This window comes from Dendrobates tinctorius, unplaced genomic scaffold (assembly GCF_039654945.1).
Source record: "Dendrobates tinctorius isolate UK_male_01 unplaced genomic scaffold, ASM3965494v1 ptg000063l, whole genome shotgun sequence".
Classification (NCBI taxonomy): domain Eukaryota; kingdom Metazoa; phylum Chordata; class Amphibia; order Anura; family Dendrobatidae; genus Dendrobates; species Dendrobates tinctorius.
The window spans coordinates 26,070,040-26,142,128 of NW_027361731.1; the positions used below are offsets into that span (position 1 = coordinate 26,070,040).

Here is a 72,089-nt window from a genome sequence, read left to right on the forward strand (position 1 = left end):
ACTGTCCCTATGTACAAGAATATAACTACTATATTACTGCCCCTATGTACAAGAATATAACTACTATAATAATGCCCCCTATATACAAGAATATAACAACTATAATACTGCCCCCTATGTACATGAATATATCTACTATAATACTGCCCCCTATGTACAAGAATATAACTACTATAATACTGCCTCCTTTGTACAAGAATACTGTATAACTACTATAATACTGCCCATAAGTACAAGAATATAACTACTATAATACTGCCCCTATGTAGAAGAATAGAACTACTATAATACTGCCCCTATGTACAAGAATATAACTGCTATAACACTGCCTCCTATGTAAAAGAATATAACTACTATAACACTGCCCACTATGTACAAGAATATAACTGCCCCTATGTACAAGAATATAACTACTATAATACTGTCCCTATGTAGAAGAATAGAACTACTATAATACTGCCCCTATGTACAAGAATATAACTACTATATTACTGCCCCGATGTACAAGAATATAACTACTATAATAATGCCCCCTATATACAAGAATATAACAACTATAATACTGCCCCCTATGTACATGAATATATCTACTATAATACTGCCCCCTATGTACAAGAATATAACTACTATAATACTGCCCCCTATGTACAAGAATATAACTACTATAATACTGCCCCCTATGTACAAGAATATAACTACTATAATACTGCCTCCTATGTACAAGAATATAACTACTATAACACTGCCTCCTATGTAAAAGAATATAACTACTATAACACTGCCCACTATGTACAAGAATATAACTGCCCTATGTACAAGAATATAACTACTATAATACTGTCCCTATGTAGAAGAATAGAACTACTATAATACTGCCCCTATGTACAAGAATATAACTACTATAATACTGCCTCCTATGTAAAAGAATATAACTACTATAACACTGCCCACTATGTACAAGAATATAACTACTATAATACTGCCCCCATGTACAAGACTATAACAACTATAATACTGCCCCTATGTACAAGAATATAACTACTATAATACTGCCCCCTATGTACAAGAATATAACTACTATAATACTGCCCCCATGTACAAGAATATAACAACTCTAATACTGCCCGTATGTACAAGAATATAACTACTTTAATACTGCCCCCTATGTTCAAGAATATAACAACTATAATACTGCCCCCTATGTACAAGAATATAACTATTATAATACTGCCCCTATGTACAAGAATATAACTACTATAATACTGCCTCCTATATACAAGAATATAATTGCTATAATACTGTCCCTATTGTCACGGGGTCCTTCTCTGGTATCACACAATCAACAGAGCAAGCGAAGAGTGAACAATTCCAAGACCTTTATTCAGGCAAAAATACGAAAAGGTCCATATTCAGTCCACCACACAAAGGATAAGATAGTCCAGAATAAGACTGCAGTCCAGTAACAGGATAAAATGTCCAGGGAAATGAGAATCCAAACTCTAGCACCACAGGATAAAAAATGGGTCCTTCTCTCTGAAATGCAGCCTTTTCACCATCTTGTCTCTACCGGAACTGACTTGTCCAGCTGCCGTTCTTCCCCCCACCCCCTTCCTTGTCCAGGGGTAGTCAAACAAGTTGCCTCCCAGAAGAGAGCAAAAGGCCTTAGGGATTAATGCACTACAGGGGGTCATCAAGAGACAGATACAGTGAGGCTGTAGACTTACAATGTAATAAGAAAAACACTATGAAAATAACTGGAATTGTTAAAAATAGAAATATACAAAAAATGACATCCACATAACATATCACACCATCACAACCTCCCCCCCCCCATAATAAGTGAGCACGCCATGAGGTCTACACAGACCTCTGGCCTGCTCACTTTAGTCCACATTGCTCAGTTATTTATAGATCCTTGTACAGTGGCAGGGGTAGGTCGGCCTGGGGAGCCTATGGTTCTTCTTGTCGAGATAGTCCATCGGCGTTCTGGTGTTGGCTGCCCTGCTTGTATTGGATGGAGAAGCTGTAGGGTTGTAAGGACAAGCTCCACCGCAGCAATCTTCCATTGTCCCCGATACGCGATTCAGCCGTGTGAGGGGGTTGTGGTCTGTAACGATTGTAAAGTCTCTGCCATACAAGTAGGGCTGCAATTTTTTTAGCGCCCATACGATGGCAAGTCACTCCTTTTCAATAGTGGCATAGGCAACTTCCCGATCCAGTAGTTTCCGACTGGCAAAAGCAACAGGATGTTCTTCTCCGGCGGCGTTCACTTGGCTAAGTAAACCGCTGCACGACCAGCTCTACCCTCGCCTACTGTATTATCACCCATCCCTTGAAGATTGTGAGCCCTCGCGGGCAGGGTCCTCTCTCCTCCTGTACCAGTTATGACTTGTATTGTTTAAGATTATTGTACTTGTTTTTATGTATACTCCTCCTTACATGTAAAGCGCCATGGAATAAATGGCGCTATAACAATAAATAATAATAATAATAATAATAATAATAATAAGTACTGCCCCAATCCCAAAGGTGGATGCATCTGTCTGCACGAGGAACCTGCATTTATAATCCGGGGCAGCCAAGACAGGAGCAGTGACGAGGGCGGTCTTTAACGCTGAAAAGGCATCCTCGCATGCCGTCGTCCACGTCACATTCCTAGGCATGTTCTTGCGGGTCAGGTCGGTTAGGGGCTGGGCCAAGGTGCTGAAATTAGAAACAAATTTGCGATAGTAACCAGCAGTTCCTAAAAAAGCAAGTACCTGCTTTTTAGTCTGGGGTCTACACCAGTTGCTAATGGCTTCCACCTTGGCAGGCTCAGGCCTTAGTGTCCCATCCCCTACTCTATGCCCGAGGTACTGCACCTCAGCCATCCCTATTTGGCATTTATCAGGGTGAATGGTCAGTCCTGCAGTAAGGATACAGTCCAGCACTATGCCCAAGTGTTTAAGATGTTCCTCCCAGGTTGTGCTAAAAATGGCAATGTCATCCAAGTAAGCACAGGCAAAGTCCTGACATTGTTGTAACAGTCGATCCACCAGTCTCTGGAAAGTAGCGGGGGCAGTTTTCATCCCAAAGGGCATTCCCAGGAACTCATAAAGCCCAAATGGAGTAATGAAGGCTGAGCGCTCCCGAGCGTCCTCTGTTAGGGGTATCTGCCAGTACCCCTTGCTCAAGTCTAACGTGGTCACAAATTGGGCACTGGCCAGATGATCCAATAGATCAGTCCTGGGCATGGGATAAGCATCACTCTTGGTGGCATCATTTAGTCGTCTGTAATCAACGCAGAATCGTGCTGTACCATCCTTCTTGGGGACCAGGACGACAGGAGAGGCCCAAGAACTGTGAGATGGCTGAATAACTCCCAGTTGTTTCATCTCCTCCAGTTCGTTCTTTATCATGCCTTGAACAGCCTCTGGAACCCGGTAGGCAGCCTGCTGGATGGGGCGTTGTCCGGGGGTTTCCACATGGTGACTGGTGAGAGTAGTCTTCCCCGGCTTTGAGGAGAAAGCAGCAGCCCTCGGCCTTAGTACGGCGACAATATCGTCCTTTTGTATATCCGATAAATGGGAGCCCAGGGGCACTTGTTCCAGTGATCCTCCCGCTTGGGCAACCTGGAGGAGATCTGGGAGATACTCGTCATCGGCGGTATCACTAGGGGGGTGGCAGACAGCTAGAACAGGCAGAGATCGGTCGTGGTAGTCTTTCAGCATGTTAATGTGGACGGTTTTCTGTCGTCGACCACTAGAGTCCAGGGCAATAACATAGTGTCATTAATTTTCTTGACAACCTGATAAGGGCCTTCCCATACTGCTTGAAGCTTGTTGGCAGGGGAAGCAGTAATCATGAACACTTGCTGTCCTTCCATAAATTCCCGGTTCCTGGCATTACGGTCATACCAGGTTTTTTGTCTGGACTGGGCCATTCGCTGATGTTCTTTAGCGAAGGTAGCTAGCTGGGCGAGACGGTCTCTGAGCTCTAGAACATAGGGAACGATGGGCATTCCGGTATCTGAGATGTCTCCCTCCAAATGTTCTTTCAGAAGAGTGAGAGGCCCACGGACCTTCCAGCTAAACAGTAGTTCGAAGGGAGAGAACCCTGTGGACTCTTGGGGAAACTCCCGATAGGCGAAGAGGAGATGTGGCAGGTACTTTTCCCAGTCTTTTTCAACGTCAATAAAAGCCCTCAGCATATTTTTTAGGGTTCCATTAAAGCGTTCACATAGTCCGTTGGTCTGCGGGTGGTATGGGGTGGTGCGAATGGCTCGAACGCCACAGGTATGCCATAGGGACTGGACCAGATCTGACATGAACTGAGTGCCTTGATCCGACAATATCTCACTAGGAAACCCTACCCGGGTAAAGATGGTAACAAGGGCCTCGGCTACCTTTACTGCTGTAATACTGGACAGGGCCACAGCTTCAGGATACCTAGTGGCATAGTCCACCACGGTCAGGATATATTTTTTCCCCGACCTGCTGGGGTGGGCCAGAGGATCTATGATGTCGACGGCTACACGTTGAAATGGTTCCTCAATTATGGGCAGGGATTGCAGGGGTACCTTATGGTGAGCTCCTGGATGCCGCATTCTCTGGCACACATCACAGGTGCGGCAATAATGGGCTACCGACTGCGAGACGCCTGGCCAGTAAAAACTTTGGGTGAGTCTCTTTTCAGTCCTTTTTCTCCCTTGATGCCCAGCCAAGGGGATATCATGGGCCAGTTGAAGTAGCTGTGCCCTGTACTTCTGAGGGACAATGAGTTGCCTGGTCGTTGCGTCAGGGTTGCCCTGGTCACTGCCCTTTGTTACACGATAATACAGTCCATTTTCTCGAGTGAAGCCATCCCCATTATCTCCCATATGCCCAGTTTCTGCCTTTCGCCTAAGGGCTGCTAAGGTAGTGTCACCCTCTATTTCTCTCCTAAACTCCTCTCTGTCTCAAGACTCTCCGAATGTAGTAGCAGCGAAAGTATTGCTTACCGACTCTGATGCGGTTCGTGGTGTTTGCTCCCAGGTGGGGTCCGTATGACGTAGTGCTTGAAGGGCCTGTAGTCGGGTGACTGCTCCCACGAATTGGCACTGTAACTCCCCAATGTCGTTCCCAAGGAGGATATCTGCAGGAAGTCCTCCCATAACTCCAATCCAACACAATTTTTCTCCACAACCATAATTCAAACGCACAGAAGCTCGCTGTATATATTTGCGGGCACCGCCCGCCAGGACAATGGGAATTTCCGGACCCTGGTAAATTGCCTCAGGTCGAACCACACGGGGGTCAGCGATAGTCAAGAATGCCCCCGTGTCTCTAAATCCTGACACTTTGTATCCATCAATAAAGACATCCTGCAGGTGGCATTGCCGTTGCTCTGAGTAGCTAAAGGACAGAGGCCGGAGTCCGTACACTCCAGGAGGGGTATCTATGGTGCCGTGGTCGGTGGTCCACTCTGGTGGGGGTGGTGGTAGCTCTTCCTCAGGTGTGGTGGAATGTACAAGATGCACTGGACGAGGTGGGGCTGCGTGGGGCTCCCTCCGAATCCTGGAGGGACAGCCAGACTGCAAATGTCCAGGTTGCCCACACCCATAACACCTCCTCTCTGTGATACCCCCAGGTCGTGGTCGGAACTGTTGGGGCCTAGGATTGTGAGGCGTGATTGTCATCGGCTTGCGACTAGGTGGAAGGGCAGATATAATTGGAGGGGGACAGGGCGTGGGAGCAGGCCGTGGTTCATTGTCCAGAAGCCTCCTCCATTGCGGCCGGATAGTAAGGGCTTCATCGGCCAGGGCTGCAGCTCTATCCACGGTACACGGCGTGCGCTCCCGGACCCATTCCCGTACCTCTGCAGGGCACTTGGCAAGAAATTGTTCTATAAGGAACACCTATATAACATCTTCCACAGTAAAGGCGTTTTCTCCTTCCAGCCATCTCCGACATGCCTCGGACATCTTATGTGCATACATCCTAAACGATCCCCCCGTGGTGCATGGGAGGTCTCGGAACTTGGCCCTATATGAGTCTGGGGTGATAGCATGGTAATCCAGGATAGTCCGCTTTACAATGTTATAATCCCGATTCCGCAGTGCATCAATGGTTCGGTAAGCCTCCGCCAAGCTTCCGTTCAGGAGCCCCACTAACAAACGCATCCAGCTAGAGTGGGGCACCTCCATCACAGCACACCGCTGCTCAAAGTCTTTGAAGAACCCCTCCACATCTCCAGAAGCCTCATCAAATGGCTTAAACTCTGTCCGGGTGATCCGTACAGGCTCCCGGATTGTTGGGGTTACACTCCACATTGCGTTATTCCCTATTTCAAGCTCCATTGCTTCCTGTCTCCGCTGTGCCCAGCGGGCAGCCTCCTCCTTATACTCCTGAGAGACGCCGGGGCCCAGAACCGCTATCTCTTCTTCATACCACACCAACCACTGGCTTTTCTGGATGGGGATCCCTGTCTCGTCCTTCAGACATCTGGGAGGAGGAGGCCGGGCTAGCGCCCACCAGTAGATCGATTAAGGCCTCTTTAGTCAGTCCCTGGTAATTGAGGCCCAGGTCTCTGGCTCTCTCCTGTAAACTGCATACAGTCCAATTTCTGTACTCACTCTGTGGGTGGTTCTCCATTGGGTTACGCTCTGTTGATCCCACTGCTGCCACCAGTTGTCACGGGGTCCTTCTCTGGTATCACAAAATCAACAGAGCAAGCGAAGAGTGAACAATTCCAAGACCTTTATTCAGGCAAAAATACGAAAAGGTCCATATTCAGTCCACCACACAAAGGATAAGATAGCCCAGAATGAGAATGCAGTCCAGTATCAGGATAAAATGTCCAGGGAAACGAGATTACAAAACACTCTAGCACCAGAGGATAAAAATGGGTCCTTCTCTCTGAAATGCAGCCTTTTCACCATCTTGTCTCTACCGGAACTGACTTGTCCAGCTGCCGTTCTTCCCCCCCACCCCCTTCCTTGTCAGGGGTAGTCAAACAAGTTGCCTCCCAGAAGAGAACAAAGGGCCTTAGGGATTAATGCACAACAGGGGGTCATCAAGAGACAGATACAGTGAGGCTGTAGACTTACAATGTAATAAGAAAAACACTATGAAAATAACTGGAATTGTTAAAAATAGGAATATACAAAAAATGACATCCACATAACATATCACACCATCACACCTATGTACAAGAATATATCTACTATAATACTGCCCCCTATATACAAAAATATAACTACTATAATACTGCCCCCTATGTACAAGAATATAACTACTATAATACTGCCCCCTATGTAGAAGAATATAACTACTATAATACTGCCCCTATGTACAACAATATAACTAATATAATACTGCCCCTATGTACAAGAATATAACTACTATAATACTGCCCCCTATGTACAAGAATGTAACTACTATAATACTGCCCCTATGTACAAGAATATAACTACTGTAATACTGCCTCCTATGTACAAGAATATAACTACTATAATACTGCCCCCTATATACAAGAATATAACTACTATAATACTGGCCCCTATGTAGAAGAATATAACTACTATAATACTGCCCCTATGTACAAGAATATAACTACTATATTACTGCCCCTATGTACAAGAATATAACTACTATAATAATGCCCCCTATATACAAGAATATAACAACTATAATACTGCCCCTATGTAGAAGAATAGAACTACTATAATACTGCCCCTATGTACAAAAATATAACTACTATAATACTGCCTCCTATGTAAAAGAATATAACTACTATAACACTGCCCACTATGTGCAAGAATATAACTCCCCCTATGTACAAGAATATAACTACTATAATACTGCCCCCATGTACAAGACTATAACAACTATAATACTGCCCCCTATGTACAAGAATATAACTACTATAATACTGCCTCCATGTACAAGACTATAACAACTATAATACTGCCCCTATGTACAAGAATATAACTACTATAATACTGCCATAATAGAATATAACTATATAATACTATATATATATAATCTGTCATAATAGAATATAACTACCATAATACTGCCCCTATATACAAGAATATAATTGCTATAATACTGTCCCTATGTACAAGAATATAACTACTATAATACTGCCCCCTATGTACAAGGATATAACAACTCTAATACTGCCCGTATGTACAAGAATATAACTACTATAATACTGCCTCCTATGTACAAGAATATAACTACTATAATACTGCCCATATGTACAAGAATATAACTACTATAATACTGCCCCTATGTACAAGACTATAACAACTATAATACTGCCCCTATGTACAAGAATATAACTACTATAATACTGCCCCTGTGTGCAAGAATATAACTACTATAGTACTGCTCCTATGTACAAGAATATAACTACTATAATACTGCCCCCTATGTACAAGAATATAACTACTATAATGCTGCCCCCTATATACAAGAATATAACTACTATAATCCTGCTCCCTATGTACAAGACTATAACAACCAAAATACTGCCCCCTATGTACAAGAATATAACTACTATAATACTGCTCCCTATGTACAAGACTATAACAACTAAAATATTGCCCCCTATGTACAAGAATATAACTACTATAATACTGCTCCTACGTACAAGAATATAACTATTATAATACTGCTCCCTATGTACAAGAATATAACTACTATAATACTGCCCCCTATGTACAAGAATATAACTACTATAATACTGCTCCCTATGTACAAGAATATAACAACTAAAATACTACCCCCTATGTACAAGAATATAACTACTATAATACTGCTCCTACGTACAAGAATATAACTATTATAATACTGCTCTCTATGTACAAGAATATAACTACTATAATACTGCCCCCTATGTACAAGAATATAACTACTATAATACTGCCCCTATGTACAAGAATATAACTACTATAATACTGCCCCCTATGTACAATAATATAACTACTATAATACTGCCCCCTATATACAAGAATATAACTACTATAATACTGCCCCCTATGTACAAGAATATAACTACTATAATACTGCCCCCTATGTAGAAGAATATAACTACTATAATACTGCCTCCTATGTACAAGAATATAACTACTATAATACTGCTCCTATGTACAAGAATATAAGTACTATAATACTGCTCCTATGTACAAGAATATAAGTACTATAATACTGCTCCTATGTACAAGAATATAAGTACTATAATACTGCCCCTATGTACAAGAATATAACTACTATAATACTGCCTCCTATGTACAAGAATATAACTACTATAATACTGCCCCTATGTACAAGAATATAACTACTATAATACTGCCCCTATGTACAAGAATATAACTACGATAATACTGCCCCCTATGTACAAGAATATAACTACTATAATACTGCCCCCTATGTAGAAGAATATAACTACTATAATACTGCCTCCTATGTACAAGAATATAACTACTATAATACTGCTCCTATGTACAAGAATATAAGTACTATAATACTGCTCCTATGTACAAGAATATAACTACTATAATACTGCTCCTATGTACAAGAATATAACTACTATAATACTGCTCCTATGTACAAGAATATAAGTACTATAATACTGCCCCCTATGTACAAGAATATAACTACTATAATACTGCCTCCTATGTACAAGAATATAACTACTATAATACTGCTCCTATGTTCAAGAATATAAGTACTATAATACTGCTCCTATGTACAAGAATATAACTACTATAATACTGCTCCTATGTACAAGAATATAAGTACTATAATACTGCCCCTATGTACAAGAATATAACTACTATAATACTGCCTCCTATGTACAAGAATATAACTACTATAATACTGCTCCTATGTACAAGAATATAACTACTATAATACTGCCCCTATGTACAAGAATATAACTACTATAATACTGCTCCTATGTACAAGAATATAACTACTATAATACTGCCTCCTATGTACAAGAATATAACTACTATAATACTGCTCCTATGTACAAGAATATAAGTACTATAATACTGCTCCTATGTACAAGAATATAAGTACTATAATACTGCTCCTATGTACAAGAATATAAGTACTATAATACTGCCCCTATGTACAAGAATATAACTACTATAATACTGCCTCCTATGTACAAGAATATAACTACTATAATACTGCTCCTATGTACAAGAATATAACTACTATAATACTGCCCCTATGTACAAGAATATAACTACTATAATACTGCTCCTATGTACAAGAATATAACTACGATAATACTGCCCCCTATGTACAAGAATATAACTACTATAATACTGCCCCCTATGTAGAAGAATATAACTACTATAATACTGCCTCCTATGTACAAGAATATAACTACTATAATACTGCTCCTATGTACAAGAATATAAGTACTATAATACTGCCCCCTATGTACAAGAATATAACTACTATAATACTGCCTCCTATGTACAAGAATATAACTACTATAATACTGCTCCTATGTTCAAGAATATAAGTACTATAATACTGCTCCTATGTACAAGAATATAACTACTATAATACTGCTCCTATGTACAAGAATATAAGTACTATAATACTGCCCCTATGTACAAGAATATAACTACTATAATACTGCCTCCTATGTACAAGAATATAACTACTATAATACTGCTCCTATGTACAAGAATATAACTACTATAATACTGCCCCTATGTACAAGAATATAGCTACTATAATACTGCTCCTATGTACAAGAATATAACTACTATAATACTGCTCCTATGTACAAGAATATAACTACTATAATACTGCTCCTATGTACAAGAATATAACTACTATAATACTGCTCCTATGTACAAGAATATAACTACTATAATACTGCCCCTATGTACAAGAATATAACTACTATAATACTGCTCCTATCTACAAGAATATAACTACTATAATACTGCTCCTATGTACAAGAATATAACTACTATAATACTGCTCCTATGTACAAGAATATAACTACTATAATACTGCCCCTATGTACAAGAATATATCTACTATAATACTGCCCCCTATGAGAATGATGAGTGGCTGTCAGGTTGTTGCTCCGCAGATCACTTTCCACATTTGTGAATCACTTGTATAATTATGCCGTTGCAGCTGATACGTTCCAGGCTTCGGTTCGCTCGCTGCTTCGGGGACGCAGATTTTCCTCGCGCTGTGCCAGGTGATGCCAGGCCGGAGTCATTTGTTTTCTCATGCTGTGTACACACAGTCACATAGTATAATCACACTGATAATACCCATGCCCGGCAGCTCGGAAGAATGGAAGGGGCTGTTTTGGTTGTTAGCAACAATCGCTCCAGTTTTTTTTTTTTTCTGTAATACGTCAATGTGGTATATAAATTCCCAGAAAAATATTTGAAACACGTTTCAATGCGACGATTACCGTATTTATTGGGAATAAATCGGACAAAAGATTCTTTAATTATTATTTTTTTTTTATTCAAAAACAAGATTGCAGATTTTATTTTTTTTTTTTGCACAAAAGGGCATACTATATTTTACAAAATGTTTGGAAAAATAAAGTAAGTTTTTTTTTTGTTAGAAAGTTACATAAAATTTTTTTTTTTCTTTACAAAATAAGATGCATGAATTAGTAGGAACCAGAAAATGCGTTCGGCTTAAGTCACTGATAGGAAGCGAATCGTCTGTGCCTTAAGTGTCTGAGGGTCTTGTAACAAAAAGTCTGAATGTACGTACCGGCTATGTGATGAAAGACGTGATTAAAAAAAATATAGAACTTAAAATAAAAAGCTGAAGCATCGATCAAATGGGCAATATTTTGAATTTTCATTTTTTTTTTTAGTATTCCTAAATAGAATGCAGCTTTCACAATGTTCTTTTACATAGAATACGTGGTTCCAAAAGCATTAAAAATCAAATTATTAAATAAATTAAAAATAGGGAAATTTTGGGGGGGCTGTTCTAAATCAATCACATATAAAAAAAAAAAGCTAAATTCTAAGGGAAGCCCTAAAATCTAAAACCTCTCCCCCAAGAAGGACTTGGTCCCCTAAGTGATAACATAACATTCCTAGCATATATTCCAGTAACACCGATTGCTAGAATTTTATTTTATTTTTTTGTCCCCTTGGTGATTAGGATTATTTTTTGGATTGACAATTACCGGATAGGAAAGGATTCGCAACTAGCAATGAAGTCTATAGGTATAAGCATCGAACAAATGGCATATCGTAAGGCACAGCAAACAAATAAAAAATACAATTTTACATAGTGCTGGTGGGAAAATTGGAATTCGGGTTTTTATCAAAAATTAGAACCAAACATGTAATAATATTTAAGGACAGAATAATCTACTGTATATAGATTTTTTAAAATGTTTTTACGCTAAAACTTTATTCAGAATTGAATAAAAAAGCTAACAACCACAACCATGTACACAAAGGACGGATAAATGCTGAAATTGAATCAGACTTTTTTTTTTTTAATATATTGCCAAAAAATATCTATTTTTTTATCTAGTAGAATATAATTACTTCCCAGTTGATATCTTTTAGAGATAAGGGAATCTGCTGAGATTCGAAATTGGCACTTGGCTCGAATTTGGCAAGGAAATCACCAAACCGAACCATCCGATAAGGAAATTCAATGTTATTCCTAATTAAGGCTCCGGTACACATTGGACTAACGTCAGTTGAACCGGCTGATAAGGAAATTCAATTGTATTCCTAATTAAGGCTCCGGTACACATTGGGCTAACACCGGCTTAACCGGCCGATAAGGAAATCCAATTGTATTCCTAATTAAGGCTCCAGTACACACTGGGTTAACGTTGGCCGAACCGGCCAATAAGGAAATTCAATTGTATTCCCAATTAAGGCTCCTGTACACATTGGACATACGTCGGCCCAGCCGGACGATATTGGCAAGCTCTGTAGACAGTCTAAAGTGTATGAGTGCCTCCTGATTCCCTCCTTAGCCCATATAACATGGATGACAATCGCAATTCTCAGACTGTCCGGTGGCAGTCCTGACCTGAGCGTGACAGCATGTATTTCTATGCAGCTGTCACGCTCGGGTCAGGAGAGCCGACGGCCAGTCAATGCACTGTGATGCGATCGTCGTTCGTCTACACATGACTTTGGGGAGATAAGGTTCTGGTATGTCCAATTTTAGGCTGCTGATCCTTTTGTTCTTGGCAAGATAAACCTGGGACAAAGGAGTCTGGCACTGACTTTCTTATAGAGAACACAGAAGAGCTTGGCACAGTGATCGCTTGTGTGTACAGAGAAGTTGTAAGAGACAGTTGCCGGCTGAAAGATCAGTTTGACCATCACTCAGCCGACAGCTATTATGAGGCCCCTTACTCTCCATAATAAAACATTGGGCGAAAAAAAAAAAACCCACTCACTTACCGGCTGTCTGATTTCCTAGCCACCATCTGGTGCTCCGCATTGCCTTTCGAAACCTACTCAACGTTGAGTGAAGGTTGCGAAAGAAGACCCAAGATTGGGTGTAGAACACCGGAGGACAGCCTTATATTCACGGTAAGGTGAATATTTTATGTTTATTAATTTTGCTCACGGCAATTCAGCTGCTATGTTTTTGCACTATGTTTTTGTGAAATAAATCGCAAAAAAAAATAAGAGTTTTAGAGAATTGTTGGATTAAGATAGACCTAATAATATTAGAATAAAAAATTATATATATATTTTTTTTAACGGTATCCATAATATAAAATCAGTCTGGCTTCGGCAGCACATCTATTTTTGAAGGAACAAAATAAATCTAAGAATCAGGCAAAATCTAAACCTACTAGATAAAAATAGTAAAGAAAAAAATACTTTTAAAATTAAATTTGCAAAAAAATGATAAATAATGCCATGGTATCTAGTGGCGAAATTCTTGACCCGGTGACTGAATTTTTTGGTTGTCTGGTTTCATTTAGTCTTTTGGGATTGGCTTGTACTTTGCCTTTATAAAGTGCGACTTTTCGATCAGATTGGAATGGCTTTTAAGAAACTTTGTAAAATAAAACTTTTCGACACGATCAGTGATCATCCTCTATAGTATCAGTGCTAACTAAGTGAAGGCCTTTGTACAATGAAAGAAAACGGTGTGTCCAGATTCAGCTACTTCTACCTATTTACAGCATGCAGCCACGTTTTTCCTTAAAATCGGTGAGCATCACAACTTATATGGTATAAACTCGTTTTCCTGTAAGTTAAAAAAAAAAAAAAATACAAAAACAGTATATATACAGTGGACCATGTTACAAGAATGTGCAGATATTTTTTTTTACGGAAATTAATGCATTTTTTCTTGTTCAAAAATAGGTCTCAGTCATCAAGAAAAAAATTAGTGTGTTTTTTTATGTTTTTGTTAATCTTCCAGTAGCTAAATACAAAGTGAGTTTCGACATCCTTATCAATCCCTTTGAAGTGTAACGGGCATGGCGTCTTAACAGTACCAGTTTTAGTGGGGTACTTACTTTTTTTGGTTTTCTTGTATTTTATACACTCCAGAAAACACTCATATGTACATAAACCATACATAGCTATGTATAGATACTTAAATATTTGTCAAAATTTACATGTACAGTCAGAGAATTGATTGGACGAATTGTGTCTTCCGACCTTGATATATTTCCCAAGTTAAATATTTCAAATATTTATAGTCATTTTGAGAAAATTTCCCCATACTGCTAAGATTTTAACTCATCACCATAATTTAGGTTTTCGACCGTTCCGATAGTGATACTCTCGAAACTGACACAATAATGAGTGGACTCTTTGGTGGTCAGAAATTATGGATCCATGGTTAGTTTAAAAACTGGGTTGTAGCCTTGGGTCTTCCATAGGCACCAGATTTTAGTTGAGGAATCCTACCAACCTTGGAATGATCGACTGAGGATCCAAGGTCAATAGACGCTCCCCGGTAGACCAAACATGTTTGTTAGATGCCTGAACTACAGTAGGACAACAGGTGGGTCCAATTTCCTAAATATAGACCATATATAATCCTGTGTGCTCTGTGGGTCTACAAGTTCTCTCATCTATTTTTTTGTGGATAGTTTTAGATTTTATACAAGTGCAGTACCACTTTTTTACCACTGTAATTCTTAAAGACAGCAATGAAACAGTGACCCCAACATAAATACAAAAAAATGCAGTTGAACCTTAACAATTCTCAAAGCTCAGTATCAAGAAAAACAAGTTCTGGTATTTAACCACAGTCCAGAAAAGAAGTGGTACAACCCTTTATAATGTACACTATCCAACAATGGCTGGAGACTACCAGTTCTTTTGAGTCTATAAATGTTCCTCTTGGATGCCTTGAACACCGTTGGGTGGGCTTAAGGCTGTGGTGGATACTCCTTGACTATTGCCTCCTTTTGTAGTCCTCAGATGAACTCTAGGCTTATGTACAGTGGGTTGATGATTGTCCTTGTTTGATTGTCTGAGGCTAAACAGAATGAAGTATGAGTGATCGTCTCCAATAAATTGATGGAATTTCATGGATATTTTTGGTTATTTATAGCAAAAATTAAAGCTCCATGTACTGATTTTCCCCAAATTTCTGAGGAGAATATGGGTAAGGTCACTTTTTGACAGTTTGTGTTGTTTTATCAAAGAGGACTTTACCATTGTTCTAAGTGCAGGTCCATTGCATTGTTTAAGTTGAGATCTGTTACATCAAGAAAATCAGTGTTGAAGATACTGGGACCAGTAGTGGTCAGCGACCCCAAGCCTGTGGCTGAACTTGGTGGCGTTAAGTCCAACCACTCCATGGTCTCCCAAGGCGATTCAGTAAAGCTCAAATGCTGAAGGCCATTGCTGTCTACAGATGATGGGGACAATTGGGTCTCCATGGGAGATAGAGAAGTTTCTAATATTTCCTCAGAACTTTTTCCAGAAAACCCATCAATCACACGCTCAAAGTGTGGATCATCGTTTCCAATTTTAAGCAGTGGTATTTCATTGGGTCTTCCCATGGGGCTATGAGTGCTGAGTAAGACATCAAGATGGCTGTCATTGTTCGAACAGTTTTCATATGGAAGATGGGGGTTTGAGGTGGTCACGCTTGGGTTTCCAGTTGACACACTCAACTGATTGAGCTTTTGCCCACATGACCTTTCATCTTTGGCATTGGCTGGCATTTCTGTAGGAATATAAAAAAAAAAAGAAAAAACCTTAAAAACATATGAAGATCTTACATAATATACCTGGAGAGCCTTCATCAGCAAAGAATTTTATTCTTGGGCAATGTAAGGTGCAAAGCCAGACTTTCCATAATAATGATGTCAAACTGGTAACTTGCACACTTTCTCAGCTCCATCCGACTGACTGCGTTCTCCGCTGTGCTCCTCCCTGTGTCAGGCTGTCTCACTGAGCTTCCTCCTGCAGTACTCACAGAACTGCTACTTCCTCCTGCCACCTGGCTAAGGGGAGGCGGGGCCCGACGATGCATTAATTTAACCCTGTTGTGGCCTACCGAGTTTTGTTTCCCTGGCCTAATTCCTGCCAGCATGTGACATATTAGGCAGCTCCTCCCTCCACACCTTGCCTGAGCTTAGGTCCTAGTTGCAGTTCATCACTAGTTCCCTGTCTTGGTGCATTCCTGTTAGACGCTCCCATTACTAACCAGGCTTGGGTACTCGTTTTGACTGACCGCTTCACTCCTGACCCCGGCTTCGTATTCTGAACCTGTGCTGTCCAGCCCGACCTCGGACTTCTTGACCATGTCTCGGTTTACTCCCTCTGTGCTTTGCATTTGTGACTCTAACCATTCAGTCAGCTGCTGCAAGACTGGGCACTACCTGGGAGTGACACTTGGTGGCTATCCCAACTGCTCAAACCTGTCCTCACCTTTAGAGGCTCTAACGAAGACCTGGTAGCCACTTAGTCATGCCCCTCTACGGTAAGCCCAGCTTTTGGCGGTCCACACCCATCGTCGTCACAACGGATACATAATGTAGCCTAATAACGTTCAGACATATGGTAATTTTGTGTATATAGACTGAAGAATATAACTATAGATATGTTCATCCCAACGACCAGTAAAAGTTATACTAAACCATGAAGACGGATATCTTGGTGGTAAAAGTCTTCATAACTCATCACTCCATAGTGGGTAGACATTGTCTAAAATTTTGTGTTCAGGTCTCACCTCCACTTTCAATCAGGACATCAAGGAGTTCGTCCATCTGTTGACTCCTTGTTTGCTGTGGAAAGAAAACATCAAGATGAGGAATAAGAACTATGCAATCCTGTAGAAAAGTTAAAAATATTTAGTTGTTCACAAACAGGTCGTTGGCATCAAAGCCCATAGTATAGCAAGGTAAAAAAACAAAGAAACAAAAACACACGTGACCCCCAACCCTGACATAGAAAGTACAACTGAGAATGAGCGTTCTTGATGAACAGGTCACACTATGGAAATTTGGCTTAAGGTATAAAATATTCCATGTTAGTTTTTCATTTCAATAGTTGTGAATTTTAACATATTTTTTAAGTGCTAAACTGAAAAGACTCAAACCAGACCATTACGGTTCCATAGGGAACCATCTAGAGATGACATCACTGGATTCCATGGTGACATTTTTGGATCAGTTGAGTGAGTTATCATGCCAAAAAATACTGACAAATTGATAAATAATATTTTTTAACATGCCTAGGGTTCATTCTATTTCTATTGTTATATTTAATTCAAATCTAAATTTTATTTTTTTTTGGGGGGGGGAGGAAAGGGAGGATAGGAAATTGCAAAAAATTTATGAAAAATTGGCCATTTAGCTTCTTATTACCTGTCTGACTGCATCCTCGTAGGAGGGAAGCTGCTTGGAAACTGACGAGGTTGCATTAGTGAAATTCGTGCCGGGGGTGGGAATCTTTTGACCTGCCTGGGGAGATGGCTGCAAAACATTTATCTGCAAGTAAATAGATCATATAAAATGAGAGAAGAAATGTCCTTTTGGCATGGACAAAAAATCCAATTCCAAGCTATAATTAAAAGTTGTCTGAAGCTACATGGATGTCAATGTTTCCATCCAATCCCATGCTATCGATGCTGTATGCCTGGATGAAAGGCACCACAAAAGCCTGCTCAGATATTTGGATGAAGACCTCGCCTACAGAGTTGACATCATCCTAGGATACCGATGATCAGAAGCGATCCAGGTTCATTATTGGGAAGTTGGACATTTTATAGCCAAATTTCAGTAAAAAGAGGTCCAAACACTTGAATGATCACCATGGCAAGATCCATGTGTCAAAGAACGCTCAACAGTTTTCGAAAGGTTATGAATTTTAGAATTACGAAATGACGACCATTATTATATTATGCCAACTCAATGGCTCCAGTGTACAAATATTAAGTCTCACGGCAAGAAGTACATCATGCCAAGAACTTACCTTTCCTAACACTGATGAACTTTTTGGTGGGACTCGATCTTTGATACTCTGCTTGTTTTCCGATTGATCAATGTAGGGTGGCTGTAGAGTGTTCTGGTTTGGAGAATAGCAGATAGAACTTGAAGTATCCTACAAGTGGAAGGTGAAAATATTTATTTGGTACCCGGCACATTTACGAAAGACATTGGCTCCCTTTCTTGGAGAACATTTCTCAATGGTATCATACCTGTGTTGTGTTAATATGATGGTTGACTTTTGGTGACACACTACGTGTGTCTCCTTGTGAACTCGGAGATACAGATAACAGGTAGTGGTTATTGGGAGATGGTGGTAAACTGATGTGCTGTGGACTATTTGTAGTTCCAATGGGAGAGTGTTGTGGAGAACATTGAGGACTGAGGAAAGTGGAAGACATGATGGAATTTGGGTTGGAAGCTTCCATGCAATGGTTGTTCATCAGACAAGGCATTGGTTGTGTTGTACATGATCCAGGTTTTTCAGATACAATGTTTGCCTGGGGTTTCATGGACATTTGATTAGATGAAAAGGGACAGCTGGAGACTTTTTCTTGCTTGATATGTACTCCGAAAAAGTGTTGAGATGGAGGCGCCTTGTCGAGAGAAATACAATTCCCTTTTCGCTTCTGCAGTTGCAGCCTAAGTTCTTCAACTTGTCTTTGCTCTTGCTGAAGCTTCCAGGTCAACTCATTGATGACCTTCTGCTTCTCCACCAACATTTTGTCTTTTTCAGCATCCATGCCTTCCAGTTCTATTTGGTAGCTACCACTGTTGATGCTGCTCATTAGACTGTCCTCAGCACTTAGGTGAATAGGTGAAGGGTGGAGACCAAACTGAGGAGAAGACATTGGTCCATCACTGAAAGTGTCAGGTAAGGAACCATTGACAGAGAGATCTGAAGAAGCTGGGGATATTGGTGGAGTGGAACTGGTGCTACCGAACTGATAAAATCCATTAGAAATTACTCCTCCTGATGGGTGTGATTGGAAGCCTGAGTTATTTGGAGTAACGGGAAAAGTGACAGTGGTGATTTCACTAAATGTTGGGACAGTATTGCTGCTACACTCCTGGAAGGGTCGTAGTCGTTCCATCAGTGAGGTCTTTGTACCAGATACAGGCAAGCCACGTATTCTTAGCTGTTGCCTCAACTCTGATACCTTCAAAAGAAAAAGGTATTTGACATTAAAAATGAGGCAGTAGAAACTTACTTCCACTAAACATTCGGTGTACCATACAGTGCTGAAATAACATTGTGTAAAGATGCCTACAAAGTAAACCAATGCAGTTGCCCAACCAACTGCAAGTCAACCTAGAACTTACTTTCAAATCATCCAGATTAGAAGGCAGTAGACCTGGTTTCATAGAAGACATATTTCCTTGTCCAGAGAACGTGGTCTTCACTGGAGACAGTGAAGGACTAGTAACCATAGTCGTGTTGGAGTTTCGAGTCATTTGTTCATTTGGCTGTCTTAAAAACACAAAGAGAATGAAAAAATAAAATGTCATCTTTGATGACCACTGAGAAATCTGTCAATACGTTTATGGACTGCAATATCTTTTATGTAGCCAAAATAAGGTCCTTCAATCCTGTCATGTGATCTTATGCATTTGGCTCTAAACTCATAATTAGAAGAACCACAAGCCATGAAATGTTCTAGAAATAGGACTATAAAGACCACAAGTAGTTTTAATGATAAATATTTTTCATCTATGACTATACATCTACAGGTGTATGCTGAGGTGGAGACAATACATACTTGAGATGCGAGTGGTGCATGCCTTGGTAGTTGAAATGTTGATGCTGCTGTTGGCTTAATATCTGCAGTTGAAGGAAAAGTTGCTGCTGTTGTAGGAGCCTCGCATAAGCAGAGTCCATAGGTGGAGGAGACTTCTCAGCCTTTTGGTCCGGAGGAATGTATTGATGATATTTTAACTTTTTCACTTTGGGCTTGATGTCTTTAGGTTTTTTGTGCCGGTTTTTGGAATCTGTGGTAGACTTGGTCTATCGGATCCAAACAAGAGCAAAACTTAGTTTTTTAAACCTATGGCCTAATTTCAATTCCCTAGTAACTCAAATCTTCCTTCAGATGGGATGTGGTTACTATATACTATGCTAAGGTTGTGCTCAGTTCAGTTTTTACTTAGAGTTAAGAACCTGTTTGACTCATTTCTCGAGACGAGCCGCATTGTTAGCAAAGAGGTAGGCAATTTACCCAAGAGTCTTAAGCAGAGCCTGTCTGTCCTAGGTGGCAACTCAGTTGCCATCATAGCATTGGTCCAACCAGGGGTGGACATACCATTGGTGAACACTAATCTAATAGGTAAGGGGATCACTACCACCTCCAAAGCACATGGAATTGTTACAGTGAGGGTGATCAATGAGTGGAACAGGCGGCCACGAGAGGAGGTGATGAGTTCTCCTTCGGTGGGATTGGTCACACAGAGGCTGGAGAGACATCTGTCTGAGAGGGTTTAGTGAATCCTGCATTGAGCAGGGGGATGGACGCGATGACCCTGGAGGTCCCTTCCAACTTTAACATTTTATTCTATGATTCTGAGGAGCTATCGGACTGAAAAAAGGCCCGTATATTGTCGACTCTTGGATCAAAGTGTTGCAGAAACCAATATTACAAAGGCCGATTTGATAATTTTCTGAGATCCCACCACGAGCTTTATTGTAAGTGTTTTAAAAACCCACCTGAGATAGTTTTTTTTTTTTTTCCAAGAAATCTCATAAATGTGGCAATTTTTGGTAGGAAATGGTTTCATAATTACCTTTACCGCTGCAGAATTAGGGGAGGCATGTCCTGTCGTAGACAATTGATCTTCTGGGTGCAGAGAACAGGGATGACTCTGATGTGCGCCATCGTCTTGTGGGTCATTTTCATTTTCTTGGGTATGATTCTGGATTGAGTGGAGAAAAGGTCTCAGATGAAATAGTTAGATTTCTTCCCTCTCTCTCGCCGAGACGCCAGACGTTCCAGGAGCTTTCAGACACCGCACCAGGATTAGAGACAGAAGGTCTAAGATGACAGTCGGTCAAATAGGCTAGAGATTTACGAAGGTACAATTTATTGGGAGCGGTAGGGAAAAGTGTCCTTTCTTTTAAAGAAAAAATATTGACACAAAGGAAAAATAAGAGAATTGTGATTTTTTTTTTTGTGATAAATATTTTATGATCGGTATATTTATTATATCATTATTTTTTCTAAATGTGTTATTTTTTTTATTATTTTAATTCTTTATTATGGAGTTTAACTATTCGTATTTTTATTACTAATACGATCTTTAGTAAATTGTTCTTCAAATATAATACAATTATACTTATACATAACATATGCTAGATAAGATTTCTTAATTATTTTTTTTTCTAATTCCTTTTTTAATATAATTACTTTTACATATTTTTTTTTTTAAAGCTTTTAATACCGAAGCAGATATTCATTATGACACACTGTAAAAATGGAAGTGTGGGCCTGGACTTAAATTACACTTCCATTCTCCGGCTCTATAAAGTCATAATTGAGTAATCTCGGAGAGTTGTTAAAATATGATTTGGATACCAAAATGACAGAGGCGACAATTATTTAATCCATTCGGTGTCTGGAAAAATGACGAGAGCGTTAAGAATCTAAAGTTTAGGCCGACCCAAGGAGCAAGCGGTAAGTCTGAACGTGGCAGGCTCCCAACATTAAATCTCCGGGGAACGTTTCATTTACATCAGGATATCTGGAAATATCGTCTCCTTACTTTTAGCGACAGGATATTTCTTAGGGAAATTTATAACCAAAATGTGTAGAACCAAGAAAAAAAAAAAATGATATTTCCATTTTAGTGGGCTATAAGATTTAGCATTTTCCTAATAGTTTGGTTTTTTTTTTAGGGTGTAAAATCCCCAATAAATTCAGTTTAGTTTCTAATTTTCATTTTTAATGACAAACATAAAAATAAAATAAAAATTAAGAAGACAATAATTAAAAAAAGATTAATTAAAACATTATGTTTAATTTCAACTTACAAAATCATAAAGAGTTAAAAATAATAAAACATTTAATGTAATTCTATAAAATAAATATATAAATGAACATTTTTAACGTCTTCCTAGAAAATCTAAATAATTAAAAAATTTATTTTTCCTCTAGAATATTTTTCACTAAATACAATTAAAAGCTTTATTAAAAAGAAAGTCTGTAATTCAGTTTAGTAAAATATATATAAAAAATTCTTTAAAATAACACTGACTTGGTTCACCGGGAACTCAGTGGATCCTATTTTTTTAACCAACTTTCTAAAACTTCAAACACTGTCTTAGTCATAAACTATATATATATTTTTTTACTTAAAAGCCTTGATGGCTCTGAGTATGAACGTGATGCCCTCACTACAACCAACCGGCCTCCGAGACCAATCATATTTTATTAGCGATCTGTAATCAGACGCAGCATGCAGACAATACCTTGGCCGTCTGCCCTCAGAGCTTGGAAAATAAAGGGTCGTTATGCCAAGTACACAGTGTTACAAAGACAGAGGAATGAGGAGTAAGAAATCACATGCCAAAGTTCTGTTGTATCTTGGGTTAACAATCCCTCCATATAACCCAATGCAGAACATTACTATCTTCTAAAGAATGATTCCAAGATGGAGAGTTTACTACCCCTGTGTTATGTCAGGTGGACAATCTAAACAACATTAGGTATTCAAGATTATGTATTTTATGAGTCAAATGAACAGGTTCCACATCACTCAAGGTCAGTTCTCCAATTATTCTTTGCTATTGAAGATCCCCAACTAGAGTGTCACTCAACAACCCCAATAATGTATAATTATATCCATCAAGAATCTCAAGAACATATAATGCCATCCATTGAAAACTGTCTATGGTGTTCACAAAAACACATCTCTCAAAAAATAAGGGTCAACTAGAACAATCATTGACTGGGAACACATGCTTACAGTCAAGGTTTTGACCAAGACTACCAAGAGTCTACATTACCTGAAGACTGTCTATGGGTCAACTATAATAGATGTATGGAAGAACCATAAACAACTTGTAGTCAATGTTTAGGCCAACAACCTCAAGAATATTTTAGACTGTATTATCTATTGAAGATGGTGCCCTACAAGAATGAGTGTATCTAGAACAGTCACTGACTGGGAACATATGCTTACAGTCAAGGTTTTGGGCAAGATTACCAAGAGTCTACATTCCCTGGAGACTGTCTATAGGTCAACTATAATAGATGTATGGAAGAACCATATACAAGTTGTAGTCAGTGTTTAGGTCAACAACCTCAAGAATATTTTAGACTGTGTTATCTATTGAAGATGGTACCCAACAAGAATGAGTATATCTAGAACAGTCACTGACTGGAAACATATGCTTCCAGTCAAGGTTTTGGGCAAGATTACAAAAAGTCTACTTTCCCTGAAGACTGTCTATGGGTCAACTATAATAGATGTTGTATGGAAGAACCATATACTAGTTGTAGTCAGTGTTTAGGCCAACAATCGCTCAAGATTTTTTCAGCCTGTATTATACAGTATATTAAAGATGATACCCTACAAGAATTAGCATTCCTGGAAAGTATGAATCAATAAAAATAGTCAATGGCTTCTAAGAGCATATGCAGCCGCTATTCATTGTTTATCTGAATGAATAACCCCAAGAACATGCTAGATTGGATATCCTTTGAAGAAGTCATGTCCTACATGAACGAGTCATTGCTAGACAACACCAACTCTCTCAAGAACATAGTAGACAGAAAATTCATTAAAAATGGTCTGTGATGTCTTTGGTTGAGTAGGTGTGAATGAATTATGTTAGATGTTGCCTGGAAAGACCACAACCAATCATTTCTTTAAATTGTCAATAATGTCTTTGGCCACCAGTGTCTTTGCACAAGATATGATTCCATAATCCATACCTGTGCTGAACCAGAGTCTGGAGAACTACTGTCATCCATATTTTTGGTCTCTTGCGGAGATGAAGATGAAATTCCCTGAGAGTCATTGCTTCTCTCTTGATCAGGGGACTCGTCATTGCTGCTGTCTTCTTCAAAAGCAAAGGCGTCCACAGGTTTAGAGTAATTCGCTGGATTGCCTGTAAATGAAGAACAAAATAATCAGAGTCAACCTTTTTCAAGTACTTAACCCCCCCCAGTGGTGGGGTAGACGAAAACACAAAATGTTATCTCTGTGGAGTCACATAACTTAATGTAGACAAGGGCTAAGAAACCTCTGGCCGTAATCACTTCCCTCCGGAGACCTGATAACATGAGATAACCGTGGATATAAAACAGAGCTCCTAATCTACAAGCAGGTGCAACCACCCAGACAAACTCCTTGTGAGCAGCACATGATACTTGGGTAATCATAAGACTAATTGGTGGAAGTTATTTCTGTCGAGATTGTGGCAGGTTCCTCCATCACCCTTTACACGACATGTCCTGTGACCAAAACCTGGGTGGTCATCATCTAAAAGTACTCTCAATCCAGACTGGTCTTACTAAATTACGGAAAAAAAACCCTCAATATTTGGAGTAAAACATATTTCTGCAGCAACTTTCTCTGAAAATTTTTACTATTCCTAAAAAACCCTTAAAAAGTCTCATGGGATGAAATTAACTCCTTTGCCAATTTCCATTTTTTCCTCCCCTTCTTGAAAAACGGGAATTACAAGTGCAATGAAATCGTGAAAAAACACAATTTTGACTTTGTTTTTTGGGAATTGTTATTACGGAGTACATTTTGTGGTAAAAATGACCATGCAATATGATTTTCTTCATCAGTACGATTACGACGATACCAAATATGTCCATATGTCCAGTTTTTCTTATTATATTACTGATGAAAAAAAATCAGAAGTTTGCAAAAAAAATTTTTGGGAATTGTCGACATTTTCCGATGGAATATTTTTATTTTTGGTCCAATAGAGCTGTGTGATACCTTATTTTTTGTGGGGCGAGGTGACATTTTTATTAGTACTATTTTTGGATAGATGTGACTTTTTGATCGATTGTTACAGCATTTTTTGGGGAACTGCAGTGACCAAAAAAAAACGTAATTTTGTCGTTCAATTTTTTACGCTCACGGTGTTTACCGATTTTTTCGATTTTGAAAGATCACACTTTTCTGAACGTGGAATTACCACGCGATGCCTCAGCTGCATATAGCCAAAATTATAGTCTCTTTCAAAGCTCGGCCACAGGGAGAATTTCAAAAGAGTTCCGTAATAACAAGCACGGGGGTCATCAGCTGACCCCCGGCTGTCATGACAACCGATCGGCAACCCGCGATCATGTCACAGGCACACCGATGGGTGTACATTCTTACACGAGCACAAGTTGGCTCCGCTCCTCCTGCATTGTTATTTGCAGGTCCAGGCTGTAATACTCAGCTATCACCCACCGGGTTTGGGGCAGGCTCGCTGCGTGAGACCGCTCCATTTCACCCACTTCCGACATGCGCCGTATATATATGGCGGATGTCGAGACGGGTTCAGTCTTTAATGTATTTACTTATTGGTACTCTTGCATGTGGAGATACATTTTTGGTCAAAGGGGTTCAAAAAGTTACATCAAATGTCATCGCAACCAAGTAAACCACGTTCTTTATGATCAGAACTCCGCAAATTAGTAACTATATACATAAAATCATGATTCCCAATGCAACCACTACATCTCCTCCATTGTAACCATTACTGAAGAAGACCGAAAACGCAGTTGGCCATCAGTTGTAGAGTCATGATCAAATGCTAGCTGATATGGACTTGCCCACACATCTAAGGAGGGTGATGGGTGTAGAATCTAGTCACTATCTTTACTACATTTCTTATGATATGGCTAGTCGATCAGTCCGGGAAGGGTCCCAAATGTCAATATATAATAAAAATGTCCCAGGCTTGCTCTCTCCGGGAATGTAAAATCAATTGCTGAGACCTTTCTCAGAACACTACACAAAGCAGGAGAACAGATTTGTTAATCTGTTGGTGTAGACCACAATGACAGGTAGTAATGGGACCCAAGGCCTAAATAATCCCTCTGCTCTCCATCAATGGCTAGCTACGAGCGTTGACAGGAAGCTGGTAAAGTAAATAGGGCTATGATATCAGCCCTCAGCTATGTGCCAGCTAAGAATGCAGACAAAGCTGCCCTTGGTTTGGAAATTATTAAAGTTTTGGCTTCTTCCACTTTACTCAAGTCAGAGAGATTACGTAAATAACTTGACTGCACTTTGCAGTGTCTAAACATTTTATCTGCAAGAGGTTAAAGCCAGATGATCCTACTTTATAGGTTTGGACCAGTGAAGATATAATACCACCGGGATGGTCGTAAATCATTATTCTAAGAGAAACTCTGTTAACAGTCCAAACATCTTGATTGCTGAGACTTATCGTCATGAAGAAATCTTCATCCTATTGCCAAACATCTCTACAACTCAACACTATAACAGTGCTGGGGGAATAGGACACGTCCAGTTTCAAAAATAGTTTTCACGAGGTTTTATGATGGCACCTAAATCAACCCCCCCTTTCAAGGATATTCAAGATATTTCTATAAAAGTTCACTGGAATTGTAATGTTTAGAACCCGTCATTGTCCCCAAAACTCCACAGAACATGGTATCCGTATCTAGTCATGGTAGAGCAACACCGGTCTAGGAAGTTGAGTGTTAACTCAAGCCAAGAAGAAAAGGGGAACCGGTTTACCTTTCATGGCCTCCTTCACAGTAGATTCAAGAGGAATGATATTCTTTTCCACAAGTTCTAATGGGCCTGGTCTGAGGGCAATCCTTTCGTTGAGGTCATCTGCAAGTCGAGCCCTTTTCAGTTTCATTTGGGCTGCCTGAGCCGAACCTTCAGCAGATGATTCTAGAAGACAAAAAATTCGGCAAAGCTCAATATTGTATTAATTGGATATGCAATATACGCAAATGGTTTCCTCAGTCACTCGAGTACGAGAGGTTTTACGGCCTACGTCTAAGAAGATAAACGTTGCAAAATGCTGGTTTTATTGATGTACGTGTTTTAAAACATTATTGGCTTAGATTATATAGACCCTACGTAGATTTGAGTTGCACATATGGAAACTAGCTGTCACTGACAGTAGCGAGGGAAAGGAGATTGACAAGATTGAAAGAAAGCCACCATCTTTACCACTGGAATAGTCTCTCTTTTCTGAATGAAAATGACTTTGCACCCATGGGTGGAATATTTCATAACGTGACCAAAATGGACCTCCAGCTTACCTTGTAAAATGTGCATATCTATAGGATCGGACGTTTCTGGCCTGCTTCTGACCTTGTGCTTCAAATATTCTTCACTCTAAAAGAGAGTCAGAGGGTCAATAAAGAGGACATAACAATACATAAATTCCAGTTGGGTCAACCTATCATGGATGTTCCCCATAGAGAATAAGATTAAAATGGTTCTTTAGGTTTAAAAATTAGCTTTTCTTCCAGAAGTGTTCCCTCCCTGAAAATACACTGGTCAAAGGTTGCCTTCTTGCTTGATCCACTGGTGATCATTGGGGAAGCAAGTGTTTCGATTTCCTGAAGTTTCAACCAGGAGAACTGAGGTATTACATTGTTTCCAAGGTTTATGGGTCCTCCAGAAGAGAGAGCCTCTCGAAGCATCTCTCTGCTCTGTTTTGGAAAAAGGAGACTCCTCTATTAAATCAAAAGTCATAAGGGTATTTGATTGTTGGTTTTCTAATACTAAAGAGTGACACACAGTCTGTATTGGACAGGTAAAACATCTGGCAATTTCCACAACATTGATGTCACACTACTGGTCTCGGGTTACATCAGTCTTCTCATATTTTTTTGTTTTTGATTGAAAAACCAGCAGATCTTCTCAGAATAAAGACTTCTTTCTCTGTGGGCAGACAATGTAACCTCTCATCTACCCTACTGTCAGACATCAATGTCCCCCCCTTTATGAATAACATAGACTCTTGCAGGGTACATTTTGGGTCATGGCATCTGGATGACCAGTCAACGACTGCGCAGAAAGTAAGCAGACACCTTAGGAGGCATTCCAAGAGATGTAACTGTCCCTGATCTTGAGTTCCATCAGCTCAGTGTCAATGATCATATGGGTTCTTGGGACCTTGTTTTCGAAGGATGTGTTTATCAGATTCTCGGCATATTTCCCAATGTATGTCTGTGACGCATACCACCACCGTTGCCCACAGGAGGCCATAAAGGCACAGTATTAGCCTCCGTAAGTGGAATAGTATTCTTTGAATACTGAAAGTACTAATCTTACAGAAGGCTAATGAACGATCCTTCCCCCCCACATCCTTACATTTCTTACAAGACACAGAAGAGCATTGAGTATTTAGCTCCAGTTACATCACATGTGATTTATGAAGAAAGGTTTTGCTACCTTGGCTCGCTCCAAGTTTTTCCTCTGCTCCTGGAATGCAGCTGGACTTTTGAGGGCTACAACACAAACAAACAGAGAATGAAAACGATTAGTATAAACCCGAATATTTATGTTTGTACATCTGTGCTACTGAAGTAGTCATTGGCCCAGAGTTATAGGTCTAGATCATGGACCATCTGTGATGCCTGAAGGCTGTCAATCATGCCGTTTAATGCGGTATGACCATATACCCTTCATGATATAACAACCATGACAAGCTCATGTGTATATGTGAAAACTCCCTTCCTTTTATTTTACCTCCTGGAGCTTTAAGATGTCTAACAACCAAGTGTCTTCCTTCCACGTGGAGGTTCTGCAATAGAGCATCCATCTTTTCTAAAGAGAAGATTAATCCAGATTGGATATATCACCATCAGTCGAGGAGTAGGTAGAGTGGTTTCCCAAAATCGTAAAACTTCTGGCAAGATTGAGGTGCCTTCATCCTTTTAAGGAAGTTCCACCTACTCTCGATCTAGTAGCAATACCTTAATGTCTTTGATATGAACGAAAAAAACCCAACAAACACAAGCAGAGCTTTGATTATCCCAACGACCCTTGACAGCATACACATGAAATGCTTACCCATTTTCTTTCTGCCTTTCTATGATTTAACCCAAGCAAAAGCCTAGGTAGACACTCAGGGAGGAGTCTCGTGGATACAATCTTTCAAAAGGTGACCGCTCTGAAGAGGTTAACTTACTGACCTTCAAACCCTTCTTCCATTGCTCTTCAAAAATTGGTTTGAATTTATTCACCCATACGATAATTTTTTAGACGTTTTAAACCCCTTGGTACCAAATAAAAGGTACCCTACAGTCTTATAACAGCATATGTAAAATCAAACCACTCAAAGTTTGGCACCAAAAGCTGCAAGATAATGCCTAAAATTGGGCACTAGAGATTGGAGTTGAGCACCAAAGGTTGTGGATTATACGTAAAGTTTAGCATTGGAGGTTGGTGGACTAAACGCAAAGTTTAGCATTGGAGGTTGGTGGACTAAACGTAAAGTTTAGCCCTGGAGGTTGGTGTACTAAACGCAAAGTTTAGCCCTGGAGGTTGGTGTACTAAACGCAAAGTTTAGCATTGGAGGTTGGTGGACTAAATGTAAAATTTAGCACTGAAGGTTGGTGGACTAAATGTAAAGTTTAGCCCTGGAGGTTGGTGTACTAAACGCAAAGTTTAGCCCTGGAGGTTGGTGTACTAAACGCAAAGTTTAGCATTGGAGGTTGGTGGACTAAATGTAAAATTTAGCACTGAAGGTTGGTGGACTAAATGTAACGTTTAGCAGTAGAGGTTGGTGGACTCTAAGTGACGTTGGACACTAAAGGTATTTGGACAGTAGCTAAAATTAGGCATCAGAAGTTGGTGACGTATTCCTAAAATTAAATATCAGAGGTTGGTGGACAGTAGGAAAAATTAAGTACCAGAGGTTTGTGAACGTTATCTACAGAGAAGCACGAGAAGTTGGTGGACTATATCTAAATTTAGGCACTGAGAATTTGTGAACTATGCTTAAAGTTAGACACTGGATATATAGATGTAAGGCTACTTTCACACTTGCGTTTTTTTGCGCATGCGCAGTGCAAACGCACATAAAAAACGCATCATGCGTTTGTGTCCTTTTTTTCCGGTTTTGGTGCGTTTTTTTTTAAAAAATCTCATGCTTTTTTTGCGCATAGACTATAATGGGTGTTTGGCTGTAAAAAAAACACATTGCGTGCTCATGCGTTTTTTTGGGGCAAGTCGGACGCACAAAAAATGCAACAGGATGCATTTTGTGCGCCCGAGCGCACACTACAAAAAAACGCATGTGCATACAAACGCATGTGTATGCGCACCTATGCGCACCCATGTAAAAGATAGGGAAAAAAAGCATGCTTTTTTTTGCACTAAAAAACCGCAAAAAAAACGCAAGTGTGAAACCAGCCCAAGTCCTTCAAATATTGTCAGACTGTACTTGGACATTCATAATACATAGTAGTTTGCTTCTTGGGGATTTCATGTCCAACAGGATTGTAGAGCCCCAGTATACTTACGAGGCATGAGGCCATGTTCCACTAGATGTTGTCTGTTTCTTCTCTGCTGAAGTCGCAACTGTAAAACTGTTAGAAGAAGATAATCAAAAATGAAGACTTCTCTGGTCATGACCAAGCCCACATGGCTCCAATGAGAACTCATGCACTTTTTCTTCAGCTTCGACGTTTCTCACTGACATAGTAGGGTTAGATATGACATAACTGTTGGTTAACGGAGTTAATGATGGGGTCACACCTCATGCAGAACAAAATTAACAAGGATCACACCAAGCCAGGGAACATTGGTGGTTTGAGTAGACATGTGACTGCAGAATGTATCTTCTTCTCACCACATGGAGCCGATTTGTCATAGTCCAAAAAATTTAGGATGAATGAAGAAAAACTAAATTGGAAGGAGCTACATCAGGGTAAGATTTCCCTATAAGCTGTGAAAATTTTATGCATAACGGGATTGATAGGATGAGACTATAAGGTTCCCTTTTGGATTCAGTAGGTCCGAATTATGCACATCATTGATTGGATTCGTTGAGGGTTCCAAATCATAGACCCTACATTAATGCTATCTTATGACAAGTCTTCAAGAATGAATTCCCATTTATCCATTAAAGATCTTTCGAAACCCCAACGTTGGTGGACAATCCATGGCCTTCAGATGCCATAAGTCCAATTACTTTTGACAATAACATGTCTTCGGCCCACGATACAGAAGTCACAGGGCAGGTAGGCACGTGTGGAGTAGATGCTTTAAATTTAAGGCTTTATGTTGCCTTCTGTGTCTTGGAAGGAAATGTTCTTCGTATCTAACAAGGAACAGATGAACGTAAAGTGGTGACAGCTGCGGAAACTGTACACGGAACGTAGCAGAAGTCCTACATTACAAATAAATGGTTTAGTAGCAATGGAGAACACGAGGCTCTACGGGGGGCGTGCGGAAAACATGTACGAAGAAAGAGAACATCCTCCTTAACAAGTCAAAAGTGTAACGGAACCTATGGACTGTAGTTGAGTCAACTGTGTGTGGAGGACAAGCCATGTCTGTCGGCAGTGTCACAACATATTGTCCATGGTACATTATCAAAGGGCAGTTTACTGCTGCCGACCAAGACCAGATGTGACTAGGAGCTTATGTTAGAGATGTTGATTTTAGAGATGTTGATCAAGGGCATTACCGCATTTGTCCTACAGACGAGGTTGATTTCCGCTACTTCCTATAGGCGTATGATGACCACCTGCCTTATTGTGCAGCAAAGATGGCAGCACAGATAACATAGGGTTAAAGAACTCAAAAATCTTAACAACAACATCACGTTATGGAGAATTTATGTCTGGTCTTCACAAACACGATTCTGACGTACAGAGTGGTGTCAACATGAGATGAAGATCTCAATGGCAGATGTTCTGAATGCAACACAACAGCTGACAGACCAGAGGATCCTCGAGTCACATACAGGAGATGCCCAGAATATACCTGCTCTACATACAGTCATGGCCAAAAGTACTGACACCCCTGAAATTCTGTCAGATAATATTCAGTTTCTTCCTGAAAATGATTGCAAACACAAATTCTTTGGTATTATTATCTTCATTTAATTTGTCTTAAATGAAAAAACACAAAAGAGAATGAAGCAAAAAGCAAAACATTGATCATTTCACACAAAACTCCAAAAATGGGCCGGACAAAAGTATTGGCACCCTCAGCCTAATACTTGGTTGCATAACCTTTAGCCAAAATAACTGCCACCAACCGCGTCCGGTAACCATCAATGAGTTTCTTACAATGCTCTGCTGGAATTTTAGACCATTCTTCTTTGGCAAACTACTCCAGGTCCCTGATATTTGAAGGGTGCCTTCTCCAAAGTGCCATTTTTAGATCTCTCCACAGGTGTTCTATGGGATTCAGGTCTGGACTCATTGCTGGCCACCTTAGAAGTCTCCAGTGCTTTCTCTCAAACCATTTTCTAGTGCTTTTTGAAGTGTGTTTTGGGTTATTGTCCTGCTGGAAGACCCATGACATCTGAGGTAGACCCAGCTTTCTCACACTGGGCCCTAAATTATGCTGCAAAATTTGTTGGTAGTCTTCTGACTTCATAATGCCATGCACACAGTCAAGCAGTCCAGTGCCAGAGGCAGCAAAGCAACCCCAAAACATCAGGGAACCTCCGCCATGTTTGACTGTAGGGACCGTGTACTTTTCTTTGAATGCCTCTTTTTTCTCCTGTAAACTCTATGCTGATGCTTTTGCCCTAAAAGCTCTACTTTTGTCTCATCTGACCAAAGAACATTCTTCCAAAATGTTTTAGGCTTTTTCAGGTAAGTTTTGGCAAACTCCAGCCTGGCTTTTTTATGTCTCGGGGTAAGAAGTGGAGTCTTCCTGGGTCTCCTACCATACAGTCCCTTTTCATTCAGATGCCGACGGATAGTACGGGTTGACACCGTTGTACCCTCGGACTGCAGGGCAGCTTGAACTTGTTTGGATGTTAGTGGAGGTTCTTTATCCAACATCCGCACAATCTTGCGTTGAAATCTCTTGTCAATTTTTCTTTTCCATCCACATCTAGGGAGGTTAGCCACAGTGCCATGGGCTTTACACTTCTTGATGACACTGCGCACGGTAGACACAGGAACATTCTGGTCTTTGGAGATGGACTTGTAGCCTTGAGATTGCTCATGCTTCCTCACAATTTGGTTTCTCAAGTCCTCAGACAGTTCTTTGGTCTTCTTTCTTTTCTCCATGCTCAATGTGGTACACACAAGGACACAGGACAGAGGTTGAGTCAACTTTAATCCATGTCAACTGGCTGCAAGTGTGATTTAGTTATTGCCAACACCTGTTAGGTGCCACAGGTAAGTTACAGGTGCTGTTAATTACACAAATTAGAGAAGCATCATATGATTTTTCGTACAGTGCCAATACTTTTGTCCACCCTCTTTTTTATGTTTGGTGTGGAATTATATCCAATTTGGCTTTAGGACAATTCTTTTTGTGTTTTTTCATTTAAGACAAATTAAATGAAGATAATAATACCAAAGAATTTGTGTTTGCAATCATTTTCAGGAAGAAACTGAGTATTATCTGACAGAATTGCAGGGGTGTCAATACTTTTGGCCATGACTGTATATAATTATATCCAGGAGATGCCCGGGTTATACGAGCTGTACATATATAATTACATACAGGAGATGCCCAGGTTATACCAGCTGTGCATATATAATTATATCCAGGAGATGCCCAGGTTATACCAGCTGTACATATATAATTATATACAGGAGATGCCCAGGTTATACCAGATGAACATATATAATTATATACAGGAGATGCCCAGGTTATACCAGCTGTACATATATTATATACAGGAGATGTCCAGAATATACCTGCTCTACATATATAATTATATACAGGAGATGCCCGGGTTATACCAGCTGTACATATATAATTATATCCAGGAGATGCCCAGGTTATACCAGCTGTACAAATATAATTATATCCAGGAGATGCCCAGGTTACACCTGCTCTACATATATAATTATATCCAGGAGATGCCCAGGTTATACCAGCTGTACATATATAATTATATACAGGAGATGCCCAGGTTATATCAGCTGAACATATATAATTATATAAAGGAGATGCTCAGGTTATACCAGCTGTGCATATATAATTACGGTATATACAGGAGATGCCCAGGTTATACCAGCTGTACATATATAATTATATACAGGAGATGCCCAGGATATACCAGCTGTACATATATAATTATATACAGGAGATGCCCAGGTTATACCAGCTGTACATATATAATTATATACAGGAGATGCCCAGGATATACCAGCTGTACATATATAATTATACACAGGAGACGACCAGGTTATACCAGCTGTACATGTATAATTATATACAGGAGATGCCCAGGTTATACCAACAAGTATAGTAGACTTTGGTTACAGTTGGAGGAGCATCTACAGTTAGGTCCATATATATTTGGACAGAGACAACATTTTCTAATTTTGGTTCTAGACATTACCACAATGAATTTTAAACAAAACAATTCAGATGCAGTTGAAGGTTCTAGAAACATCATGCTTTACTTTAACATACAGATCTTACAGACATTATACATTACACTATGTACGCTATGTACAAGAATATAACTACTATAATACTGCTCTTATGTACAAGAATATAACTACTATTATACTGCCCCCTATGTACAAGAAAATAACTACTATAATACTGCTCCTATGTACAAGAATATAACTACTATAATACTGCTCCTATGTACAAGAATATACCTACTATAATACTGCCCCCTATGTACAAGAATATAACTACTATAATACTGCTCCTATGTACAAGAATATAACTACTATAATACTGCTCCTATGTACAAGAATATAACTACTATAATACTGCTCCTATGTACAAGAATATAACTACTATAATACTGCCTCTATGTACAAGAATATAACTACTATAATACTGCCTCTATGTACAAGAATATAACTACTATAATACTGCTCCTATGTACAAGAATATAACTACTATAATACTGCTCCTATGTACAAGAATATAACTACTATAATACTGCTCTTATGTACAAGAATATAACTACTATTATACTGCCCCCTATGTACAAGAAAATAACTACTATAATACTGCTCCTATGTACAAGAATATAACTACTATAATACTGCTCCTATGTACAAGAATATACCTACTATAATACTGCCCCCTATGTACAAGAATATAACTACTATAATACTGCTCCTATGTACAAGAATATAACTACTATAATACTGCTCCTATGTACAAGAATATAACTACTATAATACTGCTCCTATGTACAAGAATATAACTACTATAATACTGCCTCTATGTACAAGAATATAACTACTATAATACTGCTCCTATGTACAAGAATATAACTACTATAATACTGCTCTTATGTACAAGAATATAACTACTATTATACTGCCCCCTATGTACAAGAAAATAACTACTATAATACTGCTCCTATGTACAAGAATATAACTACTATAATACTGCCTCTATGTACAAGAATATAACTACTATAATACTGCCTCTATGTACAAGAATATAACTACTATAATACTGCTCCTATGTACAAGAATATAACTACTATAATACTGCCCCTATGTACAAGAATATATCTAATATAATACTGCTCCCTATGTACAAGAATACAACTACTGTGGCAGGGCTAAGGGTCGTGTAATCGATGGAAGATATGTGTCTCATAAATGGCTTGTCTCCATAATGTAAGGCATTACAAATATAGCTGTATTATTTTTTTGAAGGACCTGTGGTGACGTCACAATCGTGTGACCAGCCAGCTGCTGGGTTCGTGGGTGTGGCTACACCCTTATAATGTGGCCTGCTCATGAACAAGGCAGCTGTATGTGAGGGGGTATACACCTCCTGTGTGTGCTGAGACTCGCGGACTGAGCCTGAAGGAAAGGACATTTTGATGTTATTTTGTCGCCTGAACTGAAGGCTGTTTATTTTGGTGACATGCTGTTTGGTTTATGATGTAACAAACCGCATGAACTTCAAGGGAACCTGCCTCCTGACTGTCTCCCGTCGCACCTAAGCGAGTAGAATCCCTACAATTGGTGGAGAATGCGGGCAGAGTTCCCAGCAGAGACGTGAGACTGTTGCTGTATGTCCAGGGTAAAGTTTTCAGCGAGGCAGCAAGCTCTACCCGGAATAATGTAGGAATTGCTGAAACACCTGGTCCAGGCCCAGACACAGCAACAGGAGTCCAACAAGCTGTTCATACAGCAGCGCCAGCAGGACCAATGGCAGCAGAGCCAGCAGGAGCAACGGCAGCTGATACAGCTTCTGGCAACCGCCATCCAGGAGGGCAGGATGAGCGCCCCTACCCCAGGTCCGGCTGATGCCACCCACATCACGAAGGCGGTAAGACGCGCATTGCAAAAAATGACCCCTGAGGATGATGTGGAGGCCTTCTTGACGGTGTTTGAGAGGGTGGCCGAGAGGGAAAAACTTCAGCCAGAGCGGTGGGTAGAGGTACTGGCCCCATACCTAACGGGGGAGCCCCAGAAGGCGTACTTTGACCTGACTGTACAAGACGCCAGAGAGTATCCCAAATTAAAAGCGGAAATTCTCGCACGCTTGGGGGTAACAATGACTACCAGGGCACAGCGAGTTCATCGCTGGGCCTATCACCGGGACAAACCGCCACGCTCCCAAATGTTCGACCTGTTGCACCTGGTCCAGAAATGGCTGCAGCCAGAGTCGGCTGCCCCTGCACAGATGGCAGAGGGAGTGGTCATGGATCGGTTTGCATTCTCTGCCGAGACCCCTACAGACTTGGGTGGCCCAGGGTGATCCCCAAAATGCCGATGAACTGGTTGGGCTGGTCGAGAGATACCAGGGGATGGAAGGTTCCTTGGGGAAGCAGTCCATTCCATATTGGGGGACCCAACAGGGGGCGGAGTCCCAAAAAGGGGTGATGCGTCCAAGGTCAAAAGGGGCGGGGAGGTGGTGCCCAAGGTCCCCTCGGGTGATATTTGCTGAAAGTGTCACAGGCCAGGACATATAGCTGCCCGTTGTTCCCAGACTACCGAGCAGATGGACTGCAGCATGGGACGCCGTAGTTCATACTACGCATATCCAGCTTGCAGTGTGAATTCGCCATCTAACGAGGGGCCACAAGCATGTCCCGTGAAGGTGAACGGGCAAGCAGCAATGGCGCTTCTAGACTCCGGGAGCTTGGTGACCCTTGTGTGGGCCAGTTTTCCTCTCAACATACTCCCGGGTAAAAAGATTGGTGTTTGGTGCATACATGGCGATGCAAAGGATTACCCTATGGCTAGGGTGAATATTGAAACGGCGCATGGCACCGAGTCGCATGAAGTTGGCGTTCGAGACTTGTTGCATCCTATAGTTATTGGCCGGGATTTCTGTCTGTTTTGGGATTTGTGGGGGAAGGGTTCTGAGTGTGCTAGCAAGAGCAGGGAACCAATCCACCCCAATGAGGTATCGCCACCACCAGAGGCAGACGGGTTTCTTTTATGTGTCCTTGTTGGGGATGAAGAGGAAGGGTCCCCTGTCCCTGACATCCCGGAGTTAGGGGTGGCCGGGGAGAATTTTGGGACTGCTCAACATAGGGACCCCACGCTGAGGGAAGCCTTTAACAATGTCACCGTCATTAATGGGGTTGCACAAGAGCCGGGAGCAGACTCAAGGTTTCCCTATTTTATGTTGAGTGGGGAAGTGTTGTACCGGGTCACGAAAATAAGGGAGGAGGTGGTAGAGAAGTTAATAGTACCAGGCCCCTATAGACGGAAAGTTTTGGACATCGCCCATTCACACATCTTGGGGGGACACCTGGGGGTGGAAAAAACGCAGGAACGGATTGTACAGAGGTTCTATTGGCCTTGGTGTCACCGGGAAATAGCAAACTATTGCAGGTCCTGCCCGACATGTCAGTTAACTGCCCCCACATCTCATTTTCGGAACCCTCTTGTGCCACTGCCCATTATTGAGGTGCCATTTGAGCGAATTGACGTGGACTTGGTCGGTCCCTTAGTTAAATCAGCTCAGGGCCATCAGTATATATTAGTTATCCTGGACTATGCCACACGCTATCTTGAGGCCATTCCCCTGAGAAACTCCTCCACGAAGAGTATAGCCCGCGAGCTGGTCCATGTGTTTTCCCAGACGGGTTTGCCGAAGGAGATGCTGGCCGACCAGGGGACCCCTTTTATGAGCAAGGTGATGAGGGAATTGTGCAGAGTCTTGCAAATCTCCCAGTTGAGGACTTCAGTGTACCATCCACAGTCAGATGGCCTTGTTGAGAGGTTTAACAAGACACTGAAGAGCATGCTGAGAAAAGTCACAGAGAAAGATGGTAGAGACTGGGATTGTCTCTTACCGTATTTGCTGTTTTCAATCCGTGAAGTCCCCCAGGCCTCCATGGGGTTCTCGCCCTTCGAGCTTCTGTATGGCCGACATCCACGAGGTCTCCTAGATATAGCCAAGGAAACCTGGGAAGCCGAAGTCACGCCCCACAGAAGCGTCATTGAGCATGTGGCACTGATGCAGAAGAGGGATGCGAAGTTGTTGCCCATTGTTAAAGAACATCTCCGCCAGGCACAAGAGGCTCAGGCCAGGGTCTACAACCAGTCAGCCAGAGAGAGGCCGTTCAATCCGGGAGACCGAGTTCTCGTGCTAATCCCGATGGTGGAGAGTAAGTTCTTGGCCAAGTGGCAAGGGCCATATGAGGTGGTGGAGAAGCTGGGAGATGTAAACTACAAGATCCACAGACCCAGAAGACGGAAGCCATACCAGGTTTACCATGTCAACCTCATCAAGCTGTGGCAAGATAGAGAGCCAGCGGTAACTCCGTGCTTGCTAGGCAACCTAGAAGGGGAGGTTGGAGCGGTTACCATAGCGGAGACACTATCGAAGGCCCAGAAACAGCAGTGCCGGGAGTTACACCAGAAAAACAGGGACCTGTTTTCAGAGTTGCCGGGGTGCACGAAGGTGGTGGAGCACGAAGTTCTGACCAAGCCACATGTGCGGGTGAACGTGAAACTGTATCGTATTCCTGAGGCCCGGCGAGATGTAACCTCCAAGGAGGTGCAGCGTATGTTAAAGCTCGGGGTCATTGAGGAATCCAAGAGCGGCTGGTCGAGCCCGATTGTCCTGGTCCCAAAACCTGATGGTGAATGGAGGTTCTGCAACGATTACCGGAAGCTGAATGAGGTCTCCAAGTTCGACGCTTATCCCATGCCACGCGTTGATGAGCTCATCGAGAGACTTGGACCTGCCACATACATAACCACCTTGGATCTGACAAAGGGATACTGGCAGTTCCCTATGGCACAGGAAACCAAGGAGAAGATGGCATTTTCCATACCAGACGGGTGCTTCCAGTATGTCCGGATGCCGTTTGGCCTGCAGGGAGATCCGGCAACATTCCAGAGGGCTATGGATAGAATCCTTGCGCCTCAAACTATACGCTGCCGCGTACCTGGATGATATCATCATCTTTACCCCGAACTGGGAGACTCACCTGGAAAAGGTTCAAGCAGCGTTTGATGCGCTAAGAGTGTCGGGGTTTACAATTAACCCAAAGAAGTGTGCCTTGGGTAAAGAAGAAGCCAAGTACCTCAGATATGTAGTGGGGCGTGGCGAGATCAAACCTCAAATTAATAAAGTGGAGGCAATTCAAACATGGCCGAGGCCTCTGTCAAAGAAGCAAGTTAAAGCCTTCCTGGGGATTGTGGGATATTACAGGAGGTTCATCCCAAACTTCACCACAATGGCTGCACCTCTAACTGATCTGCTTAAGGGGACAAAGTCAGTGATGGTCAGCTGGTCCGAAGAAGCAGAGTCAGCCTTCCAAGAAATGAAGGGAGCTCTTTGTAAGCAACCCGTTTTGGTGGCCCCAGACTTTAAACGTGAATTTGTCCTCCAGACAGATGCCTCAGATGTCGGGATAGGAGCAGTCCTTTCCCAAGAGATACGTGGGGAGGAGCATCCTGTTCTCTACTTGAGTAGGAAGTTGACTTCTTGTGAGAGAAATTACTCAGTTGTAGAGAAGGAGTGTTTGGCCATAAAATGGGCAGTGGATACATTACCGTACTACCTGGTGGGACGGAAGTTTAGATTAACATCCGACCATGCCCCACTCAGGTGGATGAGGGAAACAAAGGGTAAGAATGCTACGGTCACCCGCTGGTTCTTAGCCCTACAAGACTTCAGCTTCCATGTAGAGCATAGGGCCGTTAAGCTACATGGGAATGCCGATGCCCTCTCCAGAATCCCTTGCCTGGTAGGTGAAAGTGCCAAGCCCCATGGCTTTAGGCAGAGGGGGGAGGTATGTGGCAGGGCTAAGGGTCGTGTAATCGATGGGAGATATGTGTCTCATAAATGGCTTGTCTCCATAATGTAAGGCATTACAAATATAGCTGTATTATTATTATTTTGAAGGACCTGTGGTGAGGTCACAGTCATGTGACCAGTCAGCTGCTGGGTTCGTGGGTATGGCTACACCCTTATAATGTGGCCTGCTCATGAACAAGAGAGCTGTATGTGAGGGGGGTATACACCTCCTGTGTGTGCTGAGGCTCGCGGACTGAGCCTGAAGGAAAGGACATTTTGATGTTATTTTGTCGCCTGAACTGAAGGCTGTTTATTTTGGTGACATGCTGTTTGGTTTGTGACGTAATAGACCACATGAACGTCAAGGGAACCTGCCTCCTGACTGTCTCCCGTCGCACCTAAGCGAGTAGAATCCCTACACTACAATAATACTGCTCCTATGTACAAGAATATAACTACTATAATACTGCCCCTATGTACAAGAATATAACTACTATAATACTGCCCCTATGTACAAGAATATAACTACTATAATACTGCTCCCTATGTACAAGAATATAACTACTATAATACTGCCCCTATGTACAAGAATATAACTACTATAATACTGCTCCCTATGTACAAGAATATAACTACTATAATACTGCCCCCTATGTACAAGAATATAACTACTATAATACTGCTCCTATGTACAAGAATATAACTACTATAATACTGCTCCTATGTACAAGAATATAACTACTATAATACTGCCCCCTATGTACAAGAATATAACTACTATAATACTGCTCCTATGTACAAGAATATAACTACTATAATACTGCTCCTATGTACAAGAATATAACTACTATAATACTGCCTCCTATGTACAAGAATATAACTTCTATAATACTGCCCCCTATGTACAAGAATATAACTACTATAATACTGCCCCCTATATACAAGAATATAACTACTATAATACTCCTATGTACAAGAATATAAATTCTATAATACTGCTCCTATGTACAAGAATATAACTACTACAATACTGCCCCTATGTACAAGAATATACCTTCGTATAATACTGCCCCCTATGTACAAGAATATAACTACTATAATACTGCCCCTATGTACAAGAATATAACTATAATACTGCCCCTATGTACAAGAATATAACTACTACAATACTGCCCCTATGTACAAGAATATACAGTACCTTCGTATAATACTGTCCCCTATGTACAAGAATATAACTACTACAATACTCTATGTACAAGAATATACCTTCGTATAATACTGCCCCCTATGTACAAGAATATAACTACTATAATACTGCTCCTATGTGCAAGAATATAACTATAATACTGCCCCTATGTATAAGAATATAACGACTATAATACTGCCCCCTATGTACAAGAATATAACTACTATAATACTGTCCCCTATGTACAAGAATATAACTACTATAATACTGCCCCTATGTACAAGAATATAACTACTATAATACTGCTCCTATGTACAAGAATATAACTACTATAATACTGCCCCCTATATACAAGAATATAACTACTATAATACTGCCCCTATGTACAAGAATATAACTACTATAATACTGCTCCTATATACAAGAATATAACTACTATAATACTGCTCCTATATACAAGAATATAACTACTATAATACTGCTCCCATGTACAAGAATATAACTACTATAATACTGCCCCTATGTACAAGAATATAACTACAATAATACTGCTCCTATGTACAAGAATATAACTACTATAATACTGCCCCCTATGTACAAGAATATAACTACTATAATACTGCCCCTATGTACAAGAATATAACTACTATAATACTGCCCCTATGTACAAGAATATAACTACTATAATACTGCTCCTATATACAAGAATATAACTACTATAATACTGCTCCTATGTACAAGAATATAACTACTATAATACTGCTCCCATGTACAAGAATATAACTACTATAATACTGCCCCTATGTACAAGAATATAACTACTATAATACTTCCCCTATGTACAAGAATATAACTACTATAATACTGCCCCTATGTACAAGAATATAACTACTATAATACTGCCCCTATGTACAAGAATATAACTACCATAATACGGCAATGATTACTGAACAGACCTTAGTGGCCCCTTCCTCCATCATGGTATATACACAGGACGTGCGGTATACAGGCGGCAGCTGCTGTAGTCACAAATGATGCGGTGGGTTTGGCACAGTATGTTGGGTTTTCTTCCTGTCTTGTGCCCTTTGATGTAAGTTGGAAACATATGGCGGTGGCACCAGCATAGCCGGTGTGTTCAGGACCCTGGGGGTCTCTGATGGGCCTGGGTCGCCCGCCCTGCAGAGCAGGAATCTGCCCTCAGCTGTTGAGTAAGCAGTGAAGCTGATGTAGAAATGTGGACGAGCTGCTCACAGCTGAAGGTTTGTGTTGTAACAGCCGCCCGGGTCCTTACACAATGTAACGGCAGGAAACCAGCAGAGAAATCTTGCTTACTACCCTGCAGAGCTTACAATCTAATCTACAACCTATATTCATGAGGCACAGAGTGACCCGAGTATACACATGAGGCGCAGAGGGACCCGAGTATACACATGAGGCGCAGAGGGACCCGAGTATACACATGAGGCGCAGAGTGACCCGAGTATATACATGAGGCGCAGTGACCCGAGTATATACATGAGGCACAGAGTGACCCGAGTATACACATGAGGCGCAGAGTGACCCGAGTATATACATGAGGCGCAGTGACCCGAGTATATACATGAGGCACAGAGTGAACCGACTATACACATGAGGCACAGAGTGACCCGAGTATATACATGAGGCGCAGAGGGACCCGAGTATACACATGAGGCGCAGAGTGACCCGAGTATATACATGAGGCACAGAATGACCCGAGTATACACATGAGGCGCAGAGTGACCCGAGTATACACATGAGGTGCAGAGTGACCCGAGTATACACATGGGGTGCAGAGTGACCCGAGTATACACATGAGGCGCAGAGTGACCCGAGTATACACATGAGGCGCAGAGTGACCCGACTATGTACAAGGCACAGAGTGACCCAAGTATATACATGAGGCACAGAGTGACCCGACTATATACATGAGGCATAGAGTATATACATGAGGTGCAGAGTGACCCGAGTATACACATGGGGTGCAGAGTGACCCGAGTATACACATGAGGCGCAGTGACCCGAGTATACACATGAGGCACAGAGTGACCCGAGTATATACATGAGGCGCAGAGTGACCCGACTATATACGAGGCACAGAGTGACCCGAGTATATACATGAGGCACAGAGTGACCCGAGTATTCACATGAGGCGCAGAGTGACCCGAGTATATACATGAGGCACAGAGTGACCCGAGTATATACATGAGGCACAGAGTGACCCGAGTATATACATGAGGCACAGAGTGACCCGAGTATATACATGAGGCACAGAGTGACCCGAGTATATACATGAGGTACAGAGTGACCCGAGAATATACATGAGGTACAGAGTGACCCGAGTATATACATGAGGTACAGAGTGACCCGAGTATATACATGAGGCACAGGCTTACCTGAGTGTATACACGAGGTACAGAGTGACCCGAGTATATACATGAGGCACAGAGTGACCCAAGTATATACATGAGGCACAGAGTGACCCGAGTATATACATGAGGTACAGAGTGACCCGAGTATATACATGAGGCACAGGCTTACCTGAGTGTATACACGAGGTACAGAGTGACCCGAGTATATACATGAGGCACAGAGTGACCCAAGTATATACATGAGGCACAGAGTGACCCGAGTATATACATGAGGCACAGAGTGACCCGAGTATATACATGAGGCACAGAGTGACCCGAGTATATAATTGAGGCACAGAGTGACCCGAGTATATACATGAGGCACAGAGTGACCCGAGTATATACATGAGGCACAGGCTTACCTGAGTGTATACATGAGGCACAGAGTGACCCGAGTATATACATGAGGCACAGACTTACCTGAATGTATACATGAGGCACAGGGTGACCCGAGTATACACATGAGGTACAGAGTGACCCGAGTATATACACGAGGCACAGAGTGACCCAAGTATATACATGAGGCACAGGCTTACCTGAGTGTATACATGAGGTACAGAGTGACCCGAGTATATACATGAGGCAGAGTCACCCGAGTATATACATGAGGCACAGAGTATATACATGAGGCACAGGCTTACCTGAGTATATACATGAGGCACAGGCTTACCTGAGTGTATGCATGAGGCACAGAGTGACCCGAGTATATACATGAGGCACAGAGTATATACATGAGGCACAGGCTTTCCTGAGTGTATGCATGAGGCACAGAGTGACCCGAGTATATATATGAGTCACAGAGTATATACATGAGGCAGAGTGACCCGAGTATATACATGAGGCACAGAGTACATACATGAGGCACAAGCTTACCTGAGTATATACATGAGGCACAGAGTGACCCGAGTATACACATGAGGTACAGAGTGACCCGAGTATACACACGAGGCACAGAGTGACCCGAGTATATACATGAGGCACAGGCTTACCTGAGTGTATACATGAGGCACAGAGTGACCCGAGTATACACATGAGGTACAGAGTGACCCGAGTATATACACGAGGCACAGAGTGACCCGAGTATATACACGAGGCACAGAGTGACCCGAGTATATACACGAGGCACAGAGTGACCCGAGTATATACACGAGGCACAGAGTGACCCGAGTATATACATGAGGCACAGGCTTACCTGAGTGTATACATGAGGTACAGAGTGACCCGAGTGTATACATGAGGCAGAGTCACCCGAGTATATACATGAGGCACAGAGTATATACATGAGGCACAGGCTTACCTGAGTGTATGCATGAGGCACAGAGTGACCCGAGTATACACATGAGGTACAGAGTGACCCGAGTATATACACGAGGCACAGAGTGACCCGAGTATATACATGAGGCACAGACTTACCTGAGTGTATACATGAGGCACAGAGTGACCCGAGTATACACATGAGGTACAGAGTGACCCGAGTATATACACGAGGCACAGAGTGACCCGAGTATATACACGAGGCACAGAGTGACCCGAGTATATACATGAGGCACATGCTTACCTGAGTGTATACATGAGGTACAGAGTGACCCGAGTGTATACATGAGGCAGAGTCACCCGAGTATATACATGAGGCACAGGCTTACCTGAGTGTATGCATGAGGCACAGACTGACCCGAGTATATACATGAGGCACAGAGTATATACATGAGGCAGAGTGACCCGAGTATATACATGAGGTACAGAGTATATACATGAGGCACAGGCTTACCTGAGTATATACATGAGGCACAGGCTTACCTGAGTGTATACATGAGGCACAGAGTGACCCGAGTATATACATGAGGCACAGAGTATATACATGAGGCAGAGTGACCCGAGTATATACATGAGGCACAGAGTATATACATGAGGCACCGGCTTACCTGAGTATATGCATGAGGCACAGAGTGACTTGAGGGGGGATATGTTTCTGTTTTGCTATTTTATGAGACCCCCGAGTGACCCCAGAACATTTCGTCTTCAGCCGCTCAGGTTTCATGTTTTCCACATAAGAAACATTTTGCAATCAGGGAAACTATAAAACGCGTCGGTTTTATGGGTGGGATGGGGGGGACAGCGGGCGATGATTTTGTCATTTTTAAAGGGGGTCTCCAGAACCCTAAACGCTGTGGCCCATTGCACTGATCTAGTAATGTGGACCCTGGATATGGCCCTCAGGGGCTTCCACTATGAGGATCACCTCAGTTTTCAGCATGAATCTTCCTCCTAATCCATAGGTCATGCCTGGGCTCTCCTGCCAGTCTGCACCATGGCGCACAGAGTAGACCTGAGCAGTGCATCTTGTGCTGCGATCCTCTACCTCAGATTGATTGGGCATGTCTGGTCCACACTGATGGAATAGGACCGATCAGCCCTGGAGGATTGACTCGTCATGTCTTCTCCATGTATCAGAGGAGACATTACTAATCCATCGCCGACTTTCAAGCTTCTTTCTCCTGGAGGGGAGATCATTTGCAGGGCTCAGCTGGATATCTCATGGTGTGTCCGGGGTTACAGAGGTTAACAGCAGTCACTCCTGAATTTTTCAGTTTTGTATCGAGTTGCCCTTTAAATGTTGAGATTTAAAGGGGAAGTCCACTTTTGAAAAACAACATTGATTATTATTGTCACCAGTTTGGCTGCATCTGGAGAGAACACCCCTAATGGGTGACAAGAGTCCAGAAAAAGCAAATCTTTAAAGGGCCAGCATCCAAAATGAGAAATTCCTAGATGATAGCGTTGCAGTGAGGCGTTTCCGCCACTAGGGGGCAGTGTTGCTCTGGGAGATTTCTTCTCCTGGGTCATGGTTAATGTTGCAGGCAGCAGTCAGTGACAGCAGACAGCTCCCCTTATCCCACCGTCACCTTCATGGTTGTCACCGACCCCCAGGACCCGATAAGGGACCTCTCCAACGTTTAGAACATTCCAGGACTAAAATAAAAAGATAAAGGTCCAGGGCCCGAGACGTTTGGCCATTTTTTTACATCATATTTTATGCAAATTAATTGGATTAATTAGCAATCTGGGATCAGTTGGTTATTGGTGCCACATGGAGGGACGCGATTAGATAGACACTGCGCTCCCACCGTCCTCAGGTTGTGTGTGGTACTGCACCTCAGCCGCATATGGGGCTGCAATACCAGACAGCCTGAGGACTGGTGTGGCGCCCTTTCTGGAAGAGGTAGATTAAGGGTTAATTACAAAAGGTCGATTATTGTTTGACCTCTGACATCCGGGAGGGTCAGTACACACAGAGGCAACCAATCAGGACACAGTGATGAGGATGCGGTGTAGCAGAGCCAAATTTGTCAATTTGGCGTTACATGGGACTGCGGAACAGTTCGATGAAAAGTTCAGCTCTGCTACATCTCTAGCAGAGTGACTGGAAACTGGAATGAAGGATACCAATGTAGCAGTGCTGAGTTGGTGATAGGTTTACCCTGGAATCACAGCTCTGCTACATCCCACAAACTCGCTCCTGCTACACAGTGTATCTAAGTATGGGTGTATCTAAGCCTATCGGTGAGAACAGCTACAGATGATCAGATCAGATGTAGCAGAGCGGAGTAGGCTCCAGGATGTCTTAGGTTTACTTTGGTGATGTCACCAAACAACACGTTCAGCCCTGCTACATCTGACAAACTCGGTACTACTACATCACAGATACTATATAGATATGGAATGTATCTAAGCGCATGTGGTATATCAGTGTATCTAAGCACATTGCCGATAATAACCGCAGAGGATCGACCACTCCGCACCTGCAGCAGAGCTGAGTTTGTCACATACACTAAGACTGAAATTGACAGCTACAGCAGAGCTGAGGTTGTCAGATACACCAAAATAAAGGTTGTCAGACACAGCAGAGCTGAGGTTGTCAGATACACCAGGATAAAGGTTGTTAGACACAGCAGAGCTGAGGTTGTCAGATACACCAGGATAAAGGTTGTCAGACACAGCAGAGCTGAGGTTGTCAGATACACCAGGATAAAGGTTGTCAGACACAGCAGAGCTGAGGTTGTCAGATACACCAGGATAAAGGTTGTTAGACACAGCAGAGCTGAGGTTGTCAGATACACCAGGATAAAGGTTGTCAGACACAGCAGTGCTGAGGTTGTCAGATACACCAGGATAAAGGTTGTCAGATACACCAGGATAAAGGTTGTTAGACACAGCAGAGCTGAGGTTGTCAGATACACCAAAATAAAGGTTGTCAGACACAGCAGAGCTGAGGTTGTCAGATACACCAGGATAAAGGTTGTTAGACACAGCAGAGCTGAGGTTGTCAGATACACCAGGATAAAGGTTGTCAGATACACCAGGATAAAGGTTGTTAGACACAGCAGAGCTGAGGTTGTCAGATACACCAAAATAAAGGTTGTCAGACACAGCAGAGCTGAGGTTGTCAGATACACCAGGATAAAGGTTGTTAGACACAGCAGAGCTGAGGTTGTCAGATACACCAGGATAAAGGTTGTTAGACACAGCAGAGCTGAGGTTGTCAGATACACCAGGATAAAGGTTGTTAGACACAGCAGAGCTGAGGTTGTCAGATACACCAAAATAAAGGTTGTCAGACACAGCAGAGCTGAGGTTGTCAGATACACCAGGATAAAGGTTGTTAGACACAGCAGAGCTGAGGTTGTCAGATACACCAAAATAAAGGTTGTCAGACACAGCAGAGCTGAGGTTGTCAGATACACCAGGATAAAGGTTGTTAGACACAGCAGAGCTGAGGTTGTCAGATACACCAGGATAAAGGTTGTCAGACACAGCAGAGCTGAGGTTGTCAGCCGAGGCATAAATGAATTTGCAAGATGCTTCCCCGCTGATTTTGCCATCTGCTTGCATGGACGGTCAGCTGTAGTAGAGAGGAGTTTGTCATTTGGAGAATAGCTTGGGTGTGTTAGAATGTGCCAGATGTAGTGGTGCTGAGTTTGTCAGCCTTGTAACAGCTCTGCTTATAAGCTCTAGTAGAGCAGAGTTTGTCAGGTGGAACAATATTTAACTTGCAAGTTGTGGCAGAGACAAATGAGTCAGTTGCAGCAGAGTTGAACATGTCATGTCCGATGCACCAGTGCAGACTTTACAAGCTGTAGCAGAGCTGAGTTGGTCAGAGATGATCAGATAGAGAAATGTATTTCAGTTGTAGAATAAGTGAATTTGTCAGATGCAGCAGAGACGTATTCATCTGCTTTAGTGGAGAGGAGCTTGTCAGCTTGGAAAACCTGTCAGCTCTAGCAAGGATAACGTGGTCACAGCTACTGAGATTAAATTTGACAGCTGCAGCAGAGCTGAATTTGTCAGCTGTACTAGGGCTGAGAGTTTTGGTTACATACAGGACTCCCGGGTATGTCAGAGACTGAAGCTGAAGTTGTAAGATGCAGCAGAGTTGAGTTAGTCATAAATGTCAAAGATGAGTTTTTGTCAAAGTGCAACTGTGATTGTCAAGAAGTCAAAGCTGGTGACAGATGTAGTAGAGCTGTGTTTTCTGGGGATTGTGTCGGATGCAGCAGAGCTGACTATGTCAGGAGTAGCAGGGCTAACTATGTTAGGTGTAGCAGAGCTGACTATGTTAGGTGTTTCAGAGCTGACTGTCAGGAGTACCAGGGTTGCCTGTATCAGGTGTAACAGGGCTGACTATGTCAGGTGTAGTAGGGCTGACTATGTCAGGTGTAGCAGGGCTGACTATGTCAGGTGTAGCAGGGCTGACTATGTCAGGTGTAGCAGGGCTATGGCAGGTGTAGCAGGGCTCAGGGCTATGGCAGGTGTAGCAGCGCTGACTATGTCAGGTGTAGCAGGGCTGACTGTGTCAGGTGTAGCAGGGCTGACTGTGTCAGGTGTAGCAGGGCTGACTGTCAGTGTAGTATAGCTGTGTCAGATGTAGCAGAGCTGACTGTGTCAGGTGTAGCAGGGATGACTGTGTCAGGTGTAGCAGGGATGACTGTGTCAGGTGTAGCAGGGATGACTGTGTCAGGTGTAGCAGGGATGACTGTCAGTGTAGTATAGCTGTGTCAGATGTAGCAGAGCTGACTGTGTCAGGTGTAGCAGGGATGACTGTGTCAGGTGTAGCAGGGATGACTGTGTCAGGTGTAGCAGGGATGACTGTGTCAGGTGTGGCAGGGATGACTGTCAGTGTAGTAGAGATGTGTCAGGTGTAGCAGAGCTGACTATTTCAGGTGTAGCAGGGCTGACTGTGTCAGGCGTAGCAGGGCTGACTGTCAGTGTAGTAGAGCTGTGTCAGGTGTAGCAGGGATGACTGTGTCAGGTGTAGCAGGGATGACTGTGTCAGGTGTAGCAGGGATGACTGTGTCAGGTGTAGCAGGGATGACTGTGTCAGGTGCAGCAGGGATGACTGTGTCAGGTGCAGCAGGGATGACTGTGTCAGGTGCAGCAGGGATGACTGTGTCAGGTGCAGCAGGGATGACTATGTCAGGCGTAGCAGGGCTGACTGTGTCAGGCGTAGCAGGGCTGACTCAAGTGTAGCAGGGATGACTGTGTCAGGTGTAGCAGGGATGACTGTGTCAGGTGTAGCAGGGATGACTGTGTCAGGTGTAGCAGGGATGACTGTGTCAGGGGTAGCAGGGATGACTGTGTCAGGCGTAGCAGGGCTGACTGTGTCAGGCGTAGCAGGGCTGACTCTCAAGTGTAGCAGGGCTGACTGTGTCAGGTGTAGCAGGGCTGACTGTGTCAGGTGTAGCAGGGCTGACTATTTCAGGCGTAGCAGGGCTGACTATTTCAGGCGTAGCAGGGCTGACTGTGTCAGGCGTAGCAGGGCTGACTGTGTCAGGCGTAGCAGAGCTGACTCTCAAGTGTAGCAGGGCCGACTGTGTCAGGTGTAGCAGGGCTGACTGTGTCAGGTGTAGCAGGGCTGACTCTGTCAGGCGTAGCAGGGCTGACTCTGTCAGGCGTAGCAGGGCTGACTCTGTCAAGTGTAGCAGGGCTGACTGTGTCAGGTGTAGCAGGGCTGACTGTGTCAGGTGTAGCAGGGCTGACTGTGTCTGGTGTAGCAGGGCTGACTGTGTCTGGTGTAGCAGGGCTGACTATGTCTGGTGTAGCAGGGCTGATTATGTCAGATGCAGCAGAGCTGACTTTGTCAAATGTAGTAGTGCTGACTTTGTCAAATGTAGCAGAGCTGTTATATTTTGTCAGATGTAGCAGGGTTGAGTTTGCCAGACGTAGCAGTACGGAGTTTGTCAAGGGTAGCAGAGCTATGTCAGATGTAGCATGGCTGAGTTTGTCAGATGTAGCAGTGTTGACTATTTCAGATGTAAAAAAGAGTATACTATGCCAGATGTAGCAGGGCTGAGTTTGTCAAATGTAGTAGAGATGACCATGTCAGAGATGGTAGGGCTTAGTTTGTCCGATGTAGCAGGGACGACTATTTCAGATTTAGCAGGGCTGACTATGTCAGATGTAGCAGACCTGAGTTTGTCAGGTATACCAAGGCTGGCAGGTGTAGCAGAGCTGTCTATGACATGTCTAGCAGGGCTGAATTTGTCAGATGTAGCACACCTAACTTTGTAATATGCGATAATTTGGAGTTTCCCAGTAGATCTCTCTCACTCTTACATAGGACTGCAGATAGATAATCTCCACAGACCCCCACATCACGGAGAGAGGGACCTGCTCGGTTCGACTACATCCCGGAGTGAGTGACCTGCTCGGTTCTGCTACATCCCGGAGTAAGCGCCCTGCTTGGCTCTGCTACATCCCGGATTGAGGTTCCTGCTTGGCTCTGCTACATCCCAGAGTGAGTGACCTGCCTGGTTCGGCTACATCCTGGAGTGAGTGATCTGATCGGCTCTGCTACATCCCGGAGAGAGTGACTCGCTCGGTTCTGCTACATCCCGGAGAGAGTGACCCGCTCGGTTCTGCTACATCCCGGAGAGAGTGACTCGCTCGGTTCTGCTACATCCCGGAGAGAGTGACCAGCTCGGTTCTGCTACATCCCGGAGTGAGTGACCCGCTCGGTTCTGCTACATCCCGGAGAGAGTGACCCGCTCGGTTCTGCTACATCCCGGAGTGAGTGACCCGCTCGGTTCTGCTACATCCGGGAGAGAGTGACCCGCTCGGTTCTGCTACATCCCGGAGTGAGTGACCCGCTCGGTTCTGCTACATCCCGGAGCGAGTGACCCGCTCTGTTCTGCTACATCCCGGAGCGAGTGACCCGCTCGGTTCTGCTACATCCCGGAGCGAGTGACCCGCTCGGTTCTGCTACATCCTGGAGCGAGTGACCTGCTCGGTTCTGCTACATCCCGGAGTGAGTGACCCGCTCGGCTCTGCTACATCCCGGAGCGAGTGACCCGCTCGGTTCTGCTACATCCCGGAGTGAGTGACCCGCTCGTTTCTGCTACATCCCGGAGCGAGTGACCTGCTCGGTTCTGCTACATCCCGGAGCGAGTGACACGCTCGGCTCTGCTACATCCCGGAGCGAGTGACCCGCTCGGTTCTGCTACATCCTGGAGCGAGTGACCCGCTCGGTTCTGCTACATCCCGGAGTGAGTGACCCGCTTGGCTCTGCTACATCCCGTCTCTGCTCCGGACTCCTCACCTGATCTGAATTTGCTCCGGATCAGCAGGGACTGCTCACATCCCAGCAGAGTCATGGTGAGGATGATGAGGAGGATGATCCGCTTATTACAAGTCCCGAGTCACACACGAGTCCGGCAGCAGCAGCAGAGACGCCCCCGGCGCAGCATCCAGTCCCGGAGCCGGCGGCGCTGCTAACGCTGCGGAGCGCCCAGGAATTGGTCCCATCCAGCACTGACACAAGAGCAAATGCGGCTCCGGGGCTCCGAGGCTTTAATGAAGCCGCGTCCTCCTCCTCCTCCTCTGTGATCCCCTGCTGATGTCATCACTGGGGAGCTGTCATCCCCAGCAGCGGCAGCCCCTCTATGCAGCAGGCAGCCCCTCTATACAGCAGGCAGCCCCTCTATACAGCAGGCAGCCCCTCTATACAGCAGGAAGACCCTCTATACAGCAGGAAGCCCCTCTATACAGCAGGTAGACCCTCTATATACAGCAGGAAGACCCTCTATACAGCAGGAAGACCCTCTATACAGCAGGTAGACCCTCTATATACAGCAGGCAGACCCTCTATATACAGCAGGCAGCCCCTCTATACAGCAGGTAGCCCCTGTATACAGCAGGAAGCCCCTCTATACAGCAGGCAGCCCCTCTATACAGCAGGAAGACCCTCTATACAGCAGGTAGCCCCTGTATACAGCAGGAAGACCCTCTATACAGCAGGCAGCCCCTCTATATACAGCAGGCAGCCCCTCTATATACAGCAGGCAGCCCCTCTATATACAGCAGACAGCCCCTCTATACAGCAGGCAGCCCCTCTATACAGCAGGCAGACCCTCTATACAGCAGGCAGCCCCTCTATACAGCAGGCAGACCCTCTATACAGCAGGCAGCCCCTCTATACAGCAGGAAGACCCTCTATACAGCAGGTAGCCCCTGTATACAGCAGGAAGACCCTCTATACAGCAGGCAGCCCCTCTATATACAGCAGGCAGCCCCTCTATATACAGCAGGCAGACCCTCTATATACAGCAGACAGCCCCTCTATACAGCAGGCAGACCCTCTATACAGCAGGCAGCCCCTCTATACAGCAGGCAGCCCCTCTATACAGCAGGTAGCCCCTGTATACAGCAGGCAGCCCCTCTATACAGCAGGCAGCCCCTCTATATACAGCAGGCAGCCCCTCTATATACAGCAGACAGCCCCTCTATACAGCAGGCAGCCCCTCTATATACAGCAGGCAGCCCCTCTATATACAGCAGGCAGCCCCTCTATACAGCAGGAAGACCCTCTATACAGCAGGTAGCGCCTCTATATACAGCAGGCAGCCCCTCTATACAGCAGGTAGCCCCTGTATACAGCAGGAAGACCCTCTATACAGCAGGCAGCCCCTCTATATACAGCAGGCAGCCCCTGTATACAGCAGGAAGACCCTCTATACAGCAGGCAGCCCCTCTATATACAGCAGGCAGCCCCTCTAAATACAGCAGGCAGCCCCTCTATATACAGCAGACAGCCCCTCTATACAGCAGGCAGCCCCTCTATATACAGCAGACAGCCCCTCTATATACAGCAGGCAGCCCCTCTATATACAGCAGGCAGCCCCTCTATATACAGCAGACAGCCCCTCTATACAGCAGGCAGCCCCTCTATATACAGCAGGCAGCCCCTCTATATACAGCAGGCAGCCCCTCTATACAGCAGGAAGACCCTCTATACAGCAGGCAGCCCCTCTATACAGCAGGCAGACCCTCTATATACAGCAGGCAGCCCCTCTATACAGCAGGCAGCCCCTCTATATACAGCAGGCAGCCCCTCTATATACAGCAGACAGCCCCTCTATACAGCAGGCAGCCCCTCTATATACAGCAGGCAGCCCCTCTATATACAGCAGGCAGCCCCTCTATACAGCAGGAAGACCCTCTATACAGCAGGCAGCCCCTCTATACAGCTGGCAGCCCCTCTATACAGCAGGCAGACCCTCTATATACAGCAGGCAGCCCCTCTATACAGCAGGCAGCCCCTCTATATACAGCAGGCAGCCCCTCTATACAGCAGGCAGCCCCTCTATATACAGCAGGCAGCCCCTCTATACAGCAGGCAGCCCCTCTATATACAGCAGGCAGCCCCTCTATACAGCAGGCAGCCCCTCTATATACAGCAGGCAGCCCCTCTATATACAGCAGGCAGCCCCTCTATATACAGCAGGCAGCCCCTCTATACAGCAGGCAGCCCCTCTATACAGCAGGCAGCCCCTCTATATACAGCAGGCAGCCCCTCTATATACAGCAGGCAGCCCCTCTATACAGCTGGCAGCCCCTCTATATACAGCAGGCAGACCCTCTATACAGCAGGCAGCCCTCTATATACAGCAGGCAGCCCCTCTATACAGCAGGCAGCCCCTCTATACAGCAGGCAGCCCCTCTATATACAGCAGGCAGCCCCTCTATACAGCTGGCAGCCCCTCTATATACAGCAGGCAGTCCCTCTATATACAGCAGGCAGCCCCTCTATATACAGCAGGCAGCCCCTCTATACAGCAGGCAGCCCCTCTATACAGCAGGCAGCCCCTCTATACAGCAGGCAGCCCCTCTATATACAGCAGGCAGCCCCTCTATACAGCAGGCAGCCCCTCTATATACAGCAGGCAGCCCCTCTATACAGCAGGCAGCCCCTCTATACAGCAGGCAGACCCTCTATATACAGCAGACAGCCCCTCTATATACAGCAGACAGCCCCTCTATATACAGCAGGCAGCTCCTCTATATACAGCAGGCAGCCCCTCTATATACAGCAGGCAGCCCCTCTATATACAGCAGGCAGCCCCTCTATACAGCAGGCAGCCCCTCTATACAGCAGGCAGCCCCTCTATATACAGCAGGCAGCCCCTCTATACAGCAGGCAGCCCCTCTATATACAGCAGGCAGCCCCACTATACAGCAGGCAGCCCCTCTATACAGCAGGCAGCCCCTCTATATACAGCAGGCAGCCCCTCTATACAGCAGGCAGCCCCTCTATATACAGCAGGCAGCCCCTCTATACAGCTGGCAGCCCCTCTATATACAGCAGGCAGCCCCTCTATACAGCAGGCAGCCCCTCTATACAGCTGGCAGCCCCTCTATACAGCAGGCAGCCCCTCTATATACAGCAGGCAGCCCCTCTATACAGCAGGCAGCCCCTCTATATACAGCAGGCAGCTCCTCTATATACAGCAGGCAGCCCCTCTATACAGCAGGCAGCCCCTCTATATACAGCAGGCAGCCCCTCTATATACAGCAGGCAGCCCCTCTATACAGCAGGCAGCCCCTCTATGCAGCAGGCAGCCCCTCTATATACAGCAGGCAGCCCCTCTATACAGCAGGCAGCCCCTCTATACAGCTGGCAGCCCCTCTATATACAGCAGGCAGCCCCTCTATACAGCAGGCAGCCTCTCTATACAGCAGGCAGCCCCTCTATATACAGCAGGCAGCCCCTCTATACAGCAGGCAGCCCCTCTATATACAGCAGGCAGCTCCTCTATATACAGCAGGCAGCCCCTCTATACAGCAGGCAGCCCCTCTATACAGCAGGCAGCCCCTCTATATACAGCAGGAAGCCCCTCTATATACAGCAGACAGCCCCTCTATACAGCAGGCAGCCCCACTATACAGCAGGCAGCTCCTCTATACAGCAGACAGCCCCTCTATACAGCAGACAGCCCCTCTATACAGCAGGCAGCTCCTCTATACAGCAGACAGCCCCTCTATACAACAGACAGCCCCTCTATACAGCAGGCAGCCCCTCTATACAGCAGGCAGCTCCTCTATACAGCAGACAGCCCCTCTATACAGCAGACAGCCCCTCTATACAGCAGGCAGCCCCTCTATACAGCAGGCAGCCCCTCTATACAGCAGGCAGCTCCTCTATATACAGCAGGCAGCCCTTCTATACAGCAGGCAGCCCCTCTATACAGCAGGCAGCCCCTCTATATACAGCAGGCAGCTCCTCTATATACAGCAGGCAGCCCCTCTATACAGCAGGCAGCCCCTCTATACAGCAGGAAGACCTTCTATATACAGCAGGCAGCCCCTCTATATACAGCAGGCAGCCCCTCTATATACAGCAGGCAGCTCCTCTATACAGCAGGCATCCCCTCTATATACAGCAGGCAGCCCCTCTATACAGCAGGCAGCCCCTCTATACAGCAGGCAGCCCCTCTATATACAGCAGGCAGCCCCTCTATACAGCAGGCAGCCCCTCTATACAGCAGGCAGCCCCTCTATACAGCAGGCAGCCCCTCTATATACAGCAGGCAGCCCCTCTATACAGCAGGCAGCCCCTCTATATACAGCAGGCAGAACCTCTATACAGCAGGCAGCCCCTCTATACAGCAGGCAGCCCCTCTATATACAGCAGGCAGCCCCTCTATACAGCAGGCAGCCCCTCTATACAGCAGGCAGCCCCTCTATATACAGCAGGCAGCCCCTCTATACAGCAGGCAGCCCCTCTATACAGCAGGCAGCTCCTCTATACAGCAGGCATCCCCTCTATATACAGCAGGCAGCCCCTCTATACAGCAGGCAGCCCCTCTATATACAGCAGGCAGCCCCTCTATACAGCAGGCAGCCCCTCTATACAGCAGGCAGCCCCTCTATATACAGCAGGCAGCCCCTCTATACAGCAGGCAGCCCCTCTATACAGCAGGCAGCCCCTCTATATACAGCAGGCAGAACCTCTATACAGCAGGCAGCCCCTCTATACAGCAGGCAGCCCCTCTATATACAGCAGGCAGCCCCTCTATACAGCAGGCAGCCCCTCTATACAGCAGGCAGCCCCTCTATATACAGCAGGCAGCCCCTCTATACAGCAGGCAGCCCCTCTATACAGCAGGCAGCTCCTCTATACAGCAGGCATCCCCTCTATATACAGCAGGCAGCCCCTCTATACAGCAGGCAGCCCCTCTATATACAGCAGGCAGCCCCTCTATACAGCAGGCAGCCCCTCTATACAGCAGGCAGCCCCTCTATATACAGCAGGCAGCCCCTCTATACAGCAGGCAGCCCCTCTATACAGCAGGCAGCCCCTCTATATACAGCAGGCAGCCCCTCTATATACAGCAGGCAGCCCCTCTATATACAGCAGGCAGCCCCTCTATACAGCAGGCAGCCCCTCTATACAGCAGGCAGCCCCTCTATATACAGCAGGTAGCCCCTCTATACAGCAGGCAGCTCCTCTATACAGCAGGCATCCCCTCTATATACAGCAGGCAGCCCCTCTATACAGCAGGCAGCCCCTCTATATACAGCAGGCAGCCCCTCTATACAGCAGGCAGCCCCTCTATACAGCAGGCAGCCCCTCTATATACAGCAGGCAGCCCCTCTATGCAGCAGGCAGCCCCTCTATATACAGCAGGCAGCCCCTCTATATACAGCAGGCAGCCCCTCTATACAGCAGGCAGCCCCTCTATACAGCAGGCAGCCCCTCTATATACAGCAGGCAGCCCCTCTATACAGCAGGCAGCCCCTCTATATACAGCAGGCAGCCCCTCTATACAGCTGGCAGCCCCTCTATATACAGCAGGCAGACCCTCTATACAGCAGGCAGCCCCTCTATATACAGCAGGCAGCCCCTCTATACAGCAGGCAGCCCCTCTATACAGCAGGCAGCCCCTATATATACAGCAGGCAGCCCCTCTATACAGCAGGCAGCCCCTCTATACAGCAGGCAGCCCCTCTATATACAGCAGGCAGCCCCTCTATACAGCAGGCAGCCCCTCTATATACAGCAGGCAGCCCCTCTATACAGCTGGCAGCCCCTCTATATACAGCAGGCAGACCCTCTATACAGCAGGCAGCCCCTCTATATACAGCAGGCAGCCCCTCTATACAGCAGGCAGCCCCTCTATATACAGCAGGCAGCCCCTCTATACAGCTGGCAGCCCCTCTATATACAGCAGGCAGCCCCTCTATACAGCAGGCAGCCCCTCTATACAGCTGGCAGCCCCTCTATACAGCAGGCAGCCCCTCTATATACAGCAGGCAGCCCCTCTATACAGCAGGCAGCCCCTCTATACAGCAGGCAGCCCCTCTATATACAGCAGGCAGCTCCTCTATATACAGCAGGCAGCCCCTCTATACAGCAGGCAGCCCCTCTATATACAGCAGGCAGCCCCTCTATATACAGCAGGCAGCCCCTCTATACAGCAGGCAGCCCCTCTATATACAGCAGACAGCCCCTCTATATACAGCAGGAAGACCTTCTATATACAGCAGGCAGCCCCTCTATATACAGCAGGCAGCTCCTCTATATACAGCAGGCAGCCCTTCTATACAGCAGGCAGCCCCTCTATACAGCAGGCAGCCCCTCTATACAGCAGGCAGCCCCTCTATATACAGCAGGCAGCCCCTCTATACAGCAGGCAGCCCCACTATACAGCAGGCAGCCCCTCTATACAGCAGGCAGCCCCTCTATATACAGCAGGCAGCCCCTCTATACAGCAGGCAGCCCCTCTATATACAGCAGGCAGCCCCTCTATACAGCTGGCAGCCCCTCTATATACAGCAGGCAGCCCCTCTATACAGCAGGCAGCCCCTCTATACAGCAGGCAGCCCCTCTATATACAGCAGGCAGCCCCTCTATACAGCAGGCAGCCCCTCTATACAGCAGGCAGCCCCTCTATACAGCAGGCAGACCCTCTATATACAGCAGGCAGCTCCTCTATATACAGCAGGCAGCCCCTCTATACAGCAGGCAGCCCCTCTATATACAGCAGGCAGCCCCTCTATATACAGCAGGCAGCCCCTCTATACAGCAGGCAGCCCCTCTATGCAGCAGGCAGCCCCTCTATATACAGCAGGCAGCCCCTCTATACAGCAGGCAGCCCCTCTATACAGCTGGCAGCCCCTCTATATACAGCAGGCAGCCCCTCTATACAGCAGGCAGCCCCTCTATACAGCAGGCAGCCCCTCAATATACAGCAGGCAGCCCCTCTATACAGCAGGCAGCCCCTCTATACAGCAGGCAGCCACTCTATATACAGCAGGCAGCCCCTCTATATACAGCAGGCAGCCCCTCTATACAGCAGGCAGCCCCTCTATACAGCAGGCAGCTCCTCTATACAGCAGGCATCCCCTCTATATACAGCAGGCAGCCCCTCTATACAGCAGGCAGCCCCTCTATACAGCAGGCAGCCCCTCAATATACAGCAGGCAGCCCCTCTATACAGCAGGCAGCCCCTCTATACAGCAGGCAGCCACTCTATATACAGCAGGCAGCCCCTCTATATACAGCAGGCAGCCCCTCTATACAGCAGGCAGCCCCTCTATACAGCAGGCAGCCCCTCTATACAGCAGGCAGCCCCTCTATATACAGCAGGCAGCCCCTCTATACAGCAGGCAGCCCCTCTATACAGCAGGCAGCCCCTCTATATACAGCAGGCAGCCCCTCTATACAGCAGGCAGCCCCTCTATACAGCAGGCAGCCCCTCTATATACAGCAGGCAGCCCCTCTATATACAGCAGGCAGCCCCTCTATATACAGCAGGCAGCCCCTCTATACAGCAGGCAGCCCCTCTATACAGCAGGCAGCCCCTCTATATACAGCAGGTAGCCCCTCTATACAGCAGGCAGCCCCTCTATACAGCAGGCAGCTCCTCTATACAGCAGGCATCCCCTCTATATACAGCAGGCAGCCCCTCTATACAGCAGGCAGCCCCTCTATATACAGCAGGCAGCCCCTCTATACAGCAGGCAGCCCCTCTATACAGCAGGCAGCCCCTCTATATACAGCAGGCAGCCCCTCTATGCAGCAGGCAGCCCCTCTATATACAGCAGGCAGCCCCTCTATATACAGCAGGCAGCCCCTCTATACAGCAGGCAGCCCCTCTATACAGCAGGCAGCCCCTCTATATACAGCAGGCAGCCCCTCTATACAGCAGGCAGCCCCTCTATACAGCAGGCAGCCCCTCTATATACAGCAGGCAGCCCCTCTATACAGCTGGCAGCCCCTCTATATACAGCAGGCAGACCCTCTATACAGCAGGCAGCCCCTCTATATACAGCAGGCAGCCCCTCTATACAGCAGGCAGCCCCTCTATACAGCAGGCAGCCCCTATATATACAGCAGGCAGCCCCTCTATACAGCAGGCAGCCCCTCTATACAGCAGGCAGCCCCTCTATATACAGCAGGCAGCCCCTCTATACAGCAGGCAGCCCCTCTATATACAGCAGGCAGCCCCTCTATACAGCTGGCAGCCCCTCTATATACAGCAGGCAGACCCTCTATACAGCAGGCAGCCCTCTATATACAGCAGGCAGCCCCTCTATACAGCAGGCAGCCCCTCTATATACAGCAGGCAGCCCCTCTATACAGCTGGCAGCCCCTCTATATACAGCAGGCAGCCCCTCTATACAGCAGGCAGCCCCTCTATACAGCTGGCAGCCCCTCTATACAGCAGGCAGCCCCTCTATATACAGCAGGCAGCCCCTCTATACAGCAGGCAGCCCCTCTATACAGCAGGCAGCCCCTCTATATACAGCAGGCAGCCCCTCTATACAGCAGGCAGCCCCTCTATACAGCAGGCAGCCCCTCTATATACAGCTGGCAGCCCCTCTATACAGCAGGCAGCCCCTCTATATACAGCAGGCAGCTCCTCTATATACAGCAGGCAGCCCCTCTATACAGCAGGCAGCCCCTCTATATACAGCAGGCAGCCCCTCTATATACAGCAGGCAGCCCCTCTATACAGCAGGCAGCCCCTCTATATACAGCAGACAGCCCCTCTATATACAGCAGGAAGACCTTCTATATACAGCAGGCAGCCCCTCTATATACAGCAGGCAGCTCCTCTATATACAGCAGGCAGCCCTTCTATACAGCAGGCAGCCCCTCTATACAGCAGGCAGCCCCTCTATACAGCAGGCAGCCCCTCTATATACAGCAGGCAGCCCCTCTATACAGCAGGCAGCCCCACTATACAGCAGGCAGCCCCTCTATACAGCAGGCAGCCCCTCTATATACAGCAGGCAGCCCCTCTATACAGCAGGCAGCCCCTCTATATACAGCAGGCAGCCCCTCTATACAGCTGGCAGCCCCTCTATATACAGCAGGCAGCCCCTCTATACAGCAGGCAGCCCCTCTATACAGCTGGCAGCCCCTCTATACAGCAGGCAGCCCCTCTATATACAGCAGGCAGCCCCTCTATACAGCAGGCAGCCCCTCTATACAGCAGGCAGCCCCTCTATATACAGCAGGCAGCTCCTCTATATACAGCAGGCAGCCCCTCTATACAGCAGGCAGCCCCTCTATATACAGCAGGCAGCCCCTCTATATACAGCAGGCAGCCCCTCTATACAGCAGGCAGCCCCTCTATGCAGCAGGCAGCCCCTCTATATACAGCAGGCAGCCCCTCTATACAGCAGGCAGCCCCTCTATACAGCTGGCAGCCCCTCTATATACAGCAGGCAGCCCCTCTATACAGCAGGCAGCCCCTCTATACAGCAGGCAGCCCCTCTATATACAGCAGGCAGCCCCTCTATACAGCAGGCAGCCCCTCTATGCAGCAGGCAGCCCCTCTATATACAGCAGGCAGCCCCTCTATACAGCAGGCAGCCCCTCTATACAGCTGGCAGCCCCTCTATATACAGCAGGCAGCCCCTCTATACAGCAGGCAGCCCCTCTATACAGCAGGCAGCCCCTCTATATACAGCAGGCAGCCCCTCTATACAGCAGGCAGCCCCTCTATATACAGCAGGCAGCTCCTCTATATACAGCAGGCAGCCCCTCTATACAGCAGGCAGCCCCTCTATACAGCAGGCAGCCCCTCTATATACAGCAGGAATCCCCTCTATATACAGCAGACAGCCCCTCTATACAGCAGGCAGCCCCTCTATACAGCAGGCAGCTCCTCTATACAGCAGACAGCCCCTCTATACAGCAGACAGCCCCTCTATACAGCAGGCAGCCCCTCTATACAGCAGGCAGCACCTCTATATACAGCAGGCAGCCCCTCTATATACAGCAGGCAGCTCCTCTATATACAGCAGGCAGCCCCTCTATACAGCAGGCAGCCCCTCTATACAGCAGGCAGCCCCTCTATATACAGCAGGCAGCTCCTCTATATACAGCAGGCAGCCCCTCTATACAGCAGGCAGCCCCTCTATACAGCAGGCAGCCCCTCTATATACAGCAGGAAGCCCCTCTATATACAGCAGACAGCCCCTCTATACAGCAGGCAGCCCCTCTATACAGCAGGCAGCTCCTCTATACAGCAGACAGCCCCTCTATACAGCAGGCAGCCCCTCTATAAAGCAGGCAGCCCCTCTATATACAGCAGGCAGCTCCTCTATATACAGCAGGCAGCCCCTCTATACAGCAGGCAGCCCCTCTATACAGCAGGAAGACCTTCTATATACAGCAGGCAGCCCCTCTATATACAGCAGGCAGCTCCTCTATATACAACAGGCAGCCCTTCTATACAGCAGGCAGCCCCTCTATATAGCAGGCAGCCCCTCTATACAGCAGGCAGCCCCTCTATATACAGCAGGCAGCCCCTCTATATACAGCAGGCAGCTCCTCTATACAGCAGGCATCCCCTCTATATACAGCAGGCAGCCCCTCTATACAGCAGGCAGCCCCTCTATATACAGCAGGCAGCCCCTCTATACAGCAGGCAGCCCCTCTATACAGCAGGCAGCCCCTCTATATACAGCAGGCAGCCCCTCTATACAGCAGGCAGCCCCTCTATACAGCAGGCAGCCCCTCTATATACAGCAGGCAGCCCCTCTATACAGCAGGCAGCCCCTCTATATACAGCAGGCAGCTCCTCTATATACAGCAGGCAGCCCCTCTATACAGCAGGCAGCCCCTCTATACAGCAGGCAGCCCCTCTATACAGCAGGCAGACCTTCTATACAGCAGGAAGACCCTCTATACAGCAGGCAGACCCTTTATATACAGCAGGCAGCCCCTCTATATACAGCAGGCAGCCCCTCTATATACAGCAGGCAGCCCCTCTATACAGCAGGTAGACCCTCTATATACAGCAGGCAGACCCTCTATACAGCAGGAAGACCTTCTATATACAGCAGGTAGACCCTCTATACAGCAGGCAGTCCCTCTATACAGCAGGCAGCCCCTCTATATACAGCAGGCAGCCCCTCAATATACAGCAGGCAGCCCCTCTATACAGCAGGCAGCCCCTCTATACAGCAGACAGCCCCTCTATATACAGCAGGCAGCCCCTCTATACAGCAGACAGACCCTCTATATACAGCAGGCAGCCCCTCTATATACAGCAGGCAGCCCCTCTATACAGCAGGTAGACCCTCTATATACAGCAGGCAGACCCTCTATACAGCAGGAAGACCTTCTATATACAGCAGGCAGACCCTCTATATACAGCAGGCAGACCCTCTATATACAGCAGGCAGACCCTCTATATACAGCAGGCAGCCCCTCTATACAGCAGGCAGACCCTCTATATACAGCAGGCATCCCCTCTATACAGCAGGCAGCCCCTCTATATACAGCAGGCAGCCCCTCTATACACAGCAGGCAGCTCCTCTAGATACAGCAGGCAGCCCCTCTATACAGCAGGCAGCCCCTCTATACAGCAGGAAGACCCTCTATATACAGCAGGCAGCCCCTCTATACAGCAGGCAGACCCTCTATACAGCAGGCAGACCCTCTATACAGCAGGCAGCCCCTCTATATACAGTAGGCAGCCCCTCTATATACAGCAGGCAGCCCCTCTATATACAGCAGACAGCCCCTCTATACAGCAGGCAGCCCCTCTATATACAGCAGGCAGACCCTCTCTACAGCAGGCAGCCCCTCTATACAGCAGACAGCCCCTCTATATACAGCAGGCAGCCCCTCTATATACAGCAGGCAGCCCCTCTATACAGCAGGCAGCCCCTCTATACAGCAGGCAGCCCCTCTATATACAGCAGGCAGCCCCTCTATACAGCAGGCAGCCCCTCTATACAGCAGGCAGCCCCTCTATATACAGCAGGCAGACCCTCTATATACAGCAGGCAGCCCCTCTATACAGCAGGCAGCCCCTCTATACAGCAGGCAGCCCCTCTATATACAGCAGGCAGACCCTCTCTACAGCAGGCAGCCCCTCTATACAGCAGGCAGCCCCTCTATATACAGCAGGCAGACCCTCTCTACAGCAGGCAGCCCCTCTATACAGCAGACAGCCCCTCTATACAGCAGGCACACCCTCTATATACAGCAGGCAGCCCCTCTATACAGCAGACAGCCCCTCTATATACAGCAGGCAGACCCTCTATACAGCAGGCAGCCCCTCTATACAGCAGGCAGCCCCTCTATATACAGCAGGCAGACCCTCTCTACAGCAGGCAGCCCCTCTATACAGCAGACAGCCCCTCTATACAGCAGGCACACCCTCTATATACAGCAGGCAGCCCCTCTATACAGCAGACAGCCCCTCTATATACAGCAGGCAGCCCCTCTATATACAGTAGGCAGCCCCTCTATACAGCAGGCAGCCCCTCTATACAGCAGGCAGCCCCTCTATACAGCAGGAAGACCTTCTATATACAGCAGGCAGCCCCTCTATACAGCAGGCAGCCCCTCTATACAGCAGGCAGACCCTCTATATACAGCAGGCAGCCCCTCTATATACAGTAGGCAGCCCCTCTATACAGCAGGCAGCTCCTCTATACAGCAGGAAGACCTTCTATATACAGCAGGCAGCCCCTCTATACAGCAGGCAGCCCCTCTATACAGCAGGCAGACCCTCTATATACAGCAGGCAGCCCCTCTATATACATTAGGCAGCCCCTCTATACAGCAGGCAGCCCCTCTATACAGCAGACAGCCCCTCTATATACAGCAGGCAGCCCCTCTATATACAGTAGGCAGCCCCTCTATACAGCAGGCAGCCCCTCTATACAGCAGGCAGCCCCTCTATACAGCAGGAAGACCTTCTATATACAGCAGGCAGCCCCTCTATACAGCAGGCAGACCCTCTCTACAGCAGGCAGCCCCTCTATACAGCAGGAAGACCCTCTATACAGCAAGTAGACCCTCTATATACAGCAGGCAGACCCTCTATATACAGCAGGCAGCCCCTCTATATACAGCAGACAGCCCCTCTATACAGCAGGCACACCCTCTATATACAGCAGGCAGCCCCTCTATACAGCAGACAGCCCCTCTATATACAGCAGACAGCCCCTCTATATACAGCAGGCAGCCCCTCTATATACAGTAGGCAGCCCCTCTATACAGCAGGCAGCCCCTCTATACAGCAGGCAGCCCCTCTATACAGCAGGAAGACCTTCTATATACAGCAGGCAGCCCCTCTATACAGCAGGCAGCCCCTCTATACAGCAGGAAGACCCTCTATATACAGCAGGCAGCCCCTCTATATACAGCAGGCAGACCCTCTATACAGCAGGCAGCCCCTCTATAAAGCAGGCAGACCCTCTATATACAGCAGGCAGCCCCTCTATACAGCAGGCAGCCCCTCTATATACAGCAGGCAGCCCCTCTATACAGCAGGCAGACCCTCTATATACAGCAGGCAGCCCCTCTATACAGCAGGCAGCCCCTTTATACAGCAGGCAGCCCCTCTATATACAGCAGGCAGACCCTCTATATACAGCAGGCAGCCCCTCTATATACAGCAGGCAGCCCCTCTATACAGCAGGCAGCCCCTCTATACAGCAGGCAGCCCCTCTATATACAGCAGGCAGCCCCTCTATATACAGCAGGCAGCCCCTCTATATACAGCAGACAGCCCCTCTATACAGCAGGCAGACCCTCTATATACAGCAGGCAGCCCCTCTATACAGCAGGCAGCCCCTCTATACAGCAGGCAGCCCCTCTATATACAGCAGGCAGACCCTCTATATACAGCAGGCAGACCCTCTATATACAGCAGGCAGCCCCTCTATACAGCAGGCAGCCCCTCTATACAGCAGGCAGACCCTCTATATACAGCAGACAGCCCCTCTATACAGCAGGCAGCCCCTCTATACAGCAGGCAGCCCCTCTATATACAGCAGACAGCCCCTCTATACAGCAGGCAGCCCCTCTATACAGCAGACAGCCCCTCTATATACAGCAGGCAGCCCCTCTATATACAGCAGGCAGCCCCTCTATACAGCAGGCAGCCCCTCTATACAGCAGGAAGACCCTCTATATACAGCAGGCAGACCCTCTATACAGCTGGCAGCCCCTCTATACAGCAGGAAGACCCTCTATATACAGCAGGCAGCCCCTCTATATACAGCAGGCAGACCCTCTATACAGCAGGCAGCCCCTCTATAAAGCAGGCAGACCCTCTATATACAGCAGGCAGCCCCTCTATACAGCAGGCAGCCCCTCTATATACAGCAGGCAGCCCCTCTATACAGCAGGCAGACCCTCTATATACAGCAGGCAGCCCCTCTATACAGCAGGCAGCCCCTTTATACAGCAGGCAGCCCCTCTATATACAGCAGGCAGACCCTCTATATACAGCAGGCAGCCCCTCTATATACAGCAGGCAGCCCCTCTATACAGCAGGCAGCCCCTCTATACAGCAGGCAGCCCCTCTATATACAGCAGGCAGCCCCTCTATACAGCAGGCAGACCCTCTATATACAGCAGGCAGCCCCTCTATACAGCAGGCAGCCCCTCTATACAGCAGGCAGCCCCTCTATATACAGCAGGCAGACCCTCTATATACAGCAGGCAGACCCTCTATATACAGCAGGCAGCCCCTCTATACAGCAGGCAGCCCCTCTATACAGCAGGCAGACCCTCTATATACAGCAGACAGCCCCTCTATACAGCAGGCAGCCCCTCTATACAGCAGGCAGCCCCTCTATATACAGCAGACAGCCCCTCTATACAGCAGGCAGCCCCTCTATACAGCAGACAGCCCCTCTATATACAGCAGGCAGCCCCTCTATATACAGCAGGCAGCCCCTCTATACAGCAGGCAGCCCCTCTATACAGCAGGAAGACCCTCTATATACAGCAGGCAGACCCTCTATACAGCTGGCAGCCCCTCTATACAGCAGGTAGACCCTCTATATACAGCAGGCACACCCTCTATATACAGCAGGCAGCCCCTCTATACAGCAGACAGCCCCTCTATATACAGCAGGCAGCCCCTCTATATACAGCAGGCAGCCCCTCTATACAGCAGGCAGCCCCTCTATACAGCAGGAAGACCCTCTATACAGCAGGAAGCCCCTCTATACAGCAGGTAGCCCCTGTATACAGCAGGCAGCCCCTCTATACAGCAGGCAGCCCCTCTATACAGCAGGCAGCCCCTCTATATACAGCAGGAAGACCCTCTATACAGCAGGCAGCCCCTCTATATGCAGCAGGCAGCCCCTCTATAGTGCAAGTTCCACCACTTAAAAAGATGAGAGGCGTCTGTAATTTACATCATAGGTAGACCTCAACTATGGGAGACAAACTGAGAAAAAAAAATCCAGAAAATCACATTGTCTGTTTTTTTTTCATTTTATTTGCATATTATGGTGGAAAATAAGTATTTGGTCAGAAACAAGCAATCAAGATTTCTGGCTCTCACAGACCTGTAACTTCTTCTTTAAGAGTCTCCTCTTTCCTCCACTCATTACCTGTAGTAATGGCACCTGTTTAAACTTGTTATCAGTATAAAAAGACACCTGTGCACACCCTCAAACAGTCTGACTCCAAACTCCACTATGGTGAAGACCAAAGAGCTGTCAAAGGACACCAGAAACAAAATTGTAGCCCTGCACCAGGCTGGGAAGACTGAATCTGCAATAGCCAACCAGCTTGGAGTGAAGAAATCAACTGTGGGAGCAATAATTAGAAAATGGAAGACATACAAGACCACTGATAATCTCCCTCGATCTGGTGCTCCACGCAAAATCCCACCCCGTGGGGTCAGAATGATCACAAGAACATTGAGCAAAAATCCCAGAACCACGCGGGGGGACCTAGTGAATGAACTGCAGAGAGCTGGGACCAATGTAACAAGGCCTACCATAAGTAACACACTACGCCACCATGGACTCAGATCCTGCAGTGCCAGACGTGTCCCACTGCTTAAGCCTGTACATGTCCGGGCCCGTCTGAAGTTTGCTAGAGAGCATTTGGATGATCCAGAGGAGTTTTGGGAGAATGTCCTATGGTCTGATGAAACCAAACTGGAACTGTTTGGTAGAAACACAACTTGTCGTGTTTGGAGGAAAAAGAATACTGAGTTGCATCCATCAAACACCATACCTACTGTAAAGCATGGTGGTGGAAACATCATGCTTTGGGGCTGTTTCTCTGCAAAGGGGCCAGGACGACTGATCCGGGTACATGAAAGAATGAATGGGGCCATGTATCGTGAGATTTTGAGTGCAAACCTCCTTCCATCAGCAAGGGCATTGAAGATGAAACGTGGCTGGGTCTTTCAACATGACAATGATCCAAAGCACAACACCAGGGCAACGAAGGAGTGGCTTCGTAAGCATTTCAAGGTCCTGGAGTGGCCTAGCCAGTCTCCAGATCTCAACCCTATAGAAAACCTTTGGAGGGAGTTGAAAGTCCGTGTTGCCAAGCGAAAAGCTAAAAACATCACTGCTCTAGAGGAGATCTGCATGGAGGAATGGGCCAACATACCAACAACAGTGTGTGGCAACCTGTTTTTTTGGGTGGGGCCCCTCAGGGTCTGATTTTGTGGCTGGGGCCCCTCAGGGTCCGATTTTGTGACCGGGGCACCTCAGGGTCTGATTTTGTGGTTGGGGCCCCTGAGGGTCCTATTTTGTGACTGGGGCCCCTCTAGGTTCCATTTTGTGGCCGGGGTCTCTCGGTCCGATTTTGTTGTTGGGGCCCCTCAGGGTCTGATTTTGTGGCCGGGCCCACTCAGGGTCTGATTTTGTGGGTGGGGCCCCTTAGGGTCTGATTTTGTGGGTGGAACCCCCTGGGTCCATTTTGGTGGGCGGGGCCACTCTGGGTCCGATTTAGTGGGCGGTGCCCCTCATGGTCCGATTTGGTGAGCGGGGCCCCTCATGGTCCGATTTGGTGGGCGGGGCCCCCTGGGTCCGATTTGGTGGGCGGGGCCCCTCTGGGTCCGATTTGGTGGGCGGGGCCCTTCAGGGTCCGATTTGGTGGACGGGGCACCTCTGGGTCCGATTTGGTGGGCGGGGCCCTTCAGGGTCCGATTTGGTGGGCGGGGTCAATCTGGGTCCGATTTGGTGGGCGGGGGCCCTTAGGGTCTGATTTTGTGGGTGGAACCCCCTGGGTCCATTTTGGTGGGCGGGGCCACTCTGGGTCCGATTTAGTGGGCGGTGCCCCTCATGGTCCGATTTGGTGAGCGGGGCCCCTCATGGTCCGATTTGGTGGGTGGGGCCCCCTGGGTCCGATTTGGTGGGCGGGGCCCCTCTGGGTCCGATTTGGTGGGCGGGGCCCTTTAGGGTCCGATTTGGTGGGCGGGGCACCTCTGGGTCCGATTTGGTGGGCGGGGCCCTTCAGGGTCAGATTTGGTGGGCGGGGTCAATCTGGGTCCGATTTGGTGGGCGGGGCTCCTTGGGGTCCGATTTGGTGGGCGGGGTCAATCTGGGTCCGATTTGGTGGGCGGGGCTCCTCAGGTTCCGATTTGGTGGACGGGGCCCCTCAGGGTCCGATTTGATGGGCGGGGCCCCTCTGGGTCCGATTTGGTGGGCGGGGCCACTCTGGGTCCGATTTGATGGGCGGGGCCCTTCAGGGTCCGATTTGGTGGGCGGGGTCACTCTGGGTCCGATTTGGTGGGCAGGGCTTCTCAGGGTCTGATTTGGTGGGCGGGGCTCCTCAGGGTCCGATTTGGTGGACGGGGCCCTTCAGGGTCCGATTTGGTGGGCGGGGCCACTCGGAGTCTGATTTGGTGGGCGGGGCCCCTCAGGATCCGATTTGGTGGGCTGTGCTACTCTGGGTCTGATTTTTTGAGCGGGGCCACACTGGGTCCGATTTGGAGGCCAGGGTGGCTCAGCCTCCGATTTGGAGGCCGGGGTGGCTCAGCCTCCGATTTGGAGGCCGGGGTCACTCAGCTTTCGATTTGGCGCACCGGCCCTTTAAGACTCATTTCGGTGCGCTGGCCCTTTAAGAATCACTGTGGCACGTCGGCCCTTTAAGAGCCAGGGTGGCTCACTGGGCTTCTAAATCCACTTTGTCGCACATTCTATCTCAGGGGCATGTGTCATGTGATGAAGCTAGATTTGCATTTGTGCTGTGGGTTTCACTTTAAGAGCTGATATTATGTGGCAGAAGCTCTGTCCTTGGGATGTCATGTGACGTTTGTAGGCATTGGCATAGTAACTGGCCTGCGCATATCCATGAGCTCAACTGCCATTTCAATTGCCTCAGGGCACGTTTTGCCATTACCCATTGAAAAGCATTGGAGACAGTGCATTCCAATGACGGGAAAAAAAAATTTCAAACGCAAATTGCGCAAAAACTACAAATCCGATCGACACGAAAAATACTTGGCACACCTCTCGTGGACGCTGGCTTCGAAACAACACCTCAACGGCGTCTGTGCGTGTAGCGGTTCGGGCTGTATTAATTGCGGAAATAAACGTAATAATAATAATAACTAGATGTGCATTTCCTGAAGGAAGTACAGATAGTGGTTTGAAATGGTGCCCGGTCTGCCCCTTTAAGAGAGACTTGCCTGCTGCCCCTGCAAGACTTTCAACTCAGGATCCGTTTTAAATGTGGGTGCCTCTCAGGGGCCACTTTGGCCTCAGGGTCTGATTTGGTGGGTGGGGCCCCTCAGGATCCGATTCGGTGGCCTGGGCTCCTCAGGATTTGAATTAGTTGCCGGGATTCCTCAGGGTCCAATTTTGTGGGTGTGGCCCCTCAGGGTCGGATTTTGTGGGTGTTTGCCCCTCAGGGTCCGATTTTGTGGGTGGGTCCCCTCAGGGTCCGATTTTGTGGGTGGGGACCCTCAGGGTCCGATTTTGTGGGTGGGGCCCCTCATGGACTGATTTTGTGGGTGGGGCCCCTCAGGGTCCGATTTTATGGCCGGGGCCCCTCAGGGTCTGATTTTATGGCCGGGGCCCCTCAGGGTCTGATTTTGCGGGTGGGGCCTCTCAGGGTCCGATTTTGTGGGTGGGGCCCCTCAGGGTCCGATTTTGTGGCTGGGGCCCCTCAGGGTCCGATTTTGTTGATTGGG

General features: G+C 45.9%; 1 protein-coding gene across 6 annotated transcripts; it reads right to left on the reverse strand.

The window, feature by feature from the left end:
- Positions 1-11,458: 11,458 nt before the first annotated feature.
- MYOCD (myocardin) lies at positions 11,459-53,310 on the reverse strand. Of its 6 annotated transcripts, none has more exons than XM_073579735.1 (13): positions 52,976-53,310; positions 28,819-28,874; positions 27,678-27,753; positions 27,139-27,300; positions 24,357-24,532; positions 21,208-21,336; positions 20,190-20,434; positions 19,753-19,900; positions 18,642-19,589; positions 18,416-18,544; positions 17,809-17,931; positions 17,172-17,226; positions 11,459-16,163 (listed from the first exon to the last, which is right to left on the reverse strand). In XM_073579735.1, exons 1-13 carry the CDS (start codon positions 53,028-53,030, stop codon positions 15,643-15,645), a joined length of 2,823 nt encoding a protein of 940 aa, XP_073435836.1. In that variant the 5' UTR covers positions 53,031-53,310; the 3' UTR covers positions 11,459-15,642. The 6 variants fall into 6 exon arrangements, with proteins under 6 accessions (XP_073435836.1, XP_073435838.1, XP_073435840.1 ...); XM_073579737.1 differs by lacking the exon at positions 52,976-53,310 and adding an exon at positions 46,622-47,356; XM_073579739.1 differs by lacking the exon at positions 52,976-53,310 and adding an exon at positions 46,305-46,499.
- Positions 53,311-72,089: the final 18,779 nt, after the last annotated feature.

Bases quoted from the DNA above. Each gene is read 5' to 3' on its own strand.
- MYOCD (XM_073579734.1), bottom strand. From the start codon at position 31,035: ATGAGTTCTCATTGGAGCCATGTGGGCTTGGTCATGACCAGAGAAGTC. The intron at 28,875-30,893 runs GTAAGTATACTG...TTTGTGTTGTAG, and splicing joins GGAACATGGCCTCATGCCTC to CCCTCAAAAGTCCAGCTGCA. The intron at 19,901-20,189 runs GTATGTATTGTC...TGTGTTTTTAAG, and splicing joins ATGCACCACTCGCATCTCAA to ACAGCCAAATGAACAAATGA.